Raw genomic sequence first — 60,948 nt, 5'->3', positions numbered from 1 at the left:
ACATCATACAATGTCACTAGAGTCCACTGGTGTAAAAACAGGTTGCCAGATACTATACATTGATATTACCCTGTATATAACAACAAATTTGTTCAAGTGTTAAGTGGTACATTACACTATTGATCCAATGTTTAAATGTAGGTGGAGATATCCCTTTTCTGTAAAGACATGGTCACACAGAGATATACTCAGGGATGGCACTAGAATAGAATGAAATAAAAACAGTTATGTGCAAGAACGCATAACAGAAGCATCAGTGTATAAACTACTTATATATAAAAAAAATCATACGTTCTGGTTCCAGTGCTCTCGGAATACATATGGAAATATCATTTTTGAGAGGCCATCATAGATTACTCAAATTATACACCCCGGTCTTATAGCAATGTGCTTTAAAGTTTTATGACATCATCCCTGATGCTGATATTTCTGTTGACAATAATACTCTGATTACATTTTGATATTAATATTACAGTAACAATTAAGGGAATTTAAGTGAACACACAACCACTAAAAACCTTTCCTGTTGGGGTGGTGTGAAAAGTTCATGAGCTTTTAAAATTGAATCGACAACTGTTATCAACTACTGATAACAGTTCGGTCCATTAGCCAATACCAGGTTGAGGCGTCATTTACAATACCCTGTGTGCACTGACAAGGACTTTGACCATGTAGCTCATAATCGAGATTTGTGAGAAGTGAGGCAACTTTCCCATCTAAATGCTGTTTTACAGAAAAGGACTTTTACAAGCTTCTCCCGATAATGTGTAACTAGCCTTATCACGCTAGTTAACTAAGACGAAGACATAAAAGTTGTGATCGAGCGTTGTGAATGTCACCTGACTTCTCCCAATGCTAAAAACATTGTGTACCGCTGGAAACATGGATTTTTACTGCCAGTGCTGCCAAAATGTGATTGTCATATTTTCCATTCCTCAAAAGCAACAATGTATTGTGGCCGACTCGCTTGAGGGAAAAGACTTGTGTGTATACATTCAAAACATAAATATATCTTATGAATTTTAAATAATTTACAAATTCTCAAAGAAAAAAAAAAACATTCCTGATGTGATACTCTGTATGTTGTGGACAAGCCATATTGTAAACTATTCTTATTTGGGGACTCTTCTCAATTTCATCCTGCCATGCCTCAGACATACGTTTTGTTCTGGGACGCTGTAAATACTAAACAGGCCTCTCCTTTAGTCACTGCGTCATCCATCTTTCCTCCGGAATGCTCCACATTCCATCATCAGTCCAAGATGAGTCAGCTTTTTTTCCCCCGTTCACCAGCTTCTGCCAGTTTCCAGTCTTTATGCCCGGGACTAAAGTCTTTAACCTTTGAGTCTTCATGCCCAGGCAACACATGGCACTGTGGCCCAAATAGTAGTCCATGTTCTCTGATTTCTTCTCTGCTCTGGCCTTCCCATCACTGAGACTCGTCCTTTACGAGCCTGCGGCAGAAGATGGAGATGGAGGCTCAGGGAAAGGGGGAGTGTAGGGAGGAGGGGGCGCGTCTGGTGCCATGAAGAGCTCTGGCTTCATTTCCAGCTGAGGGAGGAAGAGAAATGTTCATATCGAGAGTTGCCGCGACAACACCATCACGCTTCATCTAGCTTCACAGATGGCATCGGACTGACTGTCCTATCTCCCTACACCTACAGTGTTGAGAAGTTAGCAAGCTAAGTAAACAATAAATATTATAAGAAATGTAACAATAATACAATAATTATAATAATAATAACAATTAATGATAATAATAAAATTGTAAATTAAAAAATGCTTTAGGCTTTCAGGTTTTTTAGAGAGAGAAAAGACTGTCTGCGCTTTGACGTGCTACCTCATGATAAGCGGGCGGTGGTGGGCTGAGGCTTCTGACTTGGCTGTAGCGAGGAGGCCGGTAGAGGTCATCGTCGGGCACGGAGGGGGGATACGGGATGATGTAGACAGACGAGCTGTCGGCCTCGCGAGCGGTCTGCATCCGACTGCGCTCCTCACGGGCGCGCTGCAGGGCTCGACACGAGGTGTTGCAGCACAGGATGACCACACAAAAGCAGATGAGGGGAACAAAGATCCTGAGGGGGAGGAGGAGAGAGAGAAAAGGGTCAGAAGATCTGATCACACATCCTGCATCCTGATGTGTGTGTGTGTGTGTGTACGTATGTCTATAATGAAAGTGTTGTGAATCAGAATCATTTCTGTAAATGTACATACTGTGTACTTCTTATGGGGCAAGTCCAGATTACTGTTACTTTTCTTATCTTACTGTATTTTATTTCTATGGTTTATGTGGGGAACGCAATTGTAAACATTTGCAATGAGCATGTATCTAGTGTTATTATTAATGTTTACGTTCCCAGTGTCTGTTCCTTCACACACTTCCTTTTCCCCTCTGTACTACTAAGTTTGACTTTTACTCTAGTCACTCAAAGCTAAAGATAATAAATGATGTACTGGTTTTTGTTGTATGCTCCAGATTAAGAGCATAGTTTTTTCTGCTTTAAAGCACCTAGGCTGTTCAGATGCTGGTAGTAACTAATATCATTTCCATACATTCTTTGATTCTTTGATTTGATTCTCTTTGACTTTGAATTTTATTTTTGTCATTTTGTTGCACCTTTATTTCTTTATATTACTGTTTATTTCAGTTGATTTCCTTTTAAGTTTATCCTGCCTAGTAGGAATACTTGGTCAGATGATATTGTTACAAGTTTGTCATTTTACAGTTTTTTTTTCAGTGTCTAACTAGTTGTTACATTTTCAAAACTCTAAACACAATTAGCACAGCATCGGTCTTTTGGGGCCATACCATTCACACATTTCATGTCGTTTTCACACAATATGCAGTCAGTGAACACATTTCCACTATGCTTACATTTTCTTAACAGACAAGATACCTCCCAACAAAACTATGGATTGTTTTTGTAGTATTTACGAACACACAACATCCCACAATAGCAAACACAATATTACAAACCTTAGATACACTATAAAAAACCTCTGCTTCTGCTACCAAATGGTTTTCATCTCATGTGGCCTAACTCTGAAGATCGCAGAGATTAGATACAGTAATTTTGTGTTTTTTTTTTAGTTCCCCCCCTTTTTATCTGGGTTTTTTGCTGTTGTTTTTTGTTCAGAATGCTCTTGTGTGTTTCATGGATATTTTGTTCACTGTAAGCAATACTGTAAAACTGCTTTTGTTCTATCATACTTTAAGCAGTATTTCTACTGCATCTCCTGCAGTAAACAGTAAAGGGAAAAAAACTGATTTGCTTTTTACTGGAATGCAAACCATGAATGTGGGCATACAGTTCCCAACCAAGAAATTCAGTGTAAAAACTGTGGATAGAGCATGTTTTGCATGCAAATACCTGTAAAACTGAAATATAAAAGTCTATGCCGTTTTTGTAATGTCAACAATAGCCAGTATTTTGAAACCTGGTGTACTTTGATTGACTGCATGTACCTTGTGAAGTGAAAACAAGTGTTATTCTTTGACAGAATAATTTCATTTTGAGTCAGATTTCCAGTGTTTTGGTAAAGTTAGTGTGTGCAGAGAAAGATGTGTTCTGTTTTGAAATTAAGAGTTAGTATATATTTAACAAAATGTGTTTTTGAGAAGAAAATTATCCATTTGGCCAATTGTGTTTTGTAGGTGTGAGTCTGTGTTAAGAGTTTAGAAAAAGTATCTGAAGTATGGGTAAGTGCTTGTTAGCGATTGAAAAAAAACTGTAGTTACCAATAATGAGATGCTTTGTATGCAGATGGGTATACATATATTTATACTGTTTGTTCTGTAACTGTCTTAATACATTATGGAATTTACAGAGTAAAATACAGAATATGCAATACTTGCGACTTCCATTTATTTTTAGAAGGGAAGAAAGTAGGCTCACTTACTCCAGTATGGGAAATGACATATCCAATCCAGACATCTTTACTTTGGTGACCTGATGGCACGCTGTAGAATGGAGCAAATCATTATATTAAGCCAGGTCAACAGGACAGCCTTCACTGAGAACACACTGTATACTTTGCAACACCCTTATTCGTTGAAGGGCAATACATAATGACCATAGTGTCTCGTGGATTTCTCACTTATAACTGTAGTCCAGTCATTCTATCTGGTTGGACCCTTATAGATGAGCCCCCACTTGATGGGGTTCTGCTCAAGGTTTCTTCCCCTAAAAACAAAGGGATGTTTGTCTTGCTATCAATGCCTAAGTGCTTGGTTTAAGGGGTTCAGTCTCTGGATACTACCATTTTAGTTGTTATTGATACTACATAAATTAATAAATCAAATTTAATTTAATTGAAAAATAATTTAGATCTCCTTAAAAACTGTTTGCACCTATTTCATTTAGATACCTGTAAGACATTTTACTGATGTGTCCATGGGATATTGCGCATTCAGAATTCACTGAATTTAAACATGAACATTATGAAATTGTGGATTGAAGTCTCTGATTAAGTGGATTGAAGTCTCTAGTCTCTAGTTTTACCCTGAGAGAAGCCAATAATATTACAGAAGACAGATCATACCGCACTGATGACAGATATGCAGAAAAAGATTAAATAATGAAATGCTACCAACCGCACTATATCTAGTCAAATACAACTGCTAAATCACATAGCAACCTTGTCCCATTATGTGTCTTAAGTGATACACCACATAAAATATAGTCATCCTCATTTTTAATGAACCAGTAGTAGCAGTTGCAACATTATAATTCTCTGTTGTTGACCCATCTATTAATATTTTGCAGCCCTGCAGAAAAGACACAGTTGAATGACTGTGACAATCATTTTCTTTGTGGTGTCAAGATAAGCAGCCAGTTGTGCAAACAGATGTAGGTTACCCTTAGCAAGTAGATGGATGTGTCGCATATAGAACGTTATACGTGCATGGCATTGCATGTCATGTTTGTGCAAGGGTCTGGCGACTGCTGTCACATTCATCATATCTGTCATCACACGACTTTTGAAGCAGCTCTTGACTGATTTTATGCCACAATAGGCAATTGCCAAAAGGCCTTCAAATGATTTGATTGTGAAAAATGTACTACACTGAATTATCACCTTGCAACAAGACATCACCCTGCAATTGTGTTTTAAAGTATAGAATATGATAAGATGTTTTCAGTGTGTTAGATGTATATGGCTGTCTGAGAAAAGAAACAGGTAAATCCTCATGCGAACCCTAGGAGCGGATGAGTTAGCCACACTATCTAGCCTGGCTAGCGCCACCACTTCTCAATGAGACGTGGTCTGGGAACCAAACGTTCATTTTCTCGTATTTGAAAAAAATGCCCAGATCCGTTTATTGGGTGCCACGGATGTCTATCAAATGCGTCTGTGCATAGCTCATCATCGTCTTGCTTTCCCCCCTGTTCTGTGATTGGTTCCCTATCTCAGGCGAAAATTTGCTCCATGGTCTCCAGGCTGCCTTAGCAGCGTGAATCAAATCGCGCGCAAGGCAGCATGGGAACACCCAGGCTACCCACTATCAGTAATGAAATTGGGTTTCACTGGTCAGTAGCCTAATTCTGTTTTTTGTTTTGTCCATTTAATGACTGCAACACAAATCAGTCTTTAAAGTGCTATCATGTATGACAACTATGACTTATATCCATATGGTATTTGGATTTGATGTACAGCATACCCTCGTCCACATCACACAATAAACCAAAACAACCCAAAACTACCCAAATTCCAGCTTCTGCATTCTGAAACAGATCCAGAAGGCCATGTAGGAGGGTACCACAATATGGTGACCCTCTGGCTTGCAAATATTATTTAGCACACCGGACCAATTTTTAAGCTATGTGAGCAGGTCGCACACACAAATGCACTGCAATCACACATCAGATCCAATTACAATACACTCTTCCCCGAGGGGTGCAGGAATAAACAGTCAAGGCCATGACTTTGAAACTGCAGTGTTTCCATGACAGTCTCAAAAAGGCATCTCAATATCTGACAGGCTGGATTTTTTATGTTGCAAACCTTAGGAGCCAATCACATCAATTTGTGAGATAGCTACCCAAAGCATTCCGATGTGACAGGTAAGTGAAACTGTTGTCAGAGGTGAGACTATTAAGGTCTATGAATAATAAATAAGGCAAAAGTTCAGATAGTTCTATTCAAACCATTTTACATTCACTGCAGGCCTCTGTTGAGCGTCTGCTGAGTCAACCATCAATTAACTCTACGCTACGAGGTCAAAGTCAAGACTCTTCCTCTGTGGTTCCTCATTGGTGGAATGAGTTATGTAATGTTCTACATTTTTAAGAAACGTACGACTCATCTCATTGCACTTCATTTATTTCTCTTCCAGATTCAGGGTTTGTATGTTGGTCTTTTGAAGAAACATGTTCTTAAAACTCAGTTTCACAAAGATTGTAATGTTCACCAGAGTTGCCTCATTTAGGATTTGCTCGGGTAAGAAAAGGATCTATGCACAAACCACAAGTTATATTCTACACACTGAGTGCTGTTTGTATCAAAGAGTAGGTTTTCCAAAAGTGTTCTCTTTCATAGAAATATGGCATTGACTTTAGTGATTGTTGTAAACTATGAGCCTGGTTAATTTGTCTGATGCTGCTAATCAGTGACACTGAAAACCTCCCTTGTGCTCGACCTGCATGTTTTAAGTATAGTATAGAGTATAGATACTCTTTTGATCTTTGCATTTATCCCATGCGTGAATTAGTGAAACACACAGAGCACACAATGAGCACACAGTGAGGTGAAGCACACACTAACCCAGATCAGTTAGCTGCCTTGCTACAGCGGCGCTCGGGGAGCAGTGAGGGGTTAGGTGCCTTGCTCAAAGGCACTTCAGCCGTGGATGTGGGCATGGGAGAGCAGTGCTCAACCACTTCCCCCACCCCCATTTTTCCTACAGGTCGGGGATCGAACCGGTAACCCTTCGGTTCCATGCCCGAAGTACGCCACGTAAGTCACGGCTGCGCCCTTTTCTTCTATAGGCTATAGATGTTTTACTCTTTAATTCTTAAAAGCAAATACAGAAATAACCCCCAAATAACAGTTTCCCCCTCAGGGAAAAAAGGAGCATTGTAAAGACGGTGTGCAGACTCACTAAATCGCAAACAGCCAAACCTTAGACCATTGTGATCATTTCTACAGCACCTTGTAATTAACATCACATGTGCCTCCATGTGAATAGCATGGGCCGATTCCAAAATCACTACGCCGTGGCCTACTGGTTAGCACTTCAGACTTGTAACCGGAGGGTTGCCGGTTCGAACCCCGACCATTAGGCACGGCTGAAGTGCCCTTGAGCAAGGCACCTGACCCCTCACTGCTCCCCGAGCGTCGCTGTTGTTGCAGACAGCTCACTGCGCCGGGATTAGTGTGTGCTTCACCTCACTGTGTGTTCACTGTGTGCTGAGTGTGTTTCACTAATTCACGGATTGGGATAAATGCAGAGACCAAATTTCCCTCATGGGATCAAAAAAGAGTACTTACTTACTTACACACCATTCCCTCACCACAAGACACTGCCCACAGAGTCCGACTGACAGGATTTAAGAGACCATTTGACCAAAGTCAGAAGAAACAAGTCAGTTCTTACCTCAGAGATGGTTTGTTGTTTTCAGAGTTGGTGACGTTAGAGCTCTGATAGGCTCTTGGTGTGTCTGTGTGTACACACGGACGGGTGTCTCTTATCTGACAGGGGTACACCATAGGACTATAAGAGACCAGATTAGGTTTTATGGCAACAGCCACGGCCTTAAAGGTGCAGCACCTGGACTGTTCACACACAAGAGGCCAAGTGGGGCTCAGTCAGTCAGTTACAGAACCGACTATACGTCACACAACATTAAGTATGCTACAGAACCGACTAAATGTCACACAACATACGCTACAGAACCGACTAAATGTCACAGAACATACGCTACAGAACCGACTTAACGTCACAGAACATACGCTACAGAACTGACTAAACAAGCAAATTCAGCTCAGTCATGGGCCCCCGGCTGCAAAGGTGGGCATCCTCTTGGTAAAAATAATCTTTGAGTTAAAAAATAAGACTTGATACACTCTATCCACTGTAGTACAGCGGCTAAGCACTGGAATCGTTCAGTTTTTGCAGAAAGCATGAAACTTGGCACAGTTATACTACTACCCCTAGTGATCAAAAATTAAAATGGACCCCAACAAATAGCGCCCCCTAGTGGCCACCATTTTGAATTCAAATATGGCCACCATTCTTAATAGAATTGTTGATACAACTTCAAAATTAAGCAAGATAAAAATGTCTTTTATGTTCTAACACTTAACTTTTAGGGTCAAGGAAGCTATTGACATGATTTACAAACAAACCTGATGTTGACCATTTTGAAATCCAATATGGCGGATACCAAATGTGAAAATATAGATAGACCATCTCTATTGTTATTCATGATAGAAATATCATTCAAAAACAATTGCAAAGTTTGAAAAGTAATTTTATCACAACCTCAATAATATATGAGGCATCAAATATAATCTGGTAAGATTCCAATATGGCCACCGTGTAAGAAAATAAGCCAGAAATTCTATATTTTCTACCTTCTCTTTCTGAGCAAACCTTAACTCTTACTGCTGAAAAAATTATACACTTTAAAAAATGAAACACATCAGATCTCAATGGGGAAAAAACATCATGCTGGACATCTACGTTACATTACATTTTACTGACGCATTTTTAACCAAAGCGACTTACAACCTGGTAAACAGTTTAAAGCTTTTAAAACAATTCTCTCAACAATTGTAGAACAATTTAAAACAATTCAAAAAGGTAGAGAACAATAGGAAAAGGTGCATCAGTGAGTGCTGTTTTTATACAGTCAAGTGTCAGTTTTAGTCAGGTGGTAAGTGCTAGAATTATCTAGTTGTAAGTTGTGCTACGAGATGAGATATTCTCTGGAGTTGGGTCTTCAGGAGTTTTTTTGAAGATGGAGAGGGATGCCCTTGCTCTAGTAGGAACTGGTAAAAGTTTGGATTGACCTTAGCGTGGCGTGTCATTTTACTGAGGAGCGCAACAGATGGGAGGTATGCCCATGCCAGAACTGGAGACTACTTTGTAGGCAAGCTTTAGAGACTTGAATTTGATGTGGGCGGCCATAGTAGCCAGTGTGGCTGGATGAGCAGCGGGGTAATGTGCCCTTTTGGGTTGGTTGTAGACCAGACGCACCGGCACGTTCTGGATCATCTGAAGGGGTTTCACTGTGACTTGCCTGTGCCAGGAGTTGGGTAGCATCTTGAGTCAAGTCTCCTGATTCGGGCGACCGAGGCAACATGATCAAAGAAGGTTAGTTGGTTGTCAAGAACGACTCCTAAATTTCTTGCAGCCCTGGTAGGTGCAACAGACAGAGAGTCAATTTTGATGTTGATGTCATGATGTATAGTAGGTTTAGCTGGGAGGTGAGTGTGTCTTCATCCATGTAGATATGTCTGAGAGGCAATCCGAAATCCGTGCCAAGACCAAGGGGTCATCAAGTGGAAAGAACAGATAGAGCTGTGTGTCGTCTGCATAGCAGTAGTATGAGAAGCTGTGCGAACGGATAATCTGTACTACTGGTTTCACAGAAATGTTGTTATTTGGACATTTCAAAAAACTCTCTTTCCAGTGAAGGCAGCAACCCCCCACACACAACAGGTGTACCTGCAGGAAATCTATCTGGATCTATAATCTCATATTTGGATTTAGGGCTACATCTACTTCAGTCAGTTTATCAACAGGCTGGGATGTGTACAAATATCTGGCAAGAATATGTGTTGAAGAAATCCACTGAAGACTATTCTTTGAGAATTATGTTAGAAAGTACAGTGTCCTTCTGTGACAGTGTTTCCCATACATTGACTTAGTATAGTATAGTATATATACTCTTTTGATCCCGTGAGGGAAATTTGGTCTCTGCATTTATCCCAATCCGTGAATTAGTGAAACACACACAGCACACAGTGTACACACAGTGAGGTGAAGCACACACTAATCCCGGCGCAGTGAGCTGCCTGCAACAACAGCAGTGAGGGGTTAGGTGCCTTGCTCAAGGGCGCTTCAGCCGTGCCTGCTGGTCGGGGCTCGAACCGGCAACCCTCCGGTTACAAGTCCGAAGTGCTAACCAGTAGGCCACGGCTGCCCCAACATTTATTTGTGACTTATTTGTGGCGGCCCACCACAATATCAACATTGACCACCACCCAATGATTTTCCAGGTTGTACTAAATTGTGCTTAAATCTGGTTAGCATCATAACCACACTGTGCTAACTTGTTAAAAACTGTTGTATTCAAGTTAATTCTGCAAACCAACCACCACAAATGGAATTAAATTCTGTGGGAAACACTGTGTGGCATACAGCAGTAATATCCTCTCTGCCTTCCTTATTCCACACAATAAGCCTATTTCACAGTGTCCAGGTGTCCGGCCTCGTTGATGTTAATGATGCCTTAATTGGCAGGGTAAAACGTCTTCCTGCTTTTGTCTTTCCTGTGGACTTTTCTTTTGCTGTCTATGGGACAGTGCTGTTCCACAGGAAGTTGATTTACACAGCGGCCCCATCTTGTGAAATGGGCTAATTACACTGGATTGACAGCAAGTATTTGTGTGAGACTATGTAGCAAGAGACACATCAATTTAGACAACAGTTTAAAATAATAATTACTTCTTTGAACACTGCAGTTTGCCAACACATAGATAAGTAAGCTGTGGTAATAATAAGTAAGTGTATTCGAGGGGACACTGAATACAGAAGTGAAAATGTAGTCTAATCGGTGAAATTCTCCAGAAGCTGGTCAGATTTTTGACCTTTGCCTTTGACCTGTGGGCCGGTAACCACAGAGAGCCTGTAATGGCAGCAATGTAGTTAGCTTCAATTAACACCCGGATCTACTTATATGGGCAAAGATGGCCGTTTTTGGTTCTTGCCACACCTATGGCCACACCTCCCATGTCATGACGAACAGCTCACACTCACAGCTGACACACACACCCAGAACACAATTCTAATGACCTTTCATAACCTGTAAGTGTTGCTCAGGACAGTGTCTGTTGCTCTTCTCATCAGCAGCTGTTGTGTGTGTAGGTTTTTCATCTGTTCACATAAACTGTCAATTAAATTAATGTAAATGAAACAGACTTTTTACATAGAATTAAGCCCTTTATTTTCCTTCATCGTAACATTTTTTCTTCTTCTTTTTTTTAAATGCAGAAAGACATCTGCAAACAATTATGTTAAGCACAAGTGATGTTGTTAACGTTAATGTAAGTTAACGTCTTACATGTGCGTACAATATGCCTGTGGAAATTGCCAACTTGCACAGATTTCTTGAAAACTATATTTACAAAATGTATTTATCTTTACAAAATATATATTAATTTATTTTAGTTTGCGTCACACCGAGAAAATTAGTTTGACTACAAATGAACTCCTGCTGACTCCTGAGAAACCAGCAAGGAAAAATCCCCTGTAGCAGTCTATACTTTAAGCCATGGCTGTGAAATTGACCTGTTGAGAAAGACTGAGCAGACTGCCCAGCTGCTGTGTGTACCGTAATTGTAAAACTTCCCTAGCTTGTTCTGTAGAAGGCAAAAGGGAATTTATAGGGATTGTGTTAAATGATCTGGCACTAACTTTGTAATTACAACCCATCACTAATGTCTCAGGACTTGTCCTTAGTCTCAGGATGAAGACAAACACAACATGGGCAGCATACATACAGCACTTCTCTCAATGGCTGTGACAGCTAGGACAGTCTAAATGCTAGGAAGTGGAGAGGTTTGCTACAGGCAAAGATATAGTTGTTATCCTTTCTTGGGTATTCTGACAGTTTGACTCATGTTTTTGTATGTGTGTTGTGAGTGTGCCTGTTTCTAACCTCTGCCTGACTGATGCCCTGATGAAAAGTTCAAACAAAATAAAAAGTTAAATCAGGATTTTTAAGTTATGGGTATTAACAATGTGTGCTAGAGATTGACCAGTGTGCTTTTAAACATGAGATGGACAAGGTTTTCATTTCACTTATAGTGATGTGTCTTTAACTCTTGTGGCATTCAAGTCATCAAACTCCACAAACTTTGGTCTAAACCTCTTGCCCCAGCACACACCATACATACATACATACATACATACATACATACATACATACATACATACATACATACAGACAGACATACAGACACACACTTACAGTGAAACTTTCTGCCAAAGAAAATGTTTCAATAATTACTTACTGAGCTTTTAAGCTTAACACCTAATCACATTTGTAATTTCCTGTGATTTACAGAAGATTATTGCCATGTTGTGTGTATTCATAGGGAGACGCTCTGCCCTAGTTATGTAGCCGGCTGCACATAATTCCCAGGGAAGTATCCCTGCACTCCGTTCAACACTCCTTCGCACCAGCCATCCTCGTTTTTGCTCACGACGTAGATGATATCTCCCTCCTTGAAGGCCAAGTCGCCAGCGTTGCCTGCCTCGTAGCTGTACAGCGCCACCACTGTGCAAGTCAAGGAACAGCAGTGTGATTATTAGCCAGTGACAGAGACTTCCATTAACCATTGGCCAGCAGGGGGCACCAGAGTGCATCATTTGTAGGAAGAGGACTGAATTTCATCAGGTTTTTACCCTGATGTATTTGTATTCAGGTCAGGACAGACATTAAAGAGATACTGATTCAGTCCTATTAAACATATCAATAGCACAGAGTGGGGTCATTTAAGTTTATCATATAAACAACTAAACAAATGATGTCATGTTCCAGAAAAAAGTATGCAAGTGCACGCACGCAAGCACGCACGCACACACACACACACACACACGCACATTAATGCATGGGTGAATACACACATCCAAACAATGTGGCTTTTGGGTGTGGTCCATGCACCATAGACATGGCAGAGGAAGAGGTCCTACCTTTCTCGAGGTAATTAGCTGGGACAGCTGTGTCGTAGTCCACGGGGGGCGGGAGAGGTGGCATGTCATCAAAGCCATCAAAGCAGTCAAGAGGTGGCGGTGGTGGTGCAGGAATCTCCAGATCTACCGTACACGGAGAGCACCCATTAACACCCTCACCCCAGAACTGAACACGCAAGCTCTGAACACAAAAGCCATAGCATGTCATCATGTGTGTAGTCGTGACATGGAGACGTTTCCCCTTCTACACGCGTGGATCATGTTGCTAATTCATACATCACAGTATATGTACATCACAGTATATGTACATGCATTCACATGTAATCAAAGACACATGGAAGAGCTGTGACTCACTCTGTTGTGCTCTAAACCCAAGTTTAAATGTCGCCCATCAGAATCAGTTGAGCATTTACTACAGATATCCTCCATCCTGATGATTTATAAACTAGCTGTAGAGGCCTGATGAATGTCCATGTTCCTTCACCATAGCTGAAACACTCGTGCCAAACTCATCAAAGCCCACATCTATAGGCCTATCACACTGCTACCGCACGCATCTCACTGGACTCAGTTGGCTAGTTTTTAATTAGCAGTATGAATCGATGCATACAATTATTGCGTAACAACACACATTCATCATGCACTAATTATGTTATAGATTGGATTGTAGGCTACTTTAATGTGGTCACCATTACTGCACGACACACTGCAACTCAGTTCTGCATTTGGATCATTTCATCCAAACCGATAGCAGTGCCGATGTCGCACCACACACCAAATCTCGTCAGCAGCTGAAAATATGCAACCGTATTATAACAACAGGACGCTTTGTAGCCTATATTTATTTCCAAACTCCATGACAGATAAACTTGATCTCTGCACAGAAATTGCAGTAAAAGCTTTTTTTCCCCGGCGGCCTCTCCGGCACGTAGACCCCAACCACCAGCGGCCCAGGCGGCATCAGCTTGCCAAATGTTCACACCTGCGTTGCCGCTAGCTACAGATGCCCTGGGGCAGCCGTCAGGGACAGGCGGGCGAGTGGGCAGGACTCACCCAGGTGCTCCAGGCGGGCAGGAAGCTTGGTCAGAGGGCTCAGCGAGGCGGGCGGTGCGGACGGGGGAGGGTATGAGGGAGGAGGTGGGATCATGACTGACCCAGAGGCACAAACAAGCACAGTGTAAAGCAGCAGCATTACCACAAAACAACACAAGCATTATGCATTAGGACACCTACATATCCAGACTATCCGCTATACGCCAATTCACTTTATTACTGACATATCTGACACACTGTAACTTCACTCCTACATTATTTTACACAATAGGCTACACTTAAGGAAATAAGCATCAAATTATTACTGTATTGGGGAAAAGTACACGTAAAACTGTATTCAATATGAATCATGCATAGTTCTTCTCTATTTACCATACAATATACTCCTAGACTACAGTACGTTAGTCTAAATCCCTCTGATGCGTACATTAGTCTAAATCCCTCTGATGAGTATGCTAGTCTAAATCCCTCTGATGAGTATGTTAGTCTAAATCCATCTGATGAGTATGTTAGTCTAAATCCCTCTATGAGTGCATTAGTCTAAATCACTCTGATGAGAATGTTAGTTTAAATCCCTCTATGAAAATATGTTAGTCTAAATCCCTCTAATGAGTGCGCTAGTCTAAATCCTGGTCCCATGTGGGGGCCACTGGTCTTACGTGATTGGACACCGGGCAGGAAGAGCGAGCGCGTGTAGAGGGAGCGTGTGCTGGGGCCCATGCGCACCCTCAGTGAGAGTGAACGTGCACTTGGGGGGTGGCGGCGAACGCGAGAACGCCTCGTGCGAGGAGCTAAGCCACAGACAGGAAGAGACACAGAGACAGAGACAGAGAGAGACCTCAAAAGGTCAAAAGTCAAACTGACTGGCTGACCAGCAGAGGCATGAGCAGACCGTGCATGTAGAGCAAAGTTTATGGTTCAACATAAACACATTTAACCTAAAGACACTCAAAATGAGTTTGTGTGCAAGTCGTGCAAGTTCATGATTAATTGAAATAGTCATTAATTAAATAAGTCATAAATAAGTCACACACTTCTTCACAATCACAGTTTCACATGCCACTGCACTTTGCATTCTAGCTTCAACATTATTCTCATTTTGTAAGACACTTTTAATAAGAGAGTGTGCTGCATGAGTACATGTAAATTTAATGTAAATGTACAGTAACTCCATATGAGGTGTAGACAGTGAGTTACACAGTGGGGGTACCATAATAGGTTCTTAAACCTCAGGTTCACCACCACAAAGCTCTTCCCATATAGTGATGATTTTCCATGTTTGTGTCACCTATGCAAACAGTTTCTGTTGCAACGTTAATGCTTTTTTGTGTTGAATCATGCAGCAGCTTGCGGCAGCTTACAAAAGCACAGAAACACAGACTGCCAAACCTGTAAGGAGGTGAGACACTGACAAACCTGATTACACATTTTGTCGAGAAAATAAATAAATTGCACATAGCAAATCACAAGTCAACAAGCAGGTAATTTAACAAGACCCAGGAGTGGACCCAGCTTGTGTAGGAGGGACCGGGCTCCAGGGACAGCTGGCTACCTTCAATCTCATCCAATGGTGGGATAGGGGGAGGAGGAAGGTCAGAGCAATCACTGATTGGGGGAGGGAGGGCATCATCCATGAGAATGGGAGGGGGGAAGCCATTCTCCTCTGCCACTGGCACACAGGAAAGAAGACTTTTTATTCACCATGCAAGAGCAACATGCAACATGCAACCTAAAACAGAGATCTTCAAGCCTGTATATAATCATTCACACCCAAACTCATCGTCAAGTTTTTAGCATGATATACTATGTACCAGTCAGTTCTTTAATGGTTTGTAAAACCCTTTTCCATTTAATTCTGTCTAACTTGACATCATCATACTACACGAATAACAGTATGGCGGATTATTATTATATTTTTTTGCAACCTGAGATGTGAGAGCATGACAGTTATGTTTTGTGCCAGAGTTCTTTATTTTGATGACTAATTTCCGTGATTAAAGCATCTTGCGTTTCTAACAGGAGGCTGAGTGTTCTCGTTTCCTGTATTTGGGCGTAGGAACTTCCAGCCACAGTTAACTTAAGTACAAGCGCCACCACAATCCTCAAAGTCTCGTGCCTGTGCCTGCGTCTGAACAGAGGGGTGGAATTTGACAACTGCTCATGATGCAACATCGGAATGCCATGAATAGGAATGAGGAATGAGGAATAGTTTAAAACGTGGCTGTCCGCATGAAGTCCGTTAAGCAGGAGGGTTATTCATAAAAATAACATTAATGGCAATTAGTGCAATGGGCCCTAAATCAAATGAGGAGCAAAGTGCAAAGTCAGTCAATGAGCAAAGTGTCTTGTGCATAGGGTGACCAGATGAGAATCGGTGAAATTCGGGAAAACAAAGGAGGGGGGGGGGGTCACGTGACTATGGTTGGCATGACACGCATATGATAACTCTGCACCAATTATTCTATTGTTCAGAAATTCCACTGTCTGTCTTAATAATTACAATTATGAACTCAAATGTCATTATGAAAAAACAGACACAATGACTGCACTTTAACAGTATGTGTAAATCAGGATTTACATACCGGTAATACTTGTAACACTAATAGGCCTACTACTTTATGGCAATATTTTTTTATTATTATTATTTATAAACTAAACTGTCAGCAATTAAGAAAACACAATGATTGTGTTGTTGTAGCTTCGTGTCAACAATGGATGAAAATGAGCTTATTTTTTTTAAAGATACAATAGGGACTGCTGCAGCCAATGAGCAGCCGACGGGAGCAGGCTGCAGGATGACTCAACCACCAAGAACAGTTTTTAATGTTCTATCAGACAATAACTGCTCCAAATTCTGCTCTAGCATACTTTTTGGGACAATAAGGGCAGGATTTGGGATTCGGGACAACTGCTTGGATTTCGGGACTGTCCCAAATTCTCTGGGACGTCTGGTCACCCTATGTATGAACTGTATGTGTGTGTGGGAGCATGCTGACCCATCAGTGTTTGTGCCTAGTATTCTTGCTCATGGTATTAATATAGCAAAGAGATTTTGTCTCGTTATTATAATAGTGTACGTTAGACTTTAAGACTTTGCACTTTGCCCATCACCTAACTTAGGGCCCTATGACAGCTACGACTTTAAAAGAGATAGTAAACCTCTGAAAATGGCTTTTAGTGATAAGATGAATGTTAACAGGACTTCCCAAATGATAACAATAAGACTGTGTCCCTCATATGGCCTGCTGACGGAATGCAATGCGAGTTTTGAACCACGACATCCAGATGGGTGCTATACATTGGTGGTGGATTAGTGAGGTTCCCGATAAAGAGCTACATAAATGTAATGGGTTGTTGTTAATAATAATAATAATAATAATAATAATAATAATAATAATAATAATAATAATAATAATGCTCTGCCTAAATGGAATGGGTTGTTGTTGTTGTTGTTTGTGCAGTGTTATGGCAGAAGATGTCGATGTAGGCCTACCTGTCTCCAGAGGTGGGGCGGGTGGAGGCGGGGGCAGCGAAGCCTCCACAGGGGTTGGTGGTGGCGGAGGGGGGGGAGGCGGAGCGGCCACTTCCGCAGAGTCTGCAGCGGGGGGCAGCGGAGGAGGGGGCGGGATGAAGTCCTGGACCTCGGCCGTGCCGCCGCCGCTACCACCGTCCTCGTCCATCAGTGGCGGCGGTAGCAGAGAGTCGTCCTCCAGTAGCGTACTGGTGATGTCAGGTTCGGCGGGCAAGCTGGGCACCACCGGTGGGGCCACGGCCTTGCCAAAACTAGATCTGGAGGACGGAGAGTGGACAGTTGGGTACATCGACTGGAAATCACACAAAATCTACAGTAGCATTTAAACAAGCCGTTTTCATGCCTCAGATGAATCCTAGAGGCAGAGTAGAGATCTATTGCAGTAACTTTCAAGAGAAGTAACCTATACACACACATTACATCAGATGGCATCTGTATTGATAGTGTGGATAGTATCTAGACTGAAATCATTACAAATAAAAACAAAAGCCAGTGAAATACCACACAAAACTCAATATAGTGAGCAACAGCCTTTCATGCTGCCAGACAAGTCCATGCATACAACCCAACATGTTTAGTCAATATTTCCAAGCCATGGCTTCACAGCACACACATGTGAGAGTCTTACCCAGTGGAGCGGTCACTAAGAGATGTGAGTGATGCGCCACGGGACATCGTCGGGGCAACCGGGCACTGGACAGGTTCAAGCGGCCGACTATTTCTCCTGTTTTGGCACATGCACGTACGTACACACACACACACGCACGCATGCACACACACACACATATTATTATGCATTTTACTATTATTTCTCTTGTTTTGGCATGTGAGCACGCACCCACACACACACATTATTATGCTCTCTCTCTCTCTCTCTCTCGTACAGTACTTACCCACATCCACACCCACACATTTTGATCAGTTTTGAACATATGAACTTTCCACATGCCAAAACATAGGTTAGAGAAACGTAAATGTGAACAGTTAGAGCAACGTGAACTGTCTCTTGGTATGGCAAGGTTTGTGAAAATTACAGACAAAGGAAGTCAGCAAGAGAGGTGAGGCAAAATTAACTTCCTGTCTGAGAACCCTTCAGAGTGAAAAAAAAACAGGAAATGCAACTTCACAGCATCCTACACTTTCAAACCAATCATCCTCCCTGTAACACAGTTGTGGCCTACTTCACGATTCATAAGAAAGTGTGAGTGTTGTTCATAGATACGGTGTTATAAAAGTATGTATGAAACTCTGATAAATACAGCAATACCTAGGTATTAGGTAACTTTCATAGAGCTAATAGTGGTTAACCAAATGTAGAGTCCATGAAGATAGTAGTCAGCATTAGCATCAGTTTTTCTCAGTTCAGCATTGCCTTGTCGGCATGTCTGTGTCTGTGTACTACCAGCTCTGGATGAGAGGGCACCTACCCAAGCGTGCCACCGGGCTTGCGTGTCATGGTGGCTGTTCGGGCCACCTGGTTCCCGGAGTCCTGTGAGAGAGAGGAGGAGAAGCACAGATGAGCTGCAGGGCTCTGGGCTGCTGACGCCAGTCACACAGGAGCTGGATGAGGCCAGTGAGATGAGGAGCTGGCTCTGGGCATTACAGAGAGACCAGATCTCTTGTGGACAGGATGGTTAATAGGCTTTTTAGATTGTAAACATCTGCCAGTCGCTGACAAATAAGTGGTCGAATTCACAGCCTCTCAATAGTAAGTCATTGTTGTGCATCAGAAATGTACCAGCCACATTCACATTTAAGCAGTACTTGGCTGACGGCTGCATGGTGCCAATATCCAAACTGTGAATCATCTAGCTGCTGACAAATAAATGGTCAAATTCAACAGCCAATCAACAGTAAGTCATCACTGTGTGTCAGAAATCTACCAGCCATGTTCGCATTTTAACAGCACTTGGTTGGTGGCTGCATGGTGGCAATATCCAAACTCTGTAACGTTGGGTTAGGGGCTATGTATGTACACAGTCACAGCAGGCCTACAATGAAAATATCAAATGTAGGTAAGGTATGCAAGGACCTTTCATGAACTTCAGTGAGAATAAGAAATCGCCAAAAAAGAACCCCTCTGATAGAATGTTTTTGTATGCCAGTCTGTATGTTTAATTTTGCATGCATACTTGTAGGGCTTCTTGTTTGTCTTGTTGTGTGTTTTTGTGTGTACGAGAAAGAGAGTTTGTGTGTGCGTGTGCGTGTGCGTGTGCGTGTGCGTGTGTGTGTGTGTGTGTGTGTGTGTGTGTGTGTGTGCACTCTCCGTAAAGGAGAAGAGGACTTGTAAGGGCATCAATGAGACGGCTTAGCCCCGGCAGCACTAATTAGTGCCTCTCGCTGTTTTTTCCCACGCTGTGGCAGACTGTCAGCTCATTGTGCTGCTCTGTGTGTGTGTGTGTGTGTGTGTGTGTGTGTGTGTGTGTGTGTGTGTGTGTGTGTGTGTTTGATTACTAATTGAGGTCAGAATCCCTTCAGTGAGCGGATGTGGTAGTCAGAGAGACTAATAAAATTGAGTCTGCTAACGCTGCATAGGCACAATATCAAGGGACCAATTTTGCATGGATCTCTTTTAAAAATGAATGACACAACACACAATACATGAAATTAGTAGTATCCTTCATTTGACTATGTCATGACTAAATAAAGCACAATTATTATTTTTTTCACCATACATTACACCTACACATAGCCTAATCGTCTCTTTCAAACATCCTGAAGTATAGCCAAAAGAAACGCAGCAGAAGGGTTTCTCACCTTCATTCCATGCCCGAGTGAGTCTAGACTGGCATAGGAGATGGGCGTGCGGGTGTACTTGGTTTTGGGCTCTTTGCCTGTTGCCGGGGGGATGACCTTGTGGCTGCGAGGCACCCTCTTTGCTGCCGTGAAAACGCCAATCTCCCTGCGAGCCACTTTCTCTCTGTGCATGTCCACTGTCTGCGGGGGGAAAAGACAAAGCCGACATTTCAAAAAAGTTATTCAAGAATGCACTCCTTTACTTTGAAATCCTACACGGCTGTGTGGACGGTGTCAAAACCCCACTCACTTCTATGTGTTTTTTTTAATCCACAAATAAATGCACAAATAAATGCATCATTTCATGGATGAGGGACATTCCTAGTGCTTTTTTAAACTTTTAGGAATTAGAGTACCAATGATGCGTCTTGCTTGCTATTTTTCCCATAATACACCAGGCTAATTTATAGCCAGACATCAAGTAACCAAGGCCACGCCAATGACCGGATCAGCCATTTCCTCAAAACGCCAACCTCTGCATAGTATACTGGGGCTGCTAAAGCAGGGACCCCTTTTTTTATTTGGTGCCCCTTTTGTAGCGCACCCCTTCCTGGGTGCGACACTAGACAATGGCCGACATCAATCACGGCGAGTGCTTCAGCTCCCTCGCGGAAGAACAGTGGGCGTCATTCATGCGAGGGCCTCCGAGCCGAGCCGGGCCCTCCAGGGCTCCCTCCGTCCCCAGAGCGTGCCTCAGGTGACCTGGTTGGTGAGGCTGGGCACGGAGAGAGAGCTGGAATGCCCGCGGCCCCTGCCAGGGCTTTGGGGACAACGGACGGTGGGAGTGGAGCGGAGAGGAGAGGAGGAGGAGGAGGAGGAGGAGGAGGAGTGGTTGGCTATAGGCTATTCTCCTGAGGGCGAGGGCCCAAAAGTGGGTGCGGGAATCAAGCACTGGGCTGGGAGGCAGACACTGGAGGCTTCCATCACACAGAGACCCAGGGGAGAGGAGGAGGGGAGCGGGGGAACAGAGCCGAGCAGAGGGGGGGGAGGGGAGAAGGGGTGCGTACGGATAAGCTGTGGGTGGTATGGAACTGGGGATGGCTGAGACTGGTGCCTGTAATGGCTTTTCCCACAACCCCCCTCTGAATTAAGTGGGCAAACAAGGACATTTGGTGGGTGTATCACACAAAAAAAAATAAACTCAGGGAAACAAACTGCCTCGCTGCTTATGAATGCTGTCAGCAGGAACGGTCATGGTTGGCTGCATTGTGAAATCTAAGTTTTTTTCTCAACTTATCTCAAGTAGAAAAAAATAAAACCACAAGAGATGGCGGATGCAACCTCGTGGGAAACAGAAGTTCAACACTTACTGACCTTTACTAACAACTCTACTGTTTAAAGCAGTCACTTCCAAAGTTTAGAACTTATTAAATGGCTCAGTCTTTCATTGCATATTTAGAACCTTACATAACTAAGTTGCATTAAGTATTTCCTGTTGTAGATCAATAAAATGCATGTAAGCCTTCAATGATGTTAATCTGAAAGGATAGTTGAAAGTATTTCTTTAAGAGCTTTATCTGTCCCATGCCTTTTATTGCATTTATCTGAATGTGTCCTTGTCCAGTGAATGTACATTAGTGATGAGTGCACAGAATACACAGTGATAATGACAAGCTTCACCTTCTTACCGGTCCTTAGGAATAATTACAGATGAGGAATTACTTACCACATAAGTTAACTGTCATATTTAAAATTGACGTCTATAGCTACATCTATATCTGAGTAAGCACTATTCAGCTTTTAAGAATACTAAAATCCTGATGGAACATTTGCTCTACCCATAATCTTATATTGTATCTTAAGAAGTAGTTTAGTTGGCACTGCACCGCATAATGGCATCACCCAGGTGGGTCATACACATTGGAGGTGGTTAGTAAGGTCCCTCATTAAATGTAAAGTGCTTTGGGTGCCTTAAAAAAGCGCTATATGCAATGTGTTATTGTTGTTGCTGTTGTTATTGTTATTAACCAACTTCACATATCATGTAGTTACATTTTTGATACTTATTTAGCTCTTCTGTATCCTCTCTAGTAAATCTTTCACATTTAAAAACCCTTGACCTTGAACCCTGGTGTCTATTTGGACCATGCAGTCTGTCTGCTTTAATGTCTGTTTTTTTTGTTTTGTTTGTTTGTTTGTTTTTTAATGGAAACAGGACCCCACAGATTCCAAAGCGCAGTATCAGGTGTTACTAAATCCTTTGTGCAAGCACTGACAATCGAGCTGATGGCGAACGCAACACTGATGGGATTTGTAGTGGCTGGTTGACACAGAGGAGTAATCAAGTGGGAGGGTTGCCGGTTCGAACACCGACCAGGAACAGCTGAAGTGCAAGGCACCTAACCCCTCACTGCTCCCTGAGCGCCGCTGTTGATGCAGGCAGCTCACTGCGCCGGGATTAGTGTGTGCTTCACCTCACTATGTGTTCACTGTGTGCTGAGTGTGTTTCACTACATCACGGATTGGGATAAATGCAGAGACCAAATTTCCCCTCACAGGATCAAAAGAGTATATATACTTATACTTATACTATATACCTGAATCGCGACACAGTCTTTGCCATTACCTGTCCGATGAGATTGACCGAGGACTCCATCTGGCACAGCTGGGAGGTCTGGGCTTCCAGGAGCTTCAGGACACTGCTGGCCATGTTGCTGATCTGATAGGCCACGCTGGCCAGGGACTGGGTCGTGAAGGCTTTGGTCTCCTCCAGAGCTTTCTGGGATTCATCTCCTGCCTGCGGAGAACCAGAACGACAAAGGTATGCATCACTGTCACCAATTCAATTACAGATCTGCAGAGGACACTCAGGGGGCTGGGGACATGTGTGAATAAATCATGTGACTACACACACCACTTTAGCATGATGTGAACACATTTATTTTCACCTCCAAAAAAAACAGGTGTTGCCTGTCTCTCAGTTTTGCACCAGCAGAGATAACGCTCACAGTTGTGTCAAACCTCTGGTGTTTTGCTCCATATCGTGCAACCATCAACACTTCCTCTTCTGCATAGGAGACTGCTGCATTTCTCTTAAGTAGCACTGTCAAGCACATGCAACTAATCTATGAGATGCAACAAAGTGAAAGTCAGGTACAGACCCCAGAGGGAAGTCTCACCTTCATAAACCCATCTGATGACATACAGAAGCATACTGTCTGTGAATTAATTTACTGTTAGGCAAACATGCTGCTCTAAGAGGAAGCCGGAATCACCAGCCATCAAGACATTGACGACAGCTTGTTCTGAACCTCTGTGGTTTTAATGACATGTTCCTGAAAACAGAAAGAGGTTTTCTTTCATTTCTTCTTTAGGGGTTATTTGCAGAACAGCTAGATGCAGTGCAGACTATTTATGAAGTAGCCTACTACAGAATTCCCCTCACTCACACACATCACTATTAATTTGTCACTTTATATTTTGTTATAGCCTACTCCATTAACCTTCAGAGGAGAATGTTAGGCCAATTCATAAACAAGGCAGATTGACATCTCCATAGCAGAGATGTCACTGTCCACGCTTATCAAAAATTTGGCAGCTCAGTTTTACAGTTCAAAGAAGTTCTCACCTCGAGATAGTTTTTCTCGCAGTAGTCCGCCACATTGTACAGGTTTGTGTAGTTTTCCAAAAGAGCCTGTCTTGCGGACGGCGCTTCTTGAAGTATTTTGACTACTTCTTCGGTGTAGTTTTGATCCTTCATCACAATCGTCTTGAATTCCCGCAGAAAATCATTCACCAACGGCGCGTCATGAAAGATGCGTTAAGCTTGTAGAGGGGCTGAGCCGCCCAGCCTTTGACGTTGTCTCAATGAGGAAAGAGAACTTGACAGTCAAAGCGAGAAGGATTTCGTGACAGCGCGCAGCGAGCTAGACCGCAAGTTCTGTTTCACTCTTGCTCGCAGTGAACACTTTTGATCTACACAGTACACTGTCTGTCCTAAAACTAGCATTAATAAACGAATAGATTACTGCAATTTATCCCGTGCTATACAATTGTGAAAATGAACAGGCCAAATCCATGTTCCGCTCATTATAGCCTAACTGAAATCATTGTCCTATACATTTTTACTTTCTTCTTTGAGCTATATCACAGATGGATCTAATGAATGACGAGATAGGGAACGACGTCTCTGTAACTGGATCGCCTACAGGGGCCACCAAAGATATCCGATGTAGACTCACACAGCCTCTCATCTCCACCTGTTGGCATGAAACAGTTACTGAACTTTGGTCCAGCTTTGGTCAAACTGAATGAAGGCCTGATTTAAAGTCTCCAGTGAGGTTTACTTGTGGTTAGATGCTTTTGAAAACGTTATTCTCTGGGATTATCTTCTTTCTGTCTCTTTCACTGGGTTCTTTTCATTGACAATCAATGCTAATTAATGATTACACAATGTATTTGGTAATGGTGGCTGCAAACTAATATAGAGAGAAACTTAAGTAAGGGAACCAAAACAAGTAGGTTTCATTATACATTTAATAAATAATAATAAAAAAAACTTTAAACAAAACACCACAAATTCTCAGCCTCATCAACAAATAAAGAAAATATTTATCTGTGTATAGTCAAATAAAAAACAACCAAAGCTAGACTAAAGCCATCCTCTTGACTTTTGCTGTGCTCCAAAAAAACTGCCCTAAAACTATGAAGAGAAACACCGCCGTGAGCACCGCATAGCACGTGAAGATGATCTTGAGAGCGTACAGGGACTCTGGGTCTGTCAGGAGGCGCTGACGGGCCAGGCGCTGGTACACCCCCAGCCTGATCTCAGCGGCACGCTTTCCCTGAAGCCAGCAGTAGTAGGAGCCCTTATCCTCCAGCTGCACAGGCTGAAAGTGTAGGTGGTGGCCTGTGTCGATGAAGATGCGTGAGGTCTGGTTCAGGCCTTCCATACACTGAGAGCGGTAGAGAGGTGTGGAGTCTCTGTCCCAGGCTACTGCGTGCTCAGGCCTGGCCCCTGGGCAGGACAGGATGAGCTGGGAGTCTGCTGGGTGGTTGTGATAGTAAATGGGAACAGTGTCTGACAATGATGGTCGCTCACTGTAGCCGAGGAATTCCAGCAGGGTTTGGTGCTCCAGAGAGGAGGGTGGTTTGGGAGGGCAGGGCACGTGGCAGCTCTCCACCCCCAGCTCAGCTGCATATTTGTCTCTGTCCAGGCTCAGAGCCTGGGGCACTGCTGAGGACCCACAGGACGTGACCTTGTCCGTCTCGTGGCGGTAGCGTACCTCCAGGTAGTCGCTCTGGACGTAACAGAGGCCTACACGTGTCTGCTCCCCTGGAACGTCACAGCGGTCGCACACTGACCACGACCAGAAACTGGTGAAGGCTTGGAAGAGTATACTGTCCCCAGATTTGACCGTTGCCACCCTGCGCTTCTTGCTCCACGGAAAGGAGACCTTCTTTACCTCCTGGACGTCCACATCATATCCGTAGAAGAAGTCTCCAGAAGCTGTTCCACAGAGGTAGTGGCCCGAGTCCGGCTCCTGCGCCCGGAAGATGAGCAGGCTGAAAAGTCGGATGGAAAACCGGCTCCGGAGCTCAGAACCCCGCCCCACACGTGACGAGTCGACCACAGATGTGCCCTGAAAATCGGTCAGTGCCCGGATGTCGGTGGAGCCCAGTTGTTTCTGGTAGAACCACACTACGTTGTGAGCCTCCTCAGGCTTGCAGTGGCAGGGCAACTCAATGGTCATGTCAGACAGGTAGGCTGCATTTTCAAAGACAAGAAATGCTGGACAAGCTTGGCTGGCAAAGATGTCCTCCTTATCCTCAGGGGCCTCATAAGCAACCAGTGTAGACAGTGCCGAGAGGGCAACGAGGAGCTGTGAGAGAAAGGTCATTTGAGGTTACCGGAAATCATCAAGGACTAAAATAACAAGAGAACTCTAGAATCATAGACTGTAAAAAAATCTAGAATGCTCAAACAGCCACTCAAAGGTTGTCATGGTAATCACTTAGCAGACCTCAGTGCCTTTATTGAGCAACATGCCTGGAACAATGATTATTTTTCACCAATCTCAAAGAACTATTTTGAGGTCAGTGCTGATTTTTTTTTTATACAGTCTGGCCTGGACGTATCAAATCTAGCTCTGAGGACCATGCAGCCAGCAAACATTTTTTTCTTACAACCTATTCCACCTACTACATCCACTCTCTTACAAGACAAATGAAACACCCACTTCAATCGCCCACTTCCTGAAATCAATTTCACTGATAACCCAGTCAGTGATATATGGGATCAATTTTATCTGCACACATGAAAGTTAATCTTGACTCAACTTCACTGACCCCAACTAGATCGGCACGTAACTTGGGCGTTGTAATTGATGACCGACTTAACTTTTGAACATAGCTTCTATTACAAAATCATGTCAGTTTATGCTTTACAACATTGGGAAGATCAGACCTTATCTGACACAAGATTCCAGACAACTTCTTCAACTTCAGACCATGGTCATCTCTAAGCTGGACTATTGTAATTCACTATTAGCTGGCTTACCCGCTTGTGTAATAAGATCATTACAGCTGATTCAGAATGCTGGAGCACGCCTGGTCTTCAATCAGCCAAAGAGGACACATCGTAACTCCTCTCCTAGTTACTCTCCATTGGCTCCCTAGTAGCCAGAATTAAATTTAAATCTCTCACTTTGGCCTATAGGACACTGACTGGATCTGCTCCTAGTAATTTTAATTCAATTATCAAGCCTTACATCCCCAACCGCCCACTGCGGTCTTCTGATGAGCGTCTGTTATGCCGACCAGTCATAAAAACTATGTCTAATTCAAGACTCTATTCCTCAGTGGTTCCATGTTGGTGGAATGAGTTGCCCAGTGCTCTCCGTTCTTGTGGTAGTGTTGGGTCGTTTAAGAGGGGTCTAAAGACATTCCTGTTCAACATGTACTTAGTTGTTTAAGCGCTTATGTGTTATGGTTTGTATAATATTGTTTTATTTTCATTAGGTTGTTGATTAATCTGACATTATTGTTTATTATTGATATTCTCCTTAATGTAGTCTTACCATGTCATTGTTTTTATATTATTGATTGAATGGACATTATTGTTTTATTATTGCTTTTCCCCTCATTTTCATTGCTTATTTTATTAGGCTATTAATGGATATTGTTGTTTATTATTACTATTCTCCTAATTATATTTGACCAACATTCTAATCTGTTCCCTGTTGTGTGACGCTTTGGACAAAAGCGTCTGCCAAATCCATAATCATAATGGACATGATGTAGCCTACTTTTGCTGTAGATGTGCTGAAAAATGACTTATATTTCAGACAGCAGGTACAGCAAGTTACCATGGTACCATTATTTTCTGTTTTGCGTGTTGGTCTATTTATGATAGCCTGTGTCAAGAAACAAAAAGTCTAAAATATTCATGAAAAAGTATTTAATTTTCCAAACCACTACACTGTTTCAGTTCATGAGAAAGTAACTGAGAACACAACCACACAAAAAATCTAAGGTACAACAAGCAAGACTGATATGAATAAGCCCTCTGACCACTTTAGCTCTTAGTTTCTCCGTAATGGCTCATGTCATCACCAGTGTATGTAAATCCATCCATGGGTGGCCTACCCCCTCATATTCCCAACCTGTCTATGGACCACTGCTAGGAACACCATAGATTTGCATTAAATGTTTCAATTGTTCATGAGGATTGTCATTTTCTACTGTTTCCACACCCTGATCTCCACACCCGCTGTCCTCACTGACTGCTGTAGCATCGCTGACTGCTGTAGTATCGCTGGGTGGTATTTCAGCCCTCTGACTGACATCAAACTGCGCTTTGCTGTCCACTGCCTTCTGAATTTTCCGGAACAGCTCCTCACAGGCCCCCTTCTCTCCCTTGCTCAGCAAGGACACGTTGAGGCCGAATCGTGGCGTCCTCGACAGGCCGTCCAGCACCCCCACCACCACTGGCCACTCCGCAGGCTGGAAGCCCCGAGACAGAACGAGCAGCAGCTCCCCCAGCAGGCCAAAGCCCACCTCTGCGCTGAAGATGCCCCTCAGGACCTCCCCTCCCAGGGAGACGAGCAGACTGTACTTCTCGCCAACACCGCTGCCCAGCCTCCGCCAGTCCCGGCTGAACTCCGACGCTGTCCTGGGCTGGAAGTCAGACGGCTGGGGCTGTAGGTGAACAGAAGACTGTTACTCAGTGTGTTGCCATAAATGCTGGGCCATTTCTGTCACTCTGTAAATGTAGAACAACATTTCTGTTCTACTATCTAACTGAGACTACTCCTAAACTTGCCCACTACACCTGATCATTTCCAGAGCGAGCTAGATAGATAGATACTTTATTGATCCCCAGGGGATCAATAAAGCTACAGCAGAGAGGGTTAAAGCGGAATCAAGGATCTTTGGCTACAGCCACTGCATATCAGTAGCCTAGCTTAACAGACCTTAACAAGTGCAAAATCTATAGACAGATGCCACACAATAATGTTGGAGGTATTTTTTGTTAAAGGATTTAGCTCAATCCAGTGAAAAAGAAAAGAAACACAAAAGCTATAGCCTGACAGTGTGTGTGTGTGTGTGTGTGTGGGGGGGGGGGGGGGGTATGACAATGGTTTTATGATCGTTTCAGACCAACCTGGATCCCTTCAAAAGTCTGGGGGTCGCGACAGCTCTTCGTAGAGGCTACCGCGTTCCAGGGCTGCTTCCGTGGAGCACCGGCTTTGTCTTTCCTGTCCAAGGGTTTCAGGTGAGATGCTAATACAATATCTCTGAAGACACAAGATTTTAGTTAGCCTACCTTCAAAATGTGACCGATTTTTGACAAGCACAATTCAAAACGACTCAATTATTTAAAAAATAATCTATGGCTAAGCCCACTGACGTTATTCAACTCATTTATCCGATTTTACCTAAATTCCTCATAGGTGGCAACTTTCTGATGCAAAGCCCTGAACTTTGCATCGTTTTCGCGACGATATTTCTTGTCAGCTTCCACAGCAGACTCTAACTCTTTTTCTAGGGCCGAGAAATTGATCACGAATTCCGACTCCTCCATTTCTTTCCGCAACTGGGTTTGAACAAAAACTGTTATCGATAGTTAGCAGGATCTCTCTCAATGTAAGGATTTAATCTCCAAACTAATATTATCTTGAAGAAACCCAATTTACCAGAGCCACATAAAGAAACGGTCAGTGTACAACATGCAACTTTAGCCCCACTTCCGTTGACATACACGTATCCATGGTAACAATCACATGACCAGAGGGGGCAAGTCAAGAATTAGAAATAGGGGGATGTTTACGTTGTTTACCTGCCATACACATTATAGATAATATACTTTAAAAAAATATCAGTTTTTCAATCAAAGAGGGGGAGGATATGTTTATTATACACAGTAGTTAATAAATGACCGAGGAAAAAACACAAAAACAAAACGCACAAACACAAGGAGGAAAGCAACAAGGAAGTCACAACTGCATAGTGTTTGCCAGTAAAGTATTACATAGATCTTGAGTGACAACTACACCACCACCAATGTCTTTGACATAGGATATTGTGGTATACACAAGTACAGTATCAGACTAAAAATATCATTGTTACATGTAGTGCGAAATTAACATACTTCATGTACAAAATAGGTTAAAGGGCCCAAAAATGTGCAAAATCTTGGAACAAATGATCACCAAGAACAGACCTCACAAATAGCTATTGTGAGTGGGTGTAGCATGATAAAACATTAAAAAGGGAATTTATTAATGGGGTGGGTTTTTTTAAAAACAAATCTTATTTAACAACATTTACATTGCTAAAACAAGCTCAGGTTGTAAAAGAGGTCAGCTCTTCTTCCGTCTTAATCGCTTCTTCCAAAGCCTTGACAGCATCTGTAGACAGGATGGAGTTCAAACTCATTAGAGGGCAATTAAAATGACCACCAGTGAGAATCAGACCCACTTCTACATGACTTCAAGGTGTAACAAAACTACAAACCTAGTGATCTCTGGAAAAAGTCTCTGATTTCTGGTAGACTAGCCAAAGCATCGAATGATGGAGAGACCATGGATGCATAGAAATCTCTGCCAGCCTGAAACAGTGAGAAAAAAAAAGAGAAAGAATTTGAGTGTGACAATAGAAGGGAACAATTTCTATACACCATAGAAACAATACAGATATCAGCTTAAATTAATGTTTTGGAGCAAAAACAACCTAGGGTCTATTTTATTTAAAGGAAGGCTTAAGCAGATTAGTGGTTGCAGCGCAAACCACAGTCAATGAATGCGAGAGGGGAGTTAGCTACTACTATTCTCGTGGCCTTTCCATCAAGGTGGCCGCGAGAGGAAGACAGCTACGGTAGCCTTATAACCTTTCAAAACATTTACAATACTTCGATTTGTCTGTAGATATCACCCCACTACCACAGAAGTGTCATTCTATTCTGAACATTGTCAGTGGTGTAAAATAGTTTGTTTTTGATATGAGTGTATGCCCCGTGCGGTTTCACTGTAAGCCAATTTGGCGTTACGGCAAACAACGGTCTTGCTCAAAACTCCACCAATTAACACAATTACGCTCTCAAACAACAGTTTGAACCCGTTAGCTTCTGAAAATAGATCCTAGGTTGTTTTTACTCTAGAACATTCCTTTAACCACATCAATGGTAGTTCAAATCATATTTCAATGATGGGTAGAAATCAGATATGGACCCTTTCAAGAGAGTTCCATTATCAGCATCATAGTTGGCCCCACAAGACTTCCTTTTTAACATTCCATATGTTATCTTAATGTAGAGGAAGTAGATTGGGGCCCAAATAGAACGTTCAAGCATTGTTTTTGTTTTTATTGATGAAAGGGTCCATACCAAGATCTCCTCTCGTAACTTCTCCTCCATCTCCGCCACCTGGGACATGACGTCATACAGGGGAACGATGGAGTCCTTCAACAACAACAACAAAAAAGCAAAGCCCCGTTATCCGCATGTTCTAGCAAAGTAATTATTAACATTGGATTAACAGTTAAAACAACCGTTAAAATGATACTCACATCTGAGGAGCTGCAGCTGGCCGACATCTCTCCCTTGTTGGCTGCGTCCTGCACAGCCTTAGATGTCCCATTCAGCTCCTTCACTCTGTACAATAAACCATTTATATCAGTTACATCATTTCCAACATTACTATTTTATTGCTCTAAAGTCATTCACTTGAATTTCCCCTAGGGATCAATAAATATATCCATCTATTCCCATCACCCAGTTGATATACTTTGCCCATGTCTTTGTTTTGGTGTCTCTATGTGTCTGGTAGACATTTAAACTGAACTATTTTCATTCTTTAAAAGGACTAAGGAATGACAACAGTAGGACAAGTGGAAAAGGCTCGAGATGTGGACTTGATGGAAGGAGCCTACCTGTTAGCATAGCGAAGCGTGTTGAGGGTGTAATCACAAGAGCCCATACCAGGTGAGATCATTGCGATCTGAAGAACAAAGATTTTGTAAATACTTGAAGGACAACATGAATCCAGAATAAACTGAACAATCTATGCTATGATTACCGTACCATGCATGTCCTGGAGTTCTCTCCGATAAAGGAGTCACGAAGAACTTGAGTTAGCTTGCTCATCCTGAATGGGATGTGGTCACTATTGTGTCCCAGGGACCGAATACATTCCTGCCAAATTATGGGAACATAATCATTAGTGTTAGGTAACTTACGGACCCAGTAAAGAGGTGTTGAAAGATTTCTAGTTAAGGTCATAAGCACACATTGACGGGACTTGTCTGACATCACAGGCATTAGGTACAGATGTCTTACTCACACTAGATAATGCAGCAGAGGCATCTTTGGCCTCAATTACTGACCTAATGTGCAAGCTAGAAAGAGACCAATGTTTCTTTCCAGACAAGTAAATTGCGAAGCCTTGGGTACATTTATGTATTTCATCTTTGTCAGTAATGAAACTAATTGGACCTCTGTGTCTGAGAGGCAGTAAGTGGGTTGTATGTGGTGAGCGTTCTGACTGGGTGATGCAGGGCCCAAAGTAAACAAAACATTTTCCCCACAGTTCAGGTGCAGCAAAGCCGCAGTGTGGTCTGCATCCATATTTGACATTATGCAAAAGAGTGAGTCATACACACAAGAGAGCACAGAAATGTCACATAGTTGAGGCTGCCATTTGTGCTCATGTTGGAAAGCATGCTTTGCTAGAATAAAAGACAGAAGGACAAGTTTGTATTTCATACCAGTAGCATTTCAATAAATTGTACACTGAAGGCCAAATGGTGCATTTCATACAGTAGGTCTTCATTAAATTGAATAGCGAGTATCCACGCAACTCAATTAGAAGACACTGTTCAAAGTGAAGGCAAAACCTTGACTTCCAGAAGCTTTAAGCTGCAGTACATCTTTCATACAACACTGCAGTTACTTTTCACTGATCAAGGCATTCAACAGACTTTCATCAGTGGACCTGATGGACAGCATTGCATATTTACAGCCTTTACAAGCGCGTCCAGACAGAGACAGACAGACAAATGGACGGACGTTTGTTTTACCTTCAGGGCCAGCAGGCTACGATTGATCTCGGCGGTCTCTGCAAGAGTCTGACGGTCGTTGCTGCGGACGTCCATTCCCCGCTCGTTCCCAGCTAGATCGACCAGAGAGAACTTGCCGTGTAGCTGCAGGTTACGCCGCAGGATAATCTGCAGCACTGCGTGGGAGCGCGAGGAGTTGGCGTTGGCAAACGTCTGGCCTGACGTCCTGCACGCACAAACACAGCGTGAGAACACTGCTACACATAAAAACTGTTTTCCATTTACTGGCCAGCTGCACAGAAATAACATGGGCACTGAACGAACGCACTTTCCTAAAGGTTCCAGCTCAGGACAAATCATGACTGCTACAAGGAATGGCCACTGGACATTAACAATCATTTAGCAGGAGAGTGAGCACTTATGAAATTAAGAGATTAAGTAACCCCAGTGAAAACTGAAAAAGAGTGTGAAAAAGTAATTGAGAGACTGTGCACGCTTCCATCTGCTTTGTTATGAGAATTAAAATTGGGTAATCCTGATTAGAGGGGAGATGTGAAAAGCTGCAAGATCAAAGCATACGATTGTCTGTGAAACATTAGCAAAAACATTTCTGTGAATCAAAAGGTCCATCAACCAAATCGTGAGGTAATTCATGCCACTCCACTTCATGCAAATTTCAAGTCTTGTCAGTCAAAATTACGTGCTGAAAATGTTAATCAAAAAAGTTGGATGGAAACCCAACTATTGACAGAGCCCCCGACTGACCGGCAAGCACTGCCCCTCTCGATCATCTTGATGACGTCTCCCACGCAGGTGACGCTCATCTCCTGCAGGCCGACCACCTGAACCTGCTGCCACTCGTCTTCCAGCACGCGCAGCTGGGCCTTCTTATTCAGCAGGTCAAACACCTGCAACCACGGACTGCATCAATACACATCGCACCATAGCAGCGACAGAGACAAATGTATTACAGAGTTGGATAGATGGAGGAGTAGCACCAACAACAGTAAATAGGCTGATATTTCCGGATCTCTAGGAGTAAATTCTCAGAGACCAAAGGCTTTGATAATACAGCCAGACTAATTCAAATGTAGTCGTGGAACACTTAGGCTTTGTTTAGACTAAGTAAATTAGATAGACAGGTAATTGCTGTTACAGAAGGAGGTGGATCAATAACTAAAAATTTCCCTTGGGATGAATAAAGTATCCATCATAAACGAGAGAAGACCAAAACAATAAATAAATAAATAAATAAATAGTTCTGATTAATTTTGTAGTATTCAGGAGTCTGATTGCTGAAGGGAAGAAGCATTTTTTGTTGTTTCGTTTCATATGAAATCTGGAAATGCTAAAAATCTCATTTGGGCTGACAGTGTGAACACAGACTTATTAGCCTGGCTCTGCCATCTCAATTAAACTCAATCTTGGATAAGATTGTAGTCTGGATAACCTTCACAAAATGAAATCTCTCAGCCACTCTGAAGGATGGGTCAATCAACAACCATTAAGCAACCACAGTACAAACAACAGTACAAATAATTAGCCTATTACATGCAAATGCCTACTGTAAATCATAAGTAGTGGCCAGAACCTACCTTGCCATTGTAGATTTCAAAAAACGAAACAAAGGGGTCTATATCTGGGTACTGCCTCAAGAGGCTGAAAACATCTTGGGCTGTGACGGAAAAGGGACAGTAAGACTTTGACTCAGTTGAATTTGTTCAGATGAGCAAATGCAAGAAACTCCTTTACCTGCCAAAGCATAGATGCCCTTTGAGCTGTTCTGGTTCTTTCCGGAAAAATCTCCTCCCATTGTCTATAAAAGTGAGCAGGAGATATAATATATAAATAATAAGGACAAATAATCACGTTCCACAAATGTCAATGGGATATGTACAGACTGCAATTGTTGAAAGAAAAAAAGGGCCACTTACATGAGTTTTCCCACTGCCAGTTTGGCCATAAGCAAAGCAAGTTGCCATACCACCTTCAAAGATGCTATGCACCAGAGGTTTGGCTGTGTACCTGGCAACGGGAATTAGAAAGGCAAGAAATAATAGCTATAAATATTAAAGCTGTATTTTGTTGTCATTTTTGCTGTCCAGTTACACCTGCCCAGGCTCAAACCCACATACTTGCAGGACCTCTGATTAAAAGGCGAGCATGCTAGCAGAAAGGCTACACCCCATGGGTGCTAGCACGTGTCCAGGCATAATCTGAGGGAGGTTTACGTGCGAACGTGCCAACACACTGGCTACCATTAAATATATAATGAACATAAAAATAACATTCATGAGCAATAATATCAAGTAGGATTACCTGTAAACAGTTTCATTGGTGACCTCTTCATCAAATGAGTGATCAAAGTGAAAGACCTGGTTCTCCAAATACTTTGTGAGATCCACTTTCTGCTTGGGCTCGTGAAACAGCAGCGTTCCATTCCCAGGAATAGTCACAACATCAACTTCCTTTCTACCACGTTCTGAATAATTGCATTACATAAGAAAATTGATTTCATTTACTTAACTAAAAAAATAAATAAATAAATAAATAAAAATACAATTTATGAGAATGTATTCCCCCCCCCCCCCCCCCCCCCCCCCCCCCCCCGTTATTTTGTGCTCCCACTGTGTCCATACCTTTCTTGCTTAGTGGACGCTTTCGAACACACACACATATTCTGGGATTTTGCACCTGTAACACAAGCAAAGACAAAAAAAAAAAAAGTTTGCTTGATTTTTTTTTTTTTTTTTTAAATCATAAACTAATACTTCAGAACTTTACAAGGCAACATACACGGCCAGAATGCGACATGGGAACTTTTTCCACAGTCTCTCTGTATTCCTCAATCATCTGGTGAAATGGTTTGTTAGTCCGACTCGCTTCTGCTGGCTAAAACAAACAAAAATAATCAAATTAAATGAAAACCAAAGCTTTCATGCACATTCAAGCACATCTTTTCAGGAGGTGCTTCACACGTTTTTGGTCCAGTTAGTGCTACAGTTCTGAAAAACGTGTAAGGTCACAAAAGGTCATTCAAAGAGGGATGATTACTTGCCTTGACCTTCTTGGTCTGGGTATCAGAGGCTTTTGGCATGATTGACAACCGCTTGCTTCCAGCAGCACTACCATTCTGTGATACAGACATTCGACGGGCTAAAAGAGACAAAGACAGAGAGCGCTTGGGCTGTTAGCAGACATTTATCAGACTGCAGTTTCGGTCACACACTGAAAATGAGGGTAAGAAAAAACACACAAGGGAAAGCCTGAGTCTAGTGCAATCATTTTGGAATTTTCCAAAGCTACTTAGATAAGTCAATTGTATTACAAGGGCATTGTTACATCGTCCCCGGAGCAACTCGGGGTTAAGTGCCTTGCTCAGGAGCACAACAGTGGAAGCCGGGAATTGAACCCACAACTTTTCTGGCTACTGCATGCTAGCCCAGCTCCTTAACCACTACGCCACCATCGCTGTTTTGCCTCACCTGCCGTGCTTGGAGGAGCACACCTTGATTCCTCACTCTCGCACATAGCCTCGACCAGTGGGAGCTGGGCAGTGTGCTTTGGCTTGGTCCTTTTGGGATAGGTAGGCAGTGCTGGGGGCAAGAGTTTGGAAATCAGAACCATCTCCAGCAAAGAGCAAACAGACTCCTTTCACTGAGACTACAGGTAGTGCTTTTCTAGAACATAAGGCTTAAAGTAAGGGAACTGTCTGCAGTTATCAGACATTTTCAAAGCGATTTACAATTATCCGCAATTATTTACAATCAACCACTTTCAACCCTGCTTAGGGCTGAATTCCAGCACAGAGCCTCTGACCTTTAAGGCTTGACCATAATACAGGATGTGCCTGATCATAAAATTCAGCCGCTCACATATTATGGCCCTACATAATCATGCTCCCATCTCACTGACCTTGGTGAACTTCAGTGCATTCCTCCCCAGCAGGTCTACTTAACATACCAAATATGACATTCCGTCTGGAATTCTCTTCCGTCACATCAGGCATTGTGAATCCATTACAAACTTTAAAAGTAACCTCACTGTGTCTTGATTTCTTATGACTGCATTAGCTGATATCTGTCATTTTAATATTCTATTCAATTTGGATACATGAAATGACCTTGGGTGTTACGAGACTCTTTTAAAATAAAATGTATTATTTTATTTTTTTTCTCATTTCATTCCCCCTTCCTCTCTCACAGGACCATGTAACAGGGTTAACACAAGTCAACTGTAAAATTCCATGACAATTCCCTGACAAAAAAACAGAATTATCATGACTTACTATATACTGAATAGTAATATATAACAACCAATGATCTCAGAGCAGCCACATAGCGTTCAAGAGTCTTTTACTTTTTTAGAGCAAGAGATGAATAAATGGGCATTGAATAAACAGAGTTGGGCTACTCAAGCAAGCAGTAAAGCTAATAACCAGATATACACCAATTCTCTGTGGAAACATATTTGTATTAATGTATTTTGGCAAGTCAATTTTAAACTGCTACAACAAAATTCCCTGATATTCCATGACTTTGCCCCAAAAATGATCAAATTCCGTGACTTTCCATGTCTGGAATAGATACGATCAGTGGGAACCGTGATGTAAGCATAAAAATATTCAGCAAACAACCATACACCACACCCTGGGTGTTGGCTGAGCCTAAGCCACAGCATCTTAACTACAAACTGCCCCACTGACCACTCAGTTATGATGAGTAAATGGAAAAATAAATTTGTTCCCAGCCAGTGTCACGTACCTGATGGTCTAGGAATGGCGGATGGGGGCATGTCCTGGGCCACACCGTCACTAGAGACAGCGGGGTCCACCACAGTTGACTGCCTACACGCAGCCCTCGAGAAATTGGATGTGAACCTCTTGGACACTGATGAGGTTAGAACGAACAAACAAACAAAAAACAAGCCAGGGGAAAGCTAGTTAAAAAAACCCAGCCAGAGGGGACACATTCACAGCCTCTTCCTCAATCAACAGCCAAGTGACTACTAGGGGGGAGCCCAAAACATGATTAGTGAAGCACTTCAGCCAAGGAAAAGCAGAGGCAAAAATAATGAATAATAATAATTTTGCTTTGATCTGTAGAGAGCTACTGTGCAGCGCATTTGATCAAATCCAAAATTGACAAAAAAGTCCACACCTTGTGCTCCATTAAAACACATAGTAAGGAGTGAAGCAACTAGTGTGGGTGGCCGTGGTAAGCACCTTAAGCATAAACCCAATCATTATTTAAAGTGTACAGCGTGTTACAATACTGGACTGTATTCAAATCAAGACTGTAGTCAATCCCAAGAAAACGTGCACGTCATGCAAACCTGGCTCCTCAGACGGACCGGCTTGAGGTGCAGCTTCAAAGGACAAACACACACACAAATATGTGAGGGATGTATATCACAATATGACATGACAAATTACTGTACGTCACTGGCATTACAATGATTACATACTGTCTGATGGTGGGAGCATTCTGGATGACCTGAGTCTCCCTTCATATTTCTACAGGAAAATAAATGAAAGAGAGATTAAATTGAGGTTCTGTTACAATGAGCAGATAACAGAATGTGTGTTTGCTCAGGTGTGTTTCGTCACCTTCTGTGCTGGGGGCTGCTCAGCCGGCACTTGGACAGGCGGTTTGGGAGTCTCTGGCTGCTGGAAAAGGTGCGCGTTGATGACCCAGAGGTCAGAAATAGCGATCTATAACAGAAAATGAGAAGAAATTGAACAAACACAGTCAGGTTTGTTTGCATGTACTGTTTTTTTACTCAGCGATCCTCCGATTTTGACAAGTAGGCAGACAACAAGCCAGTGTAGTGTAGAGTGACCAGATGTTGCCTGTTTCTGGGGACAGCGAGTCCCCATCTTCGCCTGTCCCCGGTCAAAATACATGAAAACCAGTTGTGTCCCTGCTATTTGAACACAGATCATTTGATATATTAATTATATGGACACCCAAATAGTTAGGGTCTCTTGTTTTTCAGGAAATGTCATGTTTCATCTAAATACATTTGGTCACTGTAGTATACAGACAGCAGCATGTAAAAACCATAACAAAGCTTTAGTCATTGAAGTGACAAGAACTGAAACAGATTCAGATCAGAACAGTCACCTCTTTCCCCTTATAAGCTCCATCCTCCTGCCATTCAACATTCACGGCAGCTTTCAGCTCATCCACACTTTTCACAGTGGCAGCATGAGTTCTCCCTGAAAACAACGGTCAGAATTTGTACAAAACTATGAGACATTCAGTTAAGTTAATTAATGACTGTTCAAAAACAAATAGCATTAGGGTTACCTAATCCCTTAGGGTTTTACTTTGACCACTGAACTGATCACATTAAACATCAGAAGAACAGGCCAAGTTAAAACTTAGATGAGAAGCCAGCTACAAGTTAGCTTTGCCTAACTTTACGTGAGTTAGAGGTGTAACGTTAAGTTACAAAATGAACCAGGATTGGGGCCTGCATTTCAGTTTAGTAACCAGAAAAGGCTAAAGAGTTAAACAGAATTTAAAACACAGGTCGAATTACAGTAACCTTAAACGACGCCTTTGCTAGGACAAAATCAGTCAAATGTTAGCTAAGTTTGCTAGCATAACTAGTTGGAACCTACGATGCACTACTAACGTTAACTTACACTTTCAACAAACTTACCATCGCTGCGACTAATCATGACAGCCATGCCTATTTCAAATTTAGCCTGTTCCATGTCTCTAATTAAAAAGCTAGAAGCTCGAAGGGAATATTTTAGTGCAGTTGCAATGAATAAGAAGTTATATCCAAAACAATCGAAAATCGCTCTTCCCGTCAACCGCCCAACATTTAAAAGACGTCAACGGAAGTGGCCGCTGGGCAGGTCGGGAAAGAAAGGCGGTGCCAGGTAGTCTATCCAAAATGTGCTCCAGAGAATTTGCTAGGCTACTATATACCCTCTCTGGCCCATTGCGGTGCAGCAAAAATGTCACTTGTATATCTGTGGTATTTTTTATTTGGCTTTGAACATAGGCGTACATGAAATCTAGACAGTAGCCTATCAATAAGGAAAAAAGAAAAACAACAGCATCACTACCACACAAGTCACAGTAGGCCTAGCCTATCAATCAATTTAGACTTCAGTTTAATTAAACTTCCTTCACTATAGCATAACAAAGACGGATGTCCTTTACATTTTTATTTATCCTGGAAAATGTTTCTCATGTGTTCTCAGAGAAAGAAATTATGCCCAAATGTTGCATCTTTTTCACAGACTATCTTGCACTAGCTGCAGCATGTGAAGCAAATGAGGATGCACCTTTCTGTGTCTCTGAGGTCGATGTGAGCCATCTCCCATCTCCCCTGTCATCCCCCCAACACACACACCAAGACCCCTGGCAGTTGGGTTAGCCCCTTGAGCCGTGGATCTGCCCAAGGTTTCTTCCTTGGTAAGGGAGTTTTTCCTTGCCCCTGTTACTCCTGGGTGCTCCTTGTTGGTGCCTCCCCCCCATCCCAATCCTCCCCCACATTTTTTTATGCAGCCCTTGCCACTTAATCTACTAAACCCCTCTTCTACTGCACTTTTTACCCCCCATAAATGCACAAATAGGCTGACACCAGACATAATTTCACTGCATTTCTTACTTCCAGTAACTATATGCATGTGACAATAAACTTCCTTGTATCCTTGTATCCAGGTTAGCCTACTCTGTCTGTCAATCTGAACCACTAGGCTATGATACATTCGGGTTAACAAGAACAGGTGGTCAAAGCATGTATTCTGTTGAACGGTTTTTATTATTGATGGAGAAGGTAATGTTTTATTTGCAAATACTGTGCAAGAGTGGTCACAGGGAACACTATATCCTATTTTTCATGTAGGCCTAATGAATGCAATGTGTTCATCCATGGTGCATGTTGAATGGCTACACAGAAAAAATCTCGATGAGGACATTATTTGTTGTGATGTCATGATCAAAAGGTGAATGACACAGCACCTTAAAGCTTATTAGGCTGTCTGAAAGCACATCAAGCCCACATGACTGAAGACACGCCTGGTGCATTTTCAGCCAAGAATGTGAACATACTTTGTGCTGTAAAAGCTACTGTGTATATAACTAGCAGTCTTCCACAGTCTTAACAATAGCATTAGGCTAACAACAAGCTAAACTAGAACAAGGTAACATTTTGTGCAAAAGACACATATTTTAAATACACCTGCAAAGTAATATAAGGAACATCATAGGCATACAATTTTATTAAGATTTGTATTTATAAAGATATGACTGAAATACTTACAGCATCTACAGTAGTGAATAAAACCTGTGCAATTTGACAATTCAGATATGGATCATTTCAGTCAAGCACAAAAAAAAAAGTCTTCAGCTCACATCTTCATTGTAAGATAATTTAGAAACAGGGTGACAATATTCTTATCTTTAGTGATAATCGTGCTGATATTCCTAGATAGTCATATAATTGTGCTTCCACTGGCGTTAACGTCCCCGCAGCTTAGAGAAACCAAATGTATATAAAATATGACTAATAAGACCTGGAAAAAGAACAGCCCGCAGCTTAGAGAAACCAAATGTATATAAAATATGACTAATAAGACCTGGGAAAGAACAGCCCGCAGCTTAGAGAAACCAAATGTATATAAAATATGACTAATATAAGACCTGGGAAAGAACAGCCCACAGCTTAGAGAAACCAAATGTATATAGAATATGACTAATAAGACCTGGAAAAAGAACAGCCCACAGCTTAGAGAAACCAAATGTATATAAAATATGACTAATAAGACCTGGGAAAGAACAGCCCACAGCTTAGAGAAACCAAATGTATATAAAATAGTAAGACCTGGGAAAGAACAGCCCACAGCTGCTGTGCTTTGTGCAGCAAGGGGTGGGACTTCCTTAGAACTGATGATGATGGGGCAAACATTTTCATCACACCTTTAAAGCGCTTCAATGAATTAAAATAATGGTACAATAGCATCAACAGGGACACCATGCCATTACTTTTCACTCTCGCAATATTGCTGATTATATTGCTAATTATAACAACAGTCTTGGGTATTTATTGTATGACTGATATTGTATGTTGCAGTGGCACCCCCAGAAAATTTTAACAGGGTGGCCAGATGAGGCCATTGCTGTCGTCACCCCCCATGTCATGAACTGTTGTGAATTTACATATTTAAAGGACAATTCTGGTATTTAGCACTTTGAGTCCCTTTTCTGGTTTGTTTTGGATGAACTAGAGTGGTGGACACAGACATTTTGACGATTGGTCCTGTCTCGACTTTTCTGACTAGTTTTGAATCGCCTTTACTGCTTTAGAGTGGCTGCCTAACAGGCATGCACAAACATGTCCTTAAAACAACCCTTAACATTCGTTTTCAAAAATGTGCAACTCAGCGAGTGGTTAGTGTTCAGCCCACCCAAAATAGGCCTAACGACGCCCCTGATTTGCATTTAACAATAACCCTGACTAAAATTGTCTTTCTTTAAATATTAAATAAACTTCAGTTCTTGAGCTGTCGCTGTCCAATTTGCCCTAATATAATAAGAAAAGCATTTACACCAGTGACTGACGCTGATTGCATACTTTATATTAAAAAGGTCAAAACATACACAGATTCACACTCAGTTTCTACAAAGTGGGTCAGTGGAACATCAGACATTAATAAACATCAGATATAGCTTGGGCAGGCTATTGGTACAGATCAGCAGTACAGGCAACTTTACAGCCCAAAAGGGTTTCTTCATCTGCGCAGGCACACAAATCATGTCACAGATTAATTTGGTCAACACGGCCCCAGCTGTGACGCAACTGGCTGGGGCACCTGCACCGTACGCCGGCGACCCGGGTTCGATTCCCGCCCCGTGGTCCTTTCCGGATCCCACCCCTGCTCTCTCTCCCATTCGCTTCCTGTCACTTTCACATATTATTAAAGGCATAAAAAGCCCAAAAAATATACTTAAAATATAACAATCCTGAGATGGCCATCATTATTTCTGGCACAAATGCAGAAAATGAGCAATGTACCATGGCAATATTATATAGAGAGGGCTGATGGCTGATGCAATAGCTAATTCAGCCAAAAATACACTCAGTTGGCTGCTGCCATCTTAAAAAATGGCGTCCAACTTGTGGTCACTCCTGCCAACATTTTCAACAAGTTAATTAGGTGCCACATTAACGAAAGCCACAGATTATGTTGTCCATGTGGCTGATCCTTCTAGCAGGACATTGCCAACTCAGTTCAGAGTCTTGCTGTATACATTTATTTTCATACTCTTCCCCTTAGCTTGAGATCAAGCTTTGCACAGACCGATATTCATTATCACTTTGGAGCAGGCCACACTCCTCAAGAGTAATGGACAGGAGCGAAGCAGGCTCTACAAACCAACTGCCGTGCACAGTCCTTCTCCTCCTCAATGCCCTGCACAGTCCCATTCGGGTGCTCACTCTCTGTCCTAGCCTGGAAAATCCTGACCCTGGTAATCTAGAAAGATTAAGGGTCTGGCCACGAACAATGTAAATGGCCCAACTCGATGATATATATATATATATATATATATATATATATATGTTATAACGTGAAAATATCATCATCTTGAAATTACGTGATAATTTCATGTAATAATGTAATACATATCTTGTTAAAACGTGAAAAAGATATTGTTATAACAAGAAACTTGACATAATTACGTGATAGGCCTACAGAGCCTTACGCTTTCACACAGTAGCCTAACAAAAGAATACTAAGATGCCATAGACTAGAACACAAAGAATTGCAGCCTACATGTACATGCTCTAACACAGGGGTCTCAAACTCAAATGAGCTGGGGGCCACATCTGCCAACGTCATCTGATTGGAGGGCCGCGTCAATGTTAAAGAATAATGCAAAAAAGAATGGCTATTTCCTAAAATGCAATGATTTTTTTTTTTCAAATACTGTATTTTCAAATACAAAACTGCAAACAGAAAGTGCAAGTCTTTTTTTTATCTATTTTTAGACACCTGTGCTATAAAATAATGATAAAATAAATATAAATACAAATTATGAAAAGAAACAAAAAAGCATAACTTTTTTTTTCTCATAACTTATTTAAACCTGGCATATCAAAATTCCAAAAGGCCATGGCTTGAAAGTGGTCAGAGATAAAGTCCTACTGTAAATGTAAAAATCTTTGAGTATAAACAAAAGTTTATGAAGGGGGTAAATTTACCCATCTAATTTGCCACTGGATGGTAAGCACCTCAAATTATGCACCTTTCAGTAAATACTGGATGTTGAACTATTTGAGCAGGTTTACTTTCTTTTTGTCATATTACCCAAATAACAAATTAACAGGAAAACGGTAGGCCTAAGATGTAACAATAGTAAACTATTACTAGCTTGTTCCACAAACCGTTATTATAGGTCTACAATAAAGTAGCCTGGTCAAATCAGTTCCTATCGCGGGTGACTTTGTAGTTCTTGTAATGACTACAGAAGGGACCCAGGTGCGAGGAGCAAAGGAGTTTTAATAAGCGACAGTACAAAGGGAAGATCCACAGACGTAAAATACAATACAGTCCAAATTCGGTACACAGGCAGGCAGGGAAAAACAGGCAAAAGTGTCCAAAGCACAATTCAAAAGGGCAGGTCAGATAACACGGTCCAAGTCGATGCACAGGTCGTTCAGAAAAATCGAAAGCGTCAGTCCAAAATACAAAATCCAAAAAATCATGGTCGAGAAAGCAATCTAGGTCATACACGAATTATCCAAAATACATAGAATCACGGCTTAGTACGTTACACGAGTTGCAAACATTACCTCACACTGAGGCCAGCCAGGAGAGTCTCTAAAATAGTCTACTGCTCATTAGTGCATTACTTTCAGGTGTTTAAAAAAGGTCATATAAGGTCATAAGGTCGCGCGAACACTTCTGATTGCGAGTCATATGATTTTTGTGCCGTGATCACACCCAATTAAACAATAGGCTATAATAGAGGCCAATATTATGTTCTACTCTTAGCAGACCTTGTTGACCATATAGGCCTATTATAGGGATACTAAAGAGGTTCATTGTTGCATGTTCCCTTTGGGACTCGCACAGGCAAGGCAATCTGTGAGAAAAAATCACCCAACCCAAAACTAATTGCAACAGAAATGATTTTTGTTGTATTCAGTTCATGAAACCTTCCCATATCACATACCAAAAGTCCATGAAAATCCAAATGGTGGAACATTGTCAAAATTGGAATTATTTGTGCATAGGTCAATGGCGAAAAGCTGCACCTTTGGCAGTTTTATTGAACTTGCATAGTACAGGGGATATGTGAAAATTAGGTCAAATTCTTTCATATAAGCATGAAACTTGGTGAACTTGTACAGTTTGGAGCCCTGAACATTTTCAGATATGAAACCATTATCAAAAAACCCTAATGATCGCCGTGGCAACTGTTAAATGTTCCATTATAACTGAATTACGCCTATATTCTTAATTATATCTCCTGAACCAAACATGGTATCTCAGAACAAGTGATGCCTACAGGGATGAGCAGTATTTATTGTATTCCATATTTCAAATACAAAATATATTGTATATTCGTAATTTGTATTTGACTGGGTTGAATAAAATGGCTTCGTATTTTGTATACTTAAAATACTTTATAGATATGTATTTTTGTAGTTTAAAATATTGACAAATATTTTTGGTAAAACCAATACTTTTAGTGATGTGATGACATCATAAAAGTGCAAAACAATGAATGTAGCCTCTGACTGGTGCTGACTTAGAAATTTGCCCACACTTGTGATAATATTGAGATTCAGTAAGATGATCCAGTGCAAGTTGAGTAACCATAGGTGGGTCAATATAGGGTTCAACATCAAAAAAATTGATACAAAAGGGTTTTTTTATGGATTCTGGTACTGTTAGACATGCTAAATAAGAAAGGGGTCATTTTCAAGATGGCCACCAAAATGGCTGCCAAGAGGTTAGAATGGCTATGGGCCCTATCATGACAATCATGACAAATGATGGTCAAATTAAATAATAATATAATTTTAAATGTTAACATCGAACATTTTGGAATGCTCTACCTTTTTCAGCGATATATTAAAATCAATGTGTTTTAATACAGAGTAAATGCAAAACAGGAATATGTACCATGTCCAAGGCATGGAGGAAGATAATACTTCTGGTATTATAACTGGTATTATATCTCATCTAGAGGGCATATGCTTTTAGAAAATATATAGTTTAGGGCGGTTAATCTGTTTTCCTTGGACATTATAGGCCAAAATGTATCCACTTTACACTATAGATTCGCCTTTGCAGAATAGAGGGAAATGTATTGTGCATGGCATGGAGGAAGATGGGAAATGTCTTGAATTGTGTAATATCTCATCTAGAGGTTATATGCTTTTAGAAAATATCTAGTTTAGGGTGTTTAATTTGCTTTCCCTAGACAGTATATGTCAAAATGTATCCGCTTTACACTAGATTCGCCTATACAGAATAGAGGGCAATGTATTGTGCATTGCATGGAGGAAGATGGGACATGTCCTAATTGGTGTCACATCACTTCTAGAGGTTATATGCTTTTAGAAAATATATAGTTTAGGGTGTTTAATTTGCTTTCCCTAGACAGTATATGTCAAAATGGGTCCGCTTTACACTAGATTTGCCTATACAGAATAGAGGGCAATGGATTGTGCATTGCATGGAGGAAGATGGGACATGTCACATCACTTCTAGAGGTTATATGCTTTTAGAAAATATATAGTTTATGATGTTTAATTTGTTTCTCTTCATAGTGCAGGCCAAAATGTATCAGCTGTTCACTTGATTCGCCTATACAGAATAGAGGAGTATGTATTATGCATGGTATGGAGGAAGATGGGACATAAGTTGATTAATGCTATATTTCATGTACAGGGCATATGCTTTTAGAATATGTATAGTTTCGGCTGTTCTATGATTTTGGTAAAACCATGACCCATGCATAGGCATGCATTTTAATTATTAATCTTAAACTATATTTATTAGTATAGCATGCACCTTTTGTCAGACGTCACAACAATAGTCACCTATTTGGAGGCTAGCTGCAGTTATCTGCACCTTTCTGTCGAATTTGGACATTATCATGTCCATCTTTAACTTTGCCTTTACAATTGTCCTTCATTCATTCTCTTACATAAACATACTGTGCTGTCTGATTACTGTTTTAGCCAAATTTGTGCAAAGTAAAGAGGCATCATACAGGCCCCTCTGATTGGACAGACAGTCTCTCAGTCAACCCCTGGGCAAGAGGTCAATTACTATAAGTCTATAATTCTTGGAAAATGATGGACTGATACTTGTGATATACTGTATATGATTCAGTGACCTCTAAATCAGACCACCAAAAACACTTTCCTAGGCTGAATAATGCTTAACTATGTGTTTGTACAACTTTAACATTGTGGAACACTTACATGCAAAAACACACTGGCTCTATTTAAAGACTCAACAACCATTTCCATTGATTCAAAGGGCCAAAATGTAAAAATAGACACCAATTAGCAACAAACCAGTCTGAAATAAGCCTGAGAAATGTACTAACTCTTTGAAAATAAAAGAATGTTCCTCAACAATGCAATATTCTAAAATTCCATGTTAAAGGAGAATTCCAGTGTGATATTGACCTAAAGTGTATTGAAACATGATACCGAGTGTGAACGAATGTCTCATAGCCCATCTCGACTTGTCCCCTGCACTCCAAAATCTGGCGCTAGTTAGCCGATGCTACCAACATCTTTTTCAATAGTGGTGCTTCGGCATCGGGATAGCCATGCAAATAAATCACTGTTTTACACCCATTTACGAGGCTCTCCAAAAATAATTCAGTGGAAATGCATGGATTCCAGTTTCTTCCAGTAGCAGCAACTGGAATCCATGCATTTCCACTGAATTATTTTTGGAATCTGATCCCTTATCATAGCTGTTCATTCTTACTCGTTGCTCGACTTATCGTGACTAAATTCAAGATGGCTGCAAACGCTAAACTTCGTGAAGATACTGTCTGTATAAATCGTCTTGTAAGTAAACTACCAGTGCTTTTTCAAAGTTCTCAATGTCTCGTTTTAAATGTCAGGGCCCTCGGAAGTCTACCAATGAAGTGTGGAGATACATTGAGCCTCGTAAATGGGTGTAAAACAGTGATTTATTTGCATGGCTATCCCGATGCCGAAGCACCACTATTGAAAAAGATGTTGGTAGCATCGGCTAACTAGCGCCAGATTTTGGAGTGCAGGGGACAAGCCGAGATGGGCTATGAGACGTACGTTCACACTCGGTATCATGTTTCGATACACTTTAGGTCAATATCACACCGGAATTCTCCTTTAAGTTAGATGGGGTCAGATATTCTTTAGAATCCTTATTCTACAACATTCTAATTACAGTTTTGTCAGTATTTGCTGAAGGATAATGCATAAAACAACCCTTATTTTAACATATTTCCACCAACTGGATTTTCATGGACTTTTACTATGGTGTTTAGATCATCAATTGAAATATAAAAATGTGAAAATAAATTCTGTTGCAATTAGTTTTGGGTCAGACCTTACTTTGCCTGGACTTATTCTATTAGGGGTTTGCACCGACGTCACGTTCTGGCCGGTAACTATGGTAACCCAGCACGCGCGGCCATATTGGCGATACTCAGTGAATGAAGTACAATGGAGCATTATGCACTTTGGATATCTTACGTGATTGTAGCCGTGTCTAAATAACAGAAAAGCTCATCAAAATGCGTCTAAGATGCAAAGGCATATAGGGCAGGACTTGGACCACAAGAAAAGGCGCGATATTTCGAGAAATTACGGATTATTGGCAGCGCAGATCCATGTGTGTTGGGCGAGGGAGACGAAGTATCAAGTTCAACCACAAGCGCCCCCCTTCCTCTGATAACTTCTGTCATTATTGTCCCTTCTCCCTGGTTTTTTAATAACGTTTGGAAGTCGATACCTACACCAGATGTTTTTCTCAGTCTGACCTATTGGTACAACCTAAAACACGGCAATAATTAACCATTTTCCTTGACGATGTTAGGGATTTACTTCAGTGCCTAATGCTTTCTAATGAGGCGAGTATCTCCAATATGGCGATGTCCAGATCTGATGACACGCCGTGCAAACCCCTAATAAAGAAAATACCGATAGGCTAGAGATGAAATGCATTGATAATGTTATTGCTATAGGCCTATGTTTATGCAGACTGGATGTAGGCTAATGATCTTGATCTAGCGTAGCTAGGCCTACCTAGGCTACCCAAGAAACGCCGATGGTGTAGCACATAGGCTATTCTAGAACGCTAGAAGTTCAAGGAGATATACGATTTTAAAGAGTTAAGCATTCTTTCTTGAGAAAAATTGAACTCCGATTCCGGGTAAATAGATGGACAGAGAGGTCAACGGGTAACGACAAGCTGATTTTGGGCTGAGCTCAACGTTGCGCTCCGCCCCACATTGAGCCCAGCCCCGATCTGCAAGCTGCATGCAGCCAGGGGTACTTTGCAAGTTTAGCCTATAAATCTAGACGCGCCCCTAACGGCAGCAAATTTGCTGCCAGGGCTAGTCTAGCAACTCTCTGTTGGCTTGTAAGCTCCAGAAATCGAAACTCAATCAGGCCAATGAAATCGTGTATAGAGTCGTTAGGTGGGCTTAACATAATGATTGATGGCAGAGTTGCAACGGTTTGGCTTGAATTCCCTGCTACTTGAAAACAAATAAGATGGATGTTGCTGTTGGCGAACAGTGTGACACGAGTTAAGCTTTTATTAAGTTGGCAAACGTTTGAACTAGCCAACTAGCTCCGCTGGTGGGAAACGCATGGGACTCATAGCGCTGCCGCTGTCCTATTGCGTGCAGAGGGAATTTGAAAGACAACTGATTATCCCGCCCCTCGGTCTGAGCACTGCGAACGGTGAGTGCCCAGACCCTACATTTTAATGTGGGTCTGGCTTGTCAGGCTATTGCAAGTTAGCTCTGGGGCAAAAATCAAAAGATCACAGTATCCACTCCAAGGCAGAGGACAAAAGTGTGTAGCGCAAAATGTCTGCATTTCTGATTTCTTCGTCCCTGTGAGAGTTTGACAGGTGCAATAATTCAAAATCTTTATTTCCCCATAAAATCTCAAGATACCGGATCTCCTTATATGGGCAAAGATGGTAGCTTTTTTGTAGACTTTTTAAAACGAATAATAATAAGTAATTCAAGTACAACAAAGCTGGCTCAAAACAATCCATGAGATATCAATCCATGTACAGGATCAGGTGTTATTTTTAAAAGGAGGAAACAAAGAAAAAACTAAATAGAAAAAACAAAACACAACAGATAAAACATAAATACATATAAGGGCTTTGTCATTCAATCATATTCTGTAACACTGTTCAAAAGTTGTATTGCTTTTTTAGATTTCATAGCTTTAAGGGCTTTTGTATAATAAAGGAAATCATTGAACCACTAAAAACCGAGTGGGCCTATTTACATTTATGTATAAAGAATTTACAGAGAATAACACATTTACTAAGAGGTCATCATTATCATTCATAATAAAGAGTCCATATATAATGTCCTTTGAGTCAAAGTTACCTAAATAAAACATTTAGGACGGAGCCAATTAAGGTCAAGAGGTGTACTTGGTTTTTTTCAGAGCCCGTCTTATTAGACATTCTCTGTTTTTTGAGACGAACTTCAGAGGCCTATCATTTCTTTTAACTCCAGAACACACGGTGGCAGTATTTCACGGGATGGCTAGTTGTCTGTTAACTTCGAAAACCATAGACTTATGCTGAGATTAGCGCTGGCGCTGGGAGGGAACAAAGGATATCAGGGTGAGCGTTGACACACATTTTCGACATTTTTATCAAAACTTCATAAACGCAGGATACTGTGTATACATAAACTCACACATGTTGTGACACGACAATTGTTTAATGGATTTGTTTTGCGGAAAGTAAGCCTATGTTCTATCTATAGGGCTACAGTTTGCACAGTTTAAGAGAGTCAACATAGCGAGTAAGCACTCGGCGTTGGCCTAGCGTTAAGTTAGCTATCGTTACCTACTAGTAATGTAGGTCGAAGATGTTTGGAGTTTTTTTGTTTTTTAACTTATATGGTGTTAACTAACTCATTCGTGTTGTTGATGTAGCTAAACATCCACTTTGAACATGTAATGTGCTTTCAACCATTTGCCGGTTGGATCCGCAAGGGCACGCTAATTTATTTCAGTGGCCTAACGTTATCTCAACCATTGCAGAGCTAACGCTGGATAGCTAGCCAAGTTAGCTAGAGATAAGCTAATGAGTGAAGCTAAAGAGTTTATTCGTAATATTAACCTTGCCTGTTTACACTTTTCCTGTATGGCGTGTCCATACATTCATCCGCTAATTGCATGAATATCTATAATTATGTGATATCTATAATTAAGTGTTAATGTTGCTTAAGGATTTCTTTTTGTTTGGTGAGGCCAAGGATTGTTTAATTCACCGTTAACTTAGCTATCGGTTAACTTATCATAACGTTAACTTAGATAGGATAGCCTAATTAATGTTAACATAGTAAAGTCTCATTTACATCGGTGGGTGTTAAGTGTCAATTTGTGTTGGTTTATGTTCAATATACACATTAAAAGATTGTTAATTTTCTCGACGGCAAGAAGAGGACCTGAAGAATAGCGTTTGATAACAGAGCGAGATCACAAATTTAAATCTAACGTTAGGCTAATTCTCCATAAAGTTAGCTCATTCCCTAAAAAATAGCTCATTCTGCCAAGTGTCAATGTCCTCTTGTAAAGTCTTACTCATCAATGTAATGCATGAAAGTGAAATTGCCGAATATACCGAATCATTTGTTTTAGTATTGTCTCGGTTATTTTCTAATTTCTGATGAAACGGTATAACTGTTAGCTTTATGAATTGTGGTTTAACTCACTGTTGTTGTTTCCCCCCGGGTCAGAGCAGAACCAATGAAGAGGATAGCCTGACTTCCTCAACACCTCTGACAACATGTCAAGTAAGAATCCATGGTTTAAAGATAAGATATTGTCGTCTTTTGTAGTGTGGACAAGCACTTTTATAAAACGATGGCTATAACTGTCAATTTTGATACAGTGTTTTTACATGTCAAATGCTGCTATAGTTGTCAATGCTAGTATGTATAGTATGTTTCCACACTAATTGTACATCTGCATCACACTACATCAACTTCTGAAAGCTCCAGGTCTTTAAACTATTACATGGAAAATGTTCTAATGTGTCTCTCCATCTTTCAATGCAGAACGGCCATCCTATGCCCCTCCCCCTGCCCCAGCCCCTACCACAGTAAGTATGGCGCAGTGCACCGTTCGCCATTCCTCATCACCTCCATCCCAGAGTCTGAGGGGTACACAAGGCAGCAAGAGGTGTGAGGGTTGGAAGGCAGAGCTCACTGACAGCCCCCCCCTACCCCCCGTCCGTTTTGTCCTTTCCCTTGTGGCCATGTTCTGTAGGCTGATATCCGCAACCCCCTCTCACCCCCATCATATTGGCTGACTGCACTTGACATGTGCTTGAGGTGTGTTTAGGATGATGGCGCTTTTCTGCAAAGCATGGCTGCAGAAAAGCACAACTGGTTCAGCCTTCTCACTAATCACTTGCTGATGAGTTGTGGTCCTGAGACTTACCTGTCAGCCCTCAAACTCCCTGCCTCCCCTCCCCTCCCCCATCATCTTTCATTTTTGTTTGTTTTTCTGTGTTGCCATTAAGAAAGGGTCTGTAATAGCAATGTATGCTGCTATGGAGTAAATGCTTTGGCATGTTTTTATGCAGCCCACGAATGTGGGGAAAAAACAAACAAACAAACAGCAAGATAGCCCTCTCATTTTCTTTTTGTCCCTGCCTCCCCTTGTTTGTGTCATTTCTCATTCGTGTTTTGTCTCATTTGTCTCCATCAGCAATTGCCCACCACCCCAGGCTTTGTGGGGTACAACCCATACAGCCATCTGGCCTACAACAACTACAGGCTGGGAGGGAACTCCGGCGGAAACAACAGGGTAATGGTAGGACTGGCGTCAGGCCGGGCTAGCGTGACAGCTGAGAGTATTGACCTCTCTAGTCTAGATCAAATTAAACCTGACACTCAATCGAACCACTACACGGTTGCTTAGATTCTAGTGTCTCAATTGGTGAAAAGCTGATTTTAACACGTAGAGGCGTTAGTTGTTTTTTAGGTCACCGGTAGAACCTCTAGTTGTCCATAGTAGCTCCATAATCCTTCACTCCTCTGATGAGCAATCACTCAGCCACAAGCTTGTTGTTATGTGCGGCGGTATCTGGGTTGGGAGTGAAAGCTCCCAATTCACTTAAAAGGTGATTGTTTCTCAGAAGCGTAGCTCTCACCCCCCCCCCCCCCCCCCTTTGCCAAATTTCATATCTTCATTAAGCCCAAAAGCAAATGCCAGTCAATTGCATGGCTACTGACGCCTGGTACCGTTCCCTGGCATTATACTTTTGTGTTATGCTACGACTCCTCATATCCGTGGGGCGGAGCTGTCCTGCCAGTCGTGGCGAATGAAATGTCCGCCACATGTTCAGCGGCATCTCTTGGAGTGCTGGGAGGACACCAAACCTGCATGTGTATGATTAGTCGAGGGAATTTACAGAAAAAAACCTAAATGCCTTTTCCTCTTTGTGTAGCTCCTATCTCTAGAACAAGATCTCACACACCATTGTCACTTTGAGTTTTGCTACTTCCTCCCTTATTGCCTCTTCTCCTCATAGTGTCGTAACACTGTGTGTGTCTTAACTTTGGGCTCTTAATGTCTGTTGACCTTTGACCTCTGTTTGTTGGCCTTTCTCTCCCCCTTCTCTACAGAATTCCTCAGGGATCACCGTTCCCAAGCCTCCCAAACCGCCAGACAAGCCCCTGATGCCATACATGCGGTACAGCCGGAAGGTAAGCAGGAAGGTAAGACACCCACGGTGTCTGCTTTTACTGCTTGTGATCTGGAAGGACTCCCATCTCAAAGGGTCATCTCACCCAGAACCGGATATTTTTATAAGAGGAGTGGGAGTAGGGGGGGGGGGGGGGGGGGGTGATGATGCCCCCACCCACCATCTTTAATTTTGCTTTTCCTTCTCCAGGTTGGAATGAGCTGAATGGTCAATCCTGGAGTTCATTTTGATCAAGTGTTGCTATCTTTGACATTTCTGTACCTCTGGTCTCTCGTGACAGATAACAGAATGGAATTGAAATCTCCTTCCAGGCCGTAAACAAAAGAAAGAAATGGTCCAGGATGTTTTAAGCCATTCGATGTGACGTGGAATGGACTAGTTTCTAATGGATGTCTGTTTACTTAAGGTGTGGGACCAGGTGAAGGCTTCTAATCCTGATCTGAAGCTATGGGAGATTGGGAAGATCATTGGTGGTATGTGGAGAGACCTTTCTGATGAGGAGAAGCAGGACTACTTGAACGAGTACGAAGCAGAAAAGGTTTGTTTCACAGATGGTCTTTGTGAATTGCCAACGCAGGCAGAAAATCTTCACATAGCCGTGTTAACTTGGAATGCACCTTCTCCTCGGTGCGTTTGGGTATCACAAATAAAACTGCTGTTTGTGGGAAATGTTAATCCTTCCATCTGTTCTGGATAATTATGCAGTTTTTAGTTCATCTGTGCAAGTCCCTTTAAAGCATATGCCACCCATTTTGAGAGACAAGAGTACTTCTCATTTAGATCCAAAGGAATATATACGACAGAATATATATATAACACAGCAAGTACTATTAAAGGAGAATTCCGGTGTGATATTGACCTAAAGTGTGTTGAAACATGATACCGAGTGTGAACGTATGCACTCCAAAATCTGGCGCTAGTTAGCCGATGCTACCAACAGCTTTTTCAATGGTGGTGCTTCGGCATCAGGCTAGCCATGCAAATAAATCACTGTTTTACACCATTTACGAGGCTCAATGTATCTCTACTATCTAACTAGTATATCTAACTAGCGCCAGATTTTGGAGTGCAAGGGACAAGCCGAGATGGGCTATGAGACATACGTTCACACTCATGTTTCAACACACTTTAGGTCAATATCACACCGGAATTCTCCTTTAAAATAGTGAGGAAATGCCCTTTGTGAATGATCCAAGCTCCTATTGAGCATGCATGCCATATGCATCTCCTTACTTTCGTTCCTACTGTTGTTATTATAGAGCATTCTACTTCTATCACTGTACCCTTTGCAGTAACAGCAGGCTCTACCCTGTAAGGTTGCTAATGAACTAGAGTGAGATGGTGAACACGGTAGGTGTCAGTGGTGTCACATACATGTATATGCTATTGACTAGTTAATTAAAATGTCCGCCTGCAACCCTCTTTTTTTTTTTTTTTTTTACATTATACAGCAATCTGTGTAGCGACAGTTAGCATATTTATAAGCATCCCTTTAATGTGACTAAGAGTTTTATGAGGCTGCAAAAAGACTCAACAGCTGTAGGAGAAAAACAAACAATAATTTGAACTTCTCGAGCAGCAATCATGTTTGTGCCCCAAGTATCTCTGGGTTCGTTTGCCTTTGATCTCAGCCAGTTGGTCTATTTGGAGGTTTTTTGCAGTGGTTTGATATTCCACTCTGACTTGGCGTGCCCTCTTGCTCTCCAGATTGAGTACAATGACTCCTTGAAGGCCTACCACAACTCCCCCGCGTACTTGGCCTACGTCAATGCCAAGAACCGGGCTGAGGCGGCGCTGGAAGAGGAGAACCGACAGAGGCAGTCTCGCCTGGACAAAGGGGAGCCCTACATGAGCATCCAGCCCGCAGAGGACCCCGATGGTTAGTGTTTTATCTGCGCCTGTCAGTCTGTCCCGCTCGTTTCCTCTCTGTCCCCTGCACCGCAGAGCTCTCTGAGGTAACCGAAGGACGTCCACACACACGCCAATCCCATGGGCTTTCTGCTGTGTGGCAGGCAGCTGAGTGGCCCGATCGCAGACTTGTGCGAATTCTCCTTGCTGACATTCTCGTATCTACAGCATTCCCCGATCCTCCTGATGGAAGGTATTCTCTGGGCTGTCAGGAGTTTACATTGACAGAGAGCATACAGGCCTCACTTGACCGAGTGTGCAGCATGTAGCAGGGCTAATTCTCTCGACCACTGGTCTTTTTAGGCCTAACGGTGAAGATAAAGAAATACTGTACACTGAAATATGTGTGTCCTTCCCCCTCCTCCTAAACACATAAACTAAAATTATATGACTGTGATGAATCATATCAACAACTGTGTGTAAAATGTCTCAACCCACTACGTAGCGTTTAGTCATCCTGAATGATACTCGCATCTAGTTGGTTGTGTCGGATTTCTCTACAGCATGTAATCAGCAGCCCATCTCCGCTGGCAACAGCTTGTGAGTTGGTGTGTCATTTTTTATTTCCTGAGTGATGCACTCACAGAAATTTACGTGCCCCTCCACCACCACCACCACCGCCACTCTCTCACCCCCTTGCTTACTTCGTCAAAATAATGTCCTGGTTGGAGTTGGGCCCAGGGCTGGATGTGCCGTTATACTTACAAATTACCTTATTTCGTCTTGAACAATCCTCTGCCCTCATACCCACACACGGGAAAAGCAAAAAATGTGACATTGTTGAGCCGGTTGCAGTTAGTAATTTAGTCCGATGTGAATAGAGATTGGGAACTAAATTACAGTTGACGGGTCCTTTCTAATCTCATCATCATCTGTCCCACCCCCCCCAGACTACGACGATGGTTTCTCCATGAAGCACACAGCTGCAGCCCGTTTCCAGAGAAATCACCGCCTCATCAGTGACATCCTCAGCGAAATTGTCGTGCCAGACGTCCGCTCGGTTGTCACAACGGCTCGTATGCAGGTCCTCAAGCGCCAGGTCCAGTCCCTCATGGTGCACCAGGTAAACACACACACACACAAACAGACCGTTTATGCCGTTGACTAAGATGTCACACCGCGTCTAATAATAACCCTCTCCATCATGCCAAATACAGTAATTGCCTGTGACTGCTGTAAATGCCTCCATTCTCTCCCCCTCTCAGAGGAAGCTGGAAGCCGAGCTGCTGCAAATCGAGGACCGACACCAGGACAAAAAGAGAAGGTTCCTGGAGACCACTGAGTCTTTCAACACTGAACTCAAACGGGTATGCACAGTGAGTCCGTCTTGGCACCCAAGACATTGGCACAACACGACTGACCTATTTTCTCCACTTTCCCTCTTTGCAGCTTTGAGTTCAGATACTCATTGACTCTGAGACTAACTGCTCACTGCCCTCTGACATACATTCACTTCTTGAATATAATCCCAGTTAGCTGAACTGCGAGTGACTTGCGGAGGGCCGAGTCCCCCTGAGTCAAATAGTTGCTCGTAGTCTTTCCTGTAATGCAATGTGTGCACTACTTTGACTGCTTGCACAGCAGAGTACTTGATTTTGAATGAACTCGTTTCTGCACCTGTTCACAAATGTTTGGTTTGATTTGTAATCTTTGACTGTCGCCACGCTTCCTGCTGCCCTGCAGCTGTGCGGTCTGAAGGTGGAGGTGGACATGGAGAAGCTGGCGGCGGAGATGGCGGCGGCCGAGGAGACTGCGCGTCGTCGGGCAGAGGAGCGGGAGAAGGAGGCTGCCGAGCAGGCAGAGAAAGCCGCGGCGGCGGCCGCTGCAGCCGCCGCCCAGCAGCAGGAGCAGCAGCAACAACAGCAGCAGGCTGCGGCCGCCTCCACAGCCTCCACGGCCTCCACTCCACAAGCCAACTCTACCCCTGAGCAGAGCCCTGGGAGCAAGGAGGCCGAGGACAAGCCAACACCCATGGAGACAGGTGGGGTGCACCACCACAGCTCATATTACAGTGATGAACGCTATAGGGCAGGGCTATTCAATTAGTTTGTAATTGGGGCCAGTTCATGAAAAGCATCACAACTGAGGGGCCGGAGAATTGCGGCTTGAAATATGAGTAATCACATTACAGCTGTAGATACAATGAAGTACAACAGCAGCAATATGGGTGTTCAAATGTTGTTGTTATGCATGTACACAATACATCTTTAACTGGTTGTTGATATTGAATGGGCTAATATGGAATGAAATCTGTAATAAGATAACAGTAATGGAATCTGTGCTTTGCACAGTAACTGCTAGGTCCAAGACTCAAGACTGAGTACAAACAGGATTCAAACACTGTTCAGGTGAATTAAATGTGTAATCAGTCGCATATGTAGCTCTTCTGACGTATAGGCCTACTTGTTACATTTGACGTTCCCACCATTTAAATGAGATGACCGTGACCTAGATTTTTTTTAGCAGTGGGGGCAGGCCAGTCATAATAGCCTAATAATAATAACACGGGGGTCCGGGATTTTTTCCCATTTCTGGTTACTAATCACACTATTTTAACATGTTTTGAGAGGGACAGGCCCATCTTTTTTCTGACGCACGGCACGTAACACGTTACCCCATGCATTATACCAAATGTCACTGCTTGACTAAATGAAAAACATAGCCTACTGCACATGGGCTCACGATGAGTTCACGATGACGATGAAAGCGTTTAGCCTACTTGGTTTCTGACAGAAATTACGTTTTGTGACCACATATTGTAGAAACACAACCACGGCCTTTATTTGGTGAACGGAGGTGCAAATCATCTTCACTTTCTTTGGTTATTAGTCTACGATTCACTTCAACCACAAAACGTTTTTCCGTCGCCACATTTACAAATGCAATTAACCTTCGTTAGGCTATCGGTGATACTTTTGCAAATTCGCAATCGCAATTGAGTGTGCATTTAATGTGACATGACACATGATTTCCAAGAGGCCTTTGGCTCATTTCTGACTTGACTAGACTATTAGTGCATTATGTTGTAAGACGTGAAGAAATGAAGGACAACGGCAATAGCCTACGCACAAATTCATCATTCACTAAATGGACACAGAGAGACTCCACGTTTTTCTTTCGCTATCGTTGCGAAAAAAATAGCCAGGCTACTATATAGAAATACTTTGAAATTCCGTTTGAGTCGGATCTGCTCCACCTTTCCACCAAGTTTTGCAGAAATTGTGCCCGTGGTTTTTTTGCGATATTGTTGACAGAAACTATTTGTGTGGTGCAACCTGTTAAATATTAGTTCATAAACTCCAACGTAGTGCCAGATTAGGTTGAAACTAAACTAAGATGGAACTTGCGTTCAACTTATGTACAAATGTAATGAATTGTAATGTAGTCTAATGTAGTCTAACTTGTGCAATGGGCTGAGGGGCAGTGGCTGCAGGACTAAAGCGAGCGAGAGATGCAAAAGTGGAGAACAGCTCATGCGCTTGCTAGAGCTTACTTTTTTTTTTTTTTTTAAAGGGCCAGTACAAATGACCTCGTGGGCTGCCAATTGAAGAGCCCTGCTATAGGGTGTTGTCTTTTAGCACAAACTTCATCCTGCATCGACAATTTGCTCATTTGTCTGTTCGTTCATAACACTATCAGGAAGTGCAATACACTTTACTAATTCAAATGCATTAGCTTCAAAGGGAGACAGAGAGGACAATGTTAAAACGACAGGTGTGTGTGTGTGTGTGTGTGTGTGTGTGTGTGTGTTTGGACCTCATAACTTTTCATCTCATTAGCCTGTGCCTAATTAGAACTTCAGGTTCCATCCCAGCAGTTTTATTTAGCATTTTGATCAATACATTAAAGCTTTTTAATTAGCGCATTATTAAAATACTCTGAGAGCCCCTAACGGACAGCAGAGCTGCATCTCTTTTATGGTCTGCCTCTCTCGCCCTTGCAGATGAGGCCCCCAGCGAGGCTGCGGAGAGTCAGCCGGCCGAGGTGGCCGAGGAGAAGGCGTCCCCTGCCGCTGCCCCGGAGACCCCCACCGCCCCTGAGCCGCCGGCGGGGGAGGGGGCCACACTTGAGGGGACCAACGACAGCAACGCCTCGTCTGAGAGCAGCAACAGCAGCAGCAGCGCCAGTGGTGGAGGCAGCACCTCAACCCCCACCACCACTATCACCACCACCACTAACAACAACAACAACAACAACAACAATGACAACACCACCACCACCCCCAACACCCCCCCTACTGGACCAGGAGAAGCCATCCCTCCACCTGAGCCTCCAGCACCCGAGGAACGGCCGCCCCCACCCCTCCAATAACCTACAGACACACCCCTCCAATAACCCCCCCCACACACACACACACACACCCATCCCTCCAATAACCCACTCACACCCTTCCCTCCCTTTTCACAGCCAGCACCTCCTAACATCAGACCCCCCAAACTCTTTAACAAATGCCTTCTTTCAGTTGTCTCTTAACTTAAAGGTGCTCCTTCCTGCTTAAGTCTAGTGTGTACACACACTGGTTTTATTTAACTTGATTAACAGGGACTAGTTAACGAATATCCAGCCAGAGCGAAAGTGTACTGAATATATGTCAAATGAAATTCCATTTTATTCTGTTCACGACATTCTTTAGCTTTATCAGACCTAGTCTCAACTATTTAACAGGTGGTGGTGCTGTCTTTAATTACCTATGGACACACCAGCCTTCTTATGTATGTATGGGCTGTGCTGTGCTCCGCTCTCTACAGAAACAAGGCCCCTAACTGTTACAGGAAATGACAAATTTAGAGGTTAGGACCTGTGCCAACTGTCCAGGAAGTGACATCAGTGTACCTGCTGGTCTTGTGCTCTACATGACCCCTGTTCAGAAGGAGGGAGGGATGTTATCAGATGCTGGGCTTTTGCCAGGTGTTATCTACGCCTTTGTGGCATAGTCTGTTGTTGCCCCTCCCCCCCCCCCTTCTTTATTTGTTTTTGACATGCTATATTTTGTTTTGTTGCCTCCTTTTTTTTATATATGATGAATTAGTGAAATGATAGTGTGTGTGTGGACTAGTTACCAACTATTTTACCAAAAAGCCCCAGCAAATGAACTGAGTATTTGACTTTTTTACCATCTGATATATCTACTGTAAGTAAAGGTTGATGGGAGATCTTTCATATCCTTTCACTCACTATATATTTCAGACTTCAAATGAATTCCTTTTAGATTTATTTGAATTGGAACTTTTAGCAAGCCTTTGTCACCCCTTTAGTTTTTGTACTGTTAAACTA

At 42.3% G+C, this 60,948-nt stretch overlaps 6 protein-coding genes across 19 annotated transcripts in view; 1 reads left to right on the top strand and 5 right to left on the bottom strand.

Annotated features, from left to right (window-relative positions):
• Positions 1-1,020: 1,020 nt before the first annotated feature.
• Positions 1,021-8,083, bottom strand: si:dkey-283b1.6 (extensin). Of its 2 annotated transcripts, XM_042085342.1 has the most exons (5): positions 7,598-8,083; positions 4,099-4,184; positions 3,901-3,961; positions 1,841-2,075; positions 1,021-1,551 (listed from the first exon to the last, which is right to left on the bottom strand). In XM_042085342.1, exons 3-5 carry the CDS (start codon positions 3,933-3,935, stop codon positions 1,447-1,449), a joined length of 375 nt encoding a protein of 124 aa, XP_041941276.1. In that variant the 5' UTR covers positions 3,936-3,961; positions 4,099-4,184; positions 7,598-8,083; the 3' UTR covers positions 1,021-1,446. The 2 variants fall into 2 exon arrangements, with proteins under 2 accessions (XP_041941276.1, XP_041941275.1); XM_042085341.1 differs by lacking the exon at positions 4,099-4,184.
• Positions 8,084-11,157: 3,074 nt separating this feature from the next.
• abi3a (ABI family, member 3a) lies at positions 11,158-24,397 on the bottom strand. Of its 2 annotated transcripts, XM_042085306.1 has the most exons (11): positions 23,875-24,397; positions 22,873-23,043; positions 20,268-20,447; positions 18,938-18,999; positions 18,139-18,234; positions 17,472-17,767; positions 15,531-15,647; positions 14,638-14,769; positions 13,979-14,074; positions 12,926-13,048; positions 11,158-12,509 (listed from the first exon to the last, which is right to left on the bottom strand). In XM_042085306.1, exons 1-11 carry the CDS (start codon positions 24,004-24,006, stop codon positions 12,346-12,348), a joined length of 1,569 nt encoding a protein of 522 aa, XP_041941240.1. In that variant the 5' UTR covers positions 24,007-24,397; the 3' UTR covers positions 11,158-12,345. The 2 variants fall into 2 exon arrangements, with proteins under 2 accessions (XP_041941240.1, XP_041941242.1); XM_042085308.1 differs by lacking the exons at positions 13,979-14,074; positions 14,638-14,769 and having other exon boundaries at positions 23,875-24,391.
• A 427-nt stretch (positions 24,398-24,824) lies between these two features.
• Positions 24,825-26,161, bottom strand: LOC121704812 (Ig-like V-type domain-containing protein FAM187A). The gene has a single exon (XM_042085325.1). It carries the CDS (start codon positions 26,144-26,146, stop codon positions 24,893-24,895), a length of 1,254 nt encoding a protein of 417 aa, XP_041941259.1. The 5' UTR covers positions 26,147-26,161; the 3' UTR covers positions 24,825-24,892.
• A 1,529-nt stretch (positions 26,162-27,690) lies between these two features.
• ccdc103 (coiled-coil domain containing 103) lies at positions 27,691-29,529 on the bottom strand. 3 transcript variants are annotated; one of them, XM_042085335.1, is made up of 4 exons: positions 29,444-29,526; positions 29,186-29,343; positions 28,912-29,044; positions 27,691-28,445 (listed from the first exon to the last, which is right to left on the bottom strand). In XM_042085335.1, exons 2-4 carry the CDS (start codon positions 29,329-29,331, stop codon positions 27,915-27,917), a joined length of 810 nt encoding a protein of 269 aa, XP_041941269.1. In that variant the 5' UTR covers positions 29,332-29,343; positions 29,444-29,526; the 3' UTR covers positions 27,691-27,914. The 3 variants fall into 3 exon arrangements, with proteins under 3 accessions (XP_041941269.1, XP_041941270.1, XP_041941268.1); XM_042085336.1 differs by having other exon boundaries at positions 28,912-29,005; positions 29,186-29,529; XM_042085334.1 differs by having other exon boundaries at positions 29,186-29,527.
• Positions 29,530-30,049: 520 nt separating this feature from the next.
• kif2c (kinesin family member 2C) lies at positions 30,050-39,691 on the bottom strand. 3 transcript variants are annotated; one of them, XM_042085301.1, is made up of 22 exons: positions 39,471-39,691; positions 38,927-39,021; positions 38,410-38,514; positions 38,268-38,316; positions 38,136-38,168; positions 37,565-37,690; positions 36,287-36,397; positions 35,860-35,957; positions 35,598-35,693; positions 35,441-35,495; positions 35,121-35,283; positions 34,736-34,826; positions 34,554-34,617; positions 34,397-34,476; positions 33,567-33,709; positions 32,823-33,027; positions 31,828-31,938; positions 31,677-31,744; positions 31,314-31,398; positions 31,130-31,206; positions 30,264-30,346; positions 30,050-30,157 (listed from the first exon to the last, which is right to left on the bottom strand). In XM_042085301.1, exons 1-22 carry the CDS (start codon positions 39,523-39,525, stop codon positions 30,093-30,095), a joined length of 2,058 nt encoding a protein of 685 aa, XP_041941235.1. In that variant the 5' UTR covers positions 39,526-39,691; the 3' UTR covers positions 30,050-30,092. The 3 variants fall into 3 exon arrangements, with proteins under 3 accessions (XP_041941235.1, XP_041941234.1, XP_041941236.1); XM_042085300.1 differs by having other exon boundaries at positions 30,264-30,357; positions 31,132-31,206; XM_042085302.1 differs by lacking the exon at positions 38,136-38,168 and having other exon boundaries at positions 30,264-30,357; positions 31,132-31,206.
• Positions 39,692-50,598: 10,907 nt separating this feature from the next.
• The window catches only part of smarce1 (SWI/SNF related, matrix associated, actin dependent regulator of chromatin, subfamily e, member 1), a 10,381-nt gene continuing 31 nt past the window's right edge, over positions 50,599-60,948 (top strand). The window contains exons 1-11 of one of the 8 annotated variants that reach the window (XM_042085319.1): positions 50,599-50,667; positions 51,791-51,847; positions 52,112-52,155; positions 52,767-52,865; positions 53,687-53,767; positions 54,173-54,304; positions 55,474-55,645; positions 56,565-56,737; positions 56,880-56,981; positions 57,358-57,655; positions 59,618-60,948. The exon at positions 59,618-60,948 is cut by the window's right edge and continues 31 nt beyond it. In XM_042085319.1, the coding sequence (XP_041941253.1) occupies positions 51,841-51,847; positions 52,112-52,155; positions 52,767-52,865; positions 53,687-53,767; positions 54,173-54,304; positions 55,474-55,645; positions 56,565-56,737; positions 56,880-56,981; positions 57,358-57,655; positions 59,618-59,985 (1,476 nt within the window). In that variant the 5' untranslated portion in view covers positions 50,599-50,667; positions 51,791-51,840 and the 3' untranslated portion in view covers positions 59,986-60,948. The other 7 variants (XM_042085317.1, XM_042085318.1, XM_042085314.1 and 4 more) reach the window with 7 other exon arrangements.

The sequence above is a fragment of the Alosa sapidissima genome, chromosome 3 (genome assembly GCF_018492685.1).
Source record: "Alosa sapidissima isolate fAloSap1 chromosome 3, fAloSap1.pri, whole genome shotgun sequence".
Lineage (NCBI taxonomy): Eukaryota > Metazoa > Chordata > Actinopteri > Clupeiformes > Clupeidae > Alosa > Alosa sapidissima.
This window is presented reverse-complemented; position numbering and strand designations above follow the sequence as displayed.

Bases quoted from the DNA above. Each gene is read 5' to 3' on its own strand.
- ccdc103 (XM_042085334.1), bottom strand. From the start codon at position 29,331: ATGGAGGAGTCGGAATTCGTGATCAATTTCTCGGCCCTAGAAAAAGAG. The intron at 29,045-29,185 runs GTAAAATCGGAT...TTGTGTCTTCAG, and splicing joins GCCACCTATGAGGAATTTAG to AGATATTGTATTAGCATCTC. The intron at 28,446-28,911 runs GTTGGTCTGAAA...GTTCACCTACAG, and splicing joins AGACTTTTGAAGGGATCCAG to CCCCAGCCGTCTGACTTCCA.
- abi3a (XM_042085306.1), bottom strand. From the start codon at position 24,006: ATGAAGGATCAAAACTACACCGAAGAAGTAGTCAAAATACTTCAAGAA. The intron at 15,648-17,471 runs GTAGGCCTACAT...CCTGTGTGCCAG, and splicing joins CGCCCCACCTCTGGAGACAG to TGGCAGAGGAGAATGGCTTC. The intron at 14,770-15,530 runs GTAGCCAGCTGT...TCTGTGGCTTAG, and splicing joins ACCATTGGATGAGATTGAAG to CTCCTCGCACGAGGCGTTCT.
- kif2c (XM_042085300.1), bottom strand. From the start codon at position 39,525: ATGGAACAGGCTAAATTTGAAATAGGCATGGCTGTCATGATTAGTCGC. The intron at 39,022-39,470 runs GTAAGTTTGTTG...CGTTGTTTTCAG, and splicing joins CATGATTAGTCGCAGCGATG to GGAGAACTCATGCTGCCACT. The intron at 34,618-34,735 runs GTAAGTGGCCCT...TCACTTTTATAG, and splicing joins CTGGCAGTGGGAAAACTCAT to ACAATGGGAGGAGATTTTTC.
- LOC121704812 (XM_042085325.1), bottom strand. From the start codon at position 26,146: ATGACCTTTCTCTCACAGCTCCTCGTTGCCCTCTCGGCACTGTCTACA.
- si:dkey-283b1.6 (XM_042085342.1), bottom strand. From the start codon at position 3,935: ATGTCTGGATTGGATATGTCATTTCCCATACTGGA. The intron at 2,076-3,900 runs GTAAGTGAGCCT...CCTCCCCCTCAG, and splicing joins ATGTCATTTCCCATACTGGA to GATCTTTGTTCCCCTCATCT. The intron at 1,552-1,840 runs GTAGCACGTCAA...TTCCTCCCTCAG, and splicing joins CACCGCCCGCTTATCATGAG to CTGGAAATGAAGCCAGAGCT.